This window comes from Mytilus trossulus, chromosome 4 (genome assembly GCF_036588685.1).
Source record: "Mytilus trossulus isolate FHL-02 chromosome 4, PNRI_Mtr1.1.1.hap1, whole genome shotgun sequence".
In the NCBI taxonomy this organism is placed as follows: domain Eukaryota; kingdom Metazoa; phylum Mollusca; class Bivalvia; order Mytilida; family Mytilidae; genus Mytilus; species Mytilus trossulus.
In genome coordinates, this window is record NC_086376.1 from 75794001 (window position 1) to 75866089 (window position 72089).

At 31.7% G+C, this 72089-nt stretch overlaps 1 protein-coding gene across 1 annotated transcript; it reads left to right on the plus strand.

Moving 5' to 3' along the window:
- Positions 1-12783: 12783 nt before the first annotated feature.
- Positions 12784-43630, plus strand: LOC134715983 (hemicentin-1-like). The gene is made up of 7 exons (XM_063578611.1): positions 12784-13495; positions 32367-32512; positions 33584-33797; positions 34623-34652; positions 37938-38219; positions 40374-40397; positions 41530-43630. The coding sequence occupies exons 1-7, from the start codon at positions 13402-13404 to the stop codon at positions 41658-41660; spliced, it is 921 nt and encodes a 306-aa protein (XP_063434681.1). The 5' UTR covers positions 12784-13401; the 3' UTR covers positions 41661-43630.
- Positions 43631-72089: the final 28459 nt, after the last annotated feature.

The window sequence follows — 72089 nt, forward strand, 5'->3', positions numbered from 1 at the left end:
CCAACGCATAGGTCGATGACAGACAGACAACATCGCTGCGAAAAACGAAAAAAAAAACGACAGACAAACAACATAATACAAAAGAAAACATAGAAAACTTAAGCGTGACCAACACAATTATCATCAAAAATTGGGGATGATTTCATGTCCTCCGAAAGCGTAAGGAGATCCTATTGCACATTTGGTACTTGTCGTGTTTCCCGTGTAAGTAGAGGCTCGTGTAATTATGTGATGTCACATTCACAAAAAAAGAAAACGGGATTATGGTTACAACGATTGGAAAATATCCGTCGTCTTCTGTGAAACTGATATTCAAAATCGGTTAACCAATCCCTAATGACGTCTAAAATTTTCGAAGGAATGTCTTCAATTCACCAGTGTAAACTTTTACTTTTATAGCTATTGTTTAATGCATCCTCTTGTCAAGAAAATCATGATATAAATACAAAATCGGAAATATTTTATAAACTCAAGACATATATACTTCATATGCAGGCAATACAAGCCGGAATGTTGCTATAAAGAAAGAGAAAGATCACAATTAAGAAGCTGATATCATCTCTCTTGACTTTAAGAATAGTTTTCATAATTTATATGATCATATTTATAAATAACTGTTAACAAATATTTGAATTTTTGAAAATCTAAGGATTTTCTACCTCAGGAATAGATAACCTTAGCTGTATTTGGTAAAATATTTTTTTGTCCTCAATGCCCTTCAACTTGTACTTTATTTGGCCTTTTAAAATTGTTTTGATTCGAGCGTCATTGATGAGTCTTATTTAGACTGGCGTAAATATAAAATTTTAATCCTGGTATCTATGATGAGTTTATTTTTTTACTTTTTCTAATTGTCATTTTCTAGTTGTAATCAATTGGATCTATTGTATTATCAATTTCGAGTTCGATTCGTTCATTATGGTAAACAAAGTTTGAATTATCTAGGGAACGGATATCATCTTTATATCAAAATATGAAAAGTAAAGCATAACGGTAACTGCTTGTCATTCTTTCTATAAAAAAAGAATCATGTATGAAGACTACCTCATATAAATAAAGAAACCAGTCAGCAAGAAGGGGGTAACATTTGGTTCAAAAGTGAATGTCAGTTGTTTAAAAACGTGTCCTCTCATTGTAATAACTATAATGTCAATAAAGAAATTAAGAATTTTAATAAAATTGGTTTCATTGTATATTTTGTTTGAAAGAGTATTGTTTCGAAAGTATAACGTGTCCTTTCTATAAACATGACTTTGTTTTTATTGAAAAAAAATAAAACCTATTTTTGCTATCATGTGTCTCTGAGTTTGGAATTCGGAATACTTTAGCGAAGTGTAGAAAATTCTACTTGCATTGTAATCTAACATACCTTTGGAATTTTCAAGTATCCACATCTAATGCACGACGTCACTAAGAAGATAGTTTCACAACAAATATGAAGCCTGGCTTTGGTTGCTGTTAACTAGATTTAGAAGAGGTTTCTTGTCACACTTGAAAGACCCAGCAATATAACGGCTGTTAGTACACTGATGTTGTTTATGTATCCAATTGAGTTAATAAAGATCCAGTTCTTCATCTTTGGTTGAAATTCCTAAGGAACTTGGAACAAACCAATGATTATTTAAAACTCCATCTTTGGTTTTAGTGTCGTGGTGACATATATAGTGTGTCCAAGTGAATTGTTGATACTTATTGTCTTTATTGGACAAATGATTTAAACAGACGACCAGTCGGATTTGGGGGAAAGGAGGCAGGCGGAATACACAGATGAATATCCTGTCCTAGTAAGGGCTAGTAATAAGTAAAGATTTTAGCTACAAACAGAATAAAAATAAATATTCTGCATAAAGGAAATTTAATAAGTTGACGTAGCAAATATCTATATAAAATAATGTTCGTTGCTTTAGCTGTGGGACAACATATGTTTACCTATATGTAGAACAGATGAACAAAAAATATTTGGATCCTCAAAGTTTGATGTATCATGCGTATTTATAATACAATTGATCTTTTTATTCTTCAACCATTTCAGAAAGAGTATATACGTCATGTTCGCGTTTAGCCCATTGTCTGAATATTTAAACTATATATTTCGGGCATTCTAGACAACTCATTTCGCAGATAAGTGTTACTTGTGTTGAGAATGATTTTTTGATAACCAATTAAAAACGTTGCAAGGACAAATTTTTTTGTCAATCTAATGGACAATCCATTTGTCGAACATGCAGATGAGCCAGCTATGTACCGTTGTTTGTACGGAATTTTGTGAAACTAATGTATCCAATAAAATAAGGTAAACCCTCCGATTTGTTGTTCAATGTAATGTTCATTAAAGACATGAAGGACTTATGATTCTCCAAAATTTCATCCATGTCAAATGAAATGATTGTGGAGGTGGGATTACCTGAGTGCTCATTTATTCCTTATTCTTTTACAAGACATTATTTCTATTTTTGATTTGTTCATAGATATACACTAATAAATACCAAGAGTGAAGTCGACTTCCATCTTTGGGTATCTTTCGCTGTAGTAAAGTATACAAGTTTTACAACTGTGAATATTTGCAAGTATTGATGAAACAAGGATGTTTTTTTTATGTTTTTTTTTATTATTATTTAGTCATTAGCTGCAATTAATAACACAAACAAACAAAATCTGCAACAAGAGGGACATAGTACAAGTAATTCGCATGTAGGTATTAATTATGTCATATATATTATTGTGAAAGAACAACTAAATTTAAATCATATTCTTTCAAAAAAGCTTATATTTGTAACGGTCATTAATGAAAAAGGAACGGTATGGATTATACATAATAGTTAAAGATTTCGAAAGGCCATTTCATTGATAAGAAACTTCTGTTGGATCAGATTACGGTAAAGTGTAATATTCAGACAGATAATAACTGCTAACAGAGATTCGAAATGACCATCTAACGAACGTCGCTTATTCAAGACTTCCAATAAGTAATACCTTTATTAAAATGGTCTTAACGCAATATCTGATAACGATTTTATTTGATTGTCTATGGGTTTTTTTTCTTTCTCAAATCCATATACTAGACAAAAAAAGGTGTGTTGAGCAATCGTGTAAATTTACCGAAACTCGAAACCAGTTTATTGATTCAAATTATTTAAACATGTTAAATGACCATTAGCCAATTAAACTACGGAGTCTTTTGAAATTCGTTATTTACGTTGACATTGTTCTAGTAAATAGCTCGAATATAGAATGGAAACAGGAAATATATTACTGAATCCTCAGCAGTGGAACATGTTTCATTGACATTTTAAATGTGTATTGGGCTGACTTACGTTACAACATAATAGAAAAATCTATAACAGAGGTTTTTCCGGAAATTTGGTTTTGAATTATTCAATTATATTATTTAAATGATTAGCACTTTTATTGATAATTAAGGTTCTGTGTGTCTATTCCAATTATACAAAAGGATAAATAGTGACAACGATGTATCGTATGTCGTAAGTCCTCCAGTCACGCAATACTTTCACGAGCACAACTGCTGTTGAAAAACTATGAATCCTATCTAAGACTCTTTCATTAAGTAATAGTATTAAACATTTTTTTTCTTTTATACGCTTTACTCAAGTATTCACAATTCCAAACTAATAGACAAATTGAAAGAGTTGGTATTGTTTTGTTTCATACAAAAAGAACGGCCAATCTTGTCTTAATGAGGGATAAATCCTACTTTGTGAAGAATCACTCTGATTCAAACAAAAATTTTCTGAAACTGACATTATCAAGATGATTGATTTCTTGATTGACATCATATGTGTTACGTATGGAGGACGTATTTTTCAACAGACTGTCGGCATTCTAATTGGAACCTATTGTGTCCCTCTTCTTGTCGGTTTGTTTCTTTGTTATTATGTGGCTGACTTCATGCAGAAACTTCTTAGGAAGAAAGATAAGAAGTGGGCAATATCCTTTAACTTTACTTTGCGCTATAAAGATAATGTTATCTCAATAAATAGTTCAATATTTGGTGACTATGTTGGACGAATCTATCCCCTCGAAGATAAAAGATACAACATACAACAGATACAGTTAAGTCTGCATCATATCTTGACTAACATCTAGAAATTGACAATGAATTTCGGTTGAAAACAAAACTTAACGATAAAAGAGATGATTTCAGTTTCCCAATTGTGAACTTTCCATTTCTATGAAACAACATTCCAGCAGCGACTACATATGGAGTATATATCTCCAAATTAATACGACATTCCCGGACTTGAATTTTCTATCATAATTTCCTTGATAGAGGGTCGCTGCTCACAAGAAAGTTGACAATATTTCCATTCAGCAATAATGTATTAGCCGCATGCGAATGTTTTCTGATATTATTTGATTTTGAAGTCTCTTCCGCTGATTTTTTTTAACTTCCTTTAAGAATACTTCTCTTACTCCTTCCATGACTTTGAACCAAGAGATCCAAATGGTGAAGTTGAAATCATCCCTTCATATATATCTTAAGGGTATTTTACGAATATTTTTTATTGACCGTTATGTAATTACCGTTTCACAGATGATATAGGATATGTTTCTCATGTCGAAACTACAATCCCTTTTCCTATTTACGAATGTGATCTATCGAATTAGACTATTAATCGGGTTTGTAATAACATGATATACACAACGGGCGCCACACGTGGAGCAGGATCTGCTTACCCTTCCGAAGCACATAAGATCAAAATCAAAATCCCTAAAAGTTATGCCAAATACAGCTAAGGTAATCTATGCCTGAGGTAGAAAAGCCTCAATTTTTCAAAATATATGTGAGCTGTAAAAAATCAGAATGTTGAGATCTTCATTATGTTCATTGGCTTTAAAACTGTCTGACGACTTAGTGCCCTTAAAAAGAACCAAAACAAGTGTCTGCATAATTGGAGTAAATAAACAGAAACTTTGAATAGCAAAAATGATGGACAAGATCTACAAATAAGTTAGCATGAACGATGGTGGTCGATTGCTTATGAATCTTATATTGCCCTTAAATGACTTTTTTTTACTTTTTGCATGTTTGCCTTCTATAGTGAAAACTATAATAGATAAATAGAAACAAAGAAGAGGGCAATGTTCAGCAGTGTAAGATTGTTAAACACGTCAATATCACTGAAATTGTCAGTTTGCACTTGATTAAGATATTCATGTTTAATGATTACCTGTTTATAAAATACATTGTTAATAGATGCAGGTGAGAGACACCATCTCTTAGAGTCTCCAGATTAATTTTCAATGGAGTTTGGTATTTCTGTTTATACGTTTTTGCTTAAAGTAACCGTCGACATTATCATTTATGCTTAAAGATTATCAACAGGAAAAAATGTAAAGTTCCTTGTGTAGTGTTGGCTCCAACTTTTCGTGAGTTTCTCTGGCACCAAATCTAGTACCATATGAACCACTTAGTGTAAATGGATTCGCCTCTTACGACTCTTACAAGTAAATAAGATTATGTTTACTATAGGATTGCCCCACTTCTGTTCAATCAAATAAAGTTAGGTAATTTACTGTATTTATACATTTTAGTAATTAAGCTAATGACAAAACAATACAATAAACTGAGACATAACAATTGTTTTAGATAGTAGCAGAAAATTAATTTGCAAACCGCTTTTCTATCCGGAAAATTGAGGAGAGTTAACCCGAATCGTTGTCAAGAAAACGTTTTATCTTTATCAGAATAAACAATTTGTATAACCAATTCGAAACATAAGCAAATTACGTAAAAGAAATTCAGATTTTTGATTACTTGAAATAGTTCCAATGTTGTGTGTACATAAATGATCCAGTATTGAATTTACTTGTATTAGATTTTGCCCCGTGCATCAGCATAAAAAGTTCTTAATTTAAAATTTTAAAGTTACTAAAAACTTACAACTCCCATTAGCGCCATTTTTTGTATATACCTATGTTTAAGAGGAGAGGTTGTTGGTATGTCGCTTAATCCCCAATCTGGAAAGCCAGTGAATATTTACTCAAGATTTCGTTCCTTTCGATCAGTTGCCGAGTTAAATCTACCCGGATTTTATATCGGTGTTTTTCTTCTAGATGACTTACCAAGACTGATGACTTTAATCCGGTTAATTAAAATTATTATTAATAAAATAATCAAACATGACTTTTGTAGACAACAACTGACCATATTTGTTTTTTAGCGTTTATAAAAGGCAGGCGGAATTATAGATATCAAATGTACAATCAACAATCATATGTTGAAGGACCAATTTCCGCGGTTGTTTTCGGATTTGTGGAAAGCGTTTACAAATTCTGTTGGACTCATATGGCAGTCGACGTCATGTTCATGGGTACACATAATGTGATGAGTTTCAGACGGTTGCAGCACTATCGTGGGAAAAAGAACGGGATTCTGGTTACGTGACAACATGGACATATTTGTTGTCGTTTGTAGATATTCTATAACGGCCACCAAATGTAAAATGGGTGACACAAAACTTTCAATCTAATGACGTCAACTATACCATTATTATAAAGACCTTTTTTGAGAGTAGAAACCTTCCGTCAGATAAGTTATGATTAGAATCGCAAGCTCTGGAATACTAGTATCTTATCATACTATATATATGATATTACAATTTAAAATTCTTATTTAGTAACCCAACAAAAAAAATCATCTGGGTGTTTTATATGTTATTTTTGTTATGGCGCGCGTCTAGCGTATTACATTATAATTCTGATACCTTTGATAACTACTAGGGGTTATTGATTTCGAGGAGGTATCTTCTATTAATAATGAGGATGATTTCACCATAAAGTTCAAAAAGTAAGATTTAAATTTACACCTTCGCAAAATTAGACAAGTGATATGTTGTGAGCCAAATGTGTCAAATCAGTACAGTACGGAGTTAAAACTTAAATAAATTAAGGCGTTACAAATACTAGACTGACATAGGACAGGTACAAATGTTAAGTAAATATACATTTTATTTTTAAAACTTATGTTAACAGGATTATAATGAAACCATTTATATTAATGTTTACTAAAATTAATGTTTTAGATATTTTTGTTGATTCACTGTCAAATCTAAAATTTCAAAAATAAGGCGTAGTTTAATAAAAACAATTGACTACTGGTACAGTTCCCGACATAGACATGTTTGTGACAATTATAGAATTTTGTACTATTTGTTACTTTCGGAAATACGGACACCCAAGTAAAGCTTTTTCAGTACAAAGTGGATGTATATTTATCAATACTATATGTGTTTATTGTTACGCTCATATATAAAACGTATATCTTGCCTGATCTGTAAAACATATATGCATTAATTGTCACGCAAAGTTCTATACATTTATATATGATTTAATTTCCAAGTTATCCACTGAAACTGTACGGAGGGTACATTACGGAAGATAGAAGTGTTAAAAAAAAACCAGTCTTTTGACAAAGATTCTACCTTAATTCTACGTTCCACACGTAATAGCAAGTGACTTGTGAATTCGTTTAGTTAAATACAGTACATGTATATGAGCGCATAATTGAGAACTTCGAAATAGAGTGACCATTTTGTCCTCAATTTCCATAAATGAATTTGGCCTGTAAGTTTCAAAACATGGCAAATTCTCACATGCCAACAATGGTCAGCTTTACTTAATCACATGCACTCGCATTGCAAATAATCGATGTTTTAAGCATTGGGTATTTTAACAGTTATTCATTTCTAATATAAATGATAAATGTAGCTTAAAATTGTGTATCGTTACGTTTAATGACTGATGTATATAATTATTGAGATAAATTATTGACACAATTGGGTTGTACAACTGCGATGCATTCTTCAAGGAATACTCCAAAATTTAATACCACATTTTAATCGATTCTATAATCGGGAACATGAAAGGCTTCATTAAGTATTGTCATTAACTAGATAACGATAAAGGGACATGTATGCGTGGATATAAGTTTAAAATCCAATGAGTTATCATAATACTGCATTCTGATAACGCTGCAAACGATATTAAAACGACATGTGCAACACTGTTTTAGCAGATTATGTCACGTATACCGGTCGGTTTAACAACACAACTTTAATCAGGTCTTTTGGGAAGAGATATACTATATTGTAATTCTGTACTTTAAGCGTATAAAACTACTGATAAAAGAACAATATTTAGCTACATTTCTTAAGCAAACCATAACAAAATGAGAGAATTTACTAGGGGCTGGTAGGGAGAAGTATTTAGGGGTATACATAGCCAGACAAAATAGCAACAAAACCATGAAGGCCACATAAGACGTAGTTCTATATGAAAAAGCTCTTCTGTTTATAAAAGCATGTTCATTGTTTAAATATTGTCAAATAGTAAAAGTTATCATGCAATTTCGATATACTTGTTAGGTTATTTTCTAGCTACTACATGGCTTTTATATCGTCTCGAACTTACAGCCAACTGCTTTATAACCTGAGCTCTAGTGAACAAAGCTATAACCTAATTCAGCTACAGTCGTCACTGATATTGTTAAGTCGCCTTGTTATCTTAAATTTTGAAATATCAAGTAATTAACTAAAAAAAATAGAATTTGTTTCAACGTTTGTAAATAGTGCAAATGGGTCTCTAGCTTGTTGGTTCTTATTCATCTTTATCAGTAATTTCTTTTTTCTCCAGTGTTAACGGTCGCTACCTTGAATCTGGTAAAAAAATAAAAGTGTTACTGATACAAATGTAAGAATAATATACTTACTCTACGACCAGTATGTTCAAATACATTGCATCTTTGAACTAGTTTTAAAACCCAGTATAAATGCATTATTTTTGAAAGTCAATTAAGTGTTGTAGTGTTATTTATAAGACTTGTCTGCGTAACCTTAAGTGTTAATTGAATGAGTATGTGTCTCTAGACATGTTGGAGTAAAGTTCGTCATAAAGAAGGATGGAAAATACGGTTTATTTGATTGCATATCTCAATTCATTGTGAATTTAGAGGAGCTCCTTCAAATCAAAATTAAAAGAGTGGTTAAAACGAGGATTATATGGCTAAAAGATTACAATCACTAAGTGCGACCTACATAATTGATAAATCAGATTCAAATTCAAACTCGTTAAATGTAGATCAGGTTAACTTTACCAGAAAAATCGTTTTTATCGCTCGAATAGCTTGGCACATTTCTTATGTATTTATATCTAACACTGGGGATTAACGAGAAATCAATGTGCATCATAAGAGAATTAAATGTATTTTCAGTGCATTGTTTCAATCGAAAGTCAATAAATATAAATATTATGAAAGAAAACTTATGACTGCACCATTTGTTGTTACTTGAAAATACATTGATGTCTCTTAAATGTTGCAATATTGCATATAGCAATTCAGCTGCAGTTGTTCATGCGTGTTTCCTTCTTAGGCAATTTTCATTGATATTTTTAGCTTTAGTGTAGTGACAAATACCTTTGATGACTTGTGATGAATGACACGGAAAAACACAGTATGTGAAGAAAAAAACCGCACAAACAACATTATTTATCCATGTACTTATTACTTCCCCCACGCTGTTCACGTAAAAGTTTTTTTACAACTGTATATATGAATTTAGAATGAAAAAATACCTTTGAAGTAATTGTCTTTGTTCTTGTTAAAATCGATCTATGATATTGTTGACATCAGAACTTTATTTCTATGGATAAAACATAACATTCAAAATGATGAGAAATCAACAAAAGTTTTTTCGTATGTATTTGTTCATTCTAAAAATAAACGATTGATATAATTGCTATTCTTAATGATTGAATGAAGCGAAAATCTACTTGCAACAATATGTACTTAAATAAAATTAAGAAAGGAAATGGGGGATGTGTCAAAGCGACAACAACCCGACCATAGAGCAGACAACTGCCAAAGGCCACTAATGGGTCTTCAATGTACAAAATGTAGCGAGAAACTCCCGCACCCAGAGACGTCTTTCAGCTGGCCCCTTCAGAAATATGTATACTAGTTCAGTGATAATGGACGTCATACTCAACTCCGAATTATACGCAAGAAACTGAAATTAAAAATAATACAAGACTTACAAAGGCTCCTGACTTGGGATAGGCGCAAAATTACGGCGGGGTTAAACATGTTTAAGTTTTATCAACAAATAGATCTAAATCTTCGAAAATACACAAACGCAGTCTAATACATTACATTTTGATGAACATGCACGTGGAACCTGTTGCTCAGTGGTTGTCGTTTGTTGATGTGATTCGTACGTGTTTCTCGTTTCTCAGTTTTTAATTTAAATTAAACCGTTGGTTTTCCTATTTTATTGTTTTACACTTGTCATTTGTTTTACCTTTTATAGCGTGCTGTTCAATGTGAGACAAATTCCCGTGCTGAAGGCCGTATTTTGACCTAGAATATATGGTTTACTTTTTACTAATTGTTACTTGGATGGAAAGTTATCTCATTGGCACTCATACCACATCTTCTTATATCTATGTTTTTGTATATTTAATGTTCCAAAGACGTACCACATATTCTTTCTAAAGTCTTCATCTTTTCTATAGTGTGTGCCCTTTTTTTAATTAAACCAAGTATATTGCCCAATAGTTCTATATCCTTGTGAATGACGTAGGTAAATTATATTTATCCCCGAACTTCTCTCGTCCGGTAGAAAAAAAAACCTTGGGTAAGTAGTATAATATAAGTGCAGCCGTTTGGTTGTGTGTGAAGTATAAGTAAGCAGCCACGTTCAGTGCGAATGGGGCCTTAAAACTTCGTATGTGAGTGCCACACTCTGCAAATTAAAACAATACTTATAAAAATTCTCTAAGAAAATCCTCCCGGTCATTTGACGTAAAACCCCTACCGTATAGTCGGTTAGAAAAAGACTCGCCTGCAAAGTGTGAAATATTTCCATTAAGAATACTTGAGATCTAATTGATAACAACACATTTTAAGAAATTAACATACAAGTGTATGGAAAATAGAAAACATGCCAACCTCTATAAAAAGTGGTTTTATGGAAAGTAAAATAAAACCTTCTGAAAATGCCTGTACCAAGTCAGAAATATGACCGTTATTTTAGTACATTTTGATTTGTCAGATTTTAGTGACCTCCACTTTTTGAATTTACTATGGAGTTCGGTATTTTTGTTATATTTTGTTGTAGATTATATTTGAATACATGTATACCGTTTTTATTTTTATTCATAATATACACAATGTAAGTAAGGGGAGAATTGAAGATAAAATGTTCATTGTAAGGGAAGTAATTAACTGGAAAATAAGAACTGGAACATGGAATTAAAAACACATATTTTCTAATACTTGAAATCTTTCATTGAAACAGTTTGAATGTTTTAATTCATTTATTTTAATTTTATGACCAGAGTGGCTTCTTGTTCATTAATCTTAACTCTTTGTGGAATTTAAAATAGTTATGAGCAAAAGGCGAATAATTTATACTATATCTTATGTGTCTTGTTCACTGTTAAAATGTACAAATATATACGTTTTTAGTCACATATGCTTGATGAAGGTAATTATGTCGGTTCCCTAAGGTCGATGCAAAAAATAACATTACGATTATTTAATGGTAATAATTCTGGTCATGTATGATAGATTAGTATTAACAAGAAAGTAACATAATAATCTTTGATTCGCACACGTGGCTAAATGGATTTATATTCAGATTAATTCTGGTTCTTTGAGATTTGGCTCTACCTGACTCTTATAAAACTATTATATTCCAATCAAAACCCTTGAGGATTAAAGCGTAATGAAATAACAAAATAATCGTAACAGAGTATTTCAGTGACAAAGAAAATTCTTATTCCACAACTGAATACTTTATTATAAATTAAACACTCATGTGAATGATTTTGATAGTTTAAGGTTCAAGAAGAAAATGACTGACTTTTTATTGAAGTTATATTTTAAAATATTGGAGATGCAGCGGATTTAGCTTGAAAAATCATCATCTAGAGCCTCGAAGTGACGAAACAACCGTCTGCTATTCTCTTTCTACCTGATTTGGTTAAGAACGCTTCCCAACTTAAACCTCTTAAAAACGTTTGAATCGATGAGCAATCATGAGGGAAAATAACATCATTTCATACAAAAATGTCTCCAGACTTGGTTTTTTATGATATATATGTTAAATACGTTTGACCCCTTTCAACCTTTAAGGGACATATGCCAAAGACCCATTTACCTTATATTTACTGTACAATTCTGATAATTTATTACAAAAAAACGAGTGTAGTGTTATAAAGCATGTAAAGAAGATGTTAAATTACATTAATAAATGTCTAATATGTAAAATCTTTTAAAATTGTTTCATAAATTACTTCAGTTATCCGTAAACAGGTAAAAATGACCACGTTCCTAGTTTCACGACCTTGTAGTTTAAAACATGCTTATTTGTCATAACACAGAAACACAAGAAGATAAAATAACCTTCATCAAATATTTAAATTTGTACTGTAATAATTTGTTCCGAAGTGACACTTTAATCAATTATTCTTTTAGACCTTAATTGAACAGATGTGACAATATGTTCAAATTCCCGTTTTCAGATACTTCAGTTGTATTTACAATTTTCGGTAATTTCAAAAAGAAAATAAGAAATTTGTAACAAAATTCTCTAAGAATTTGAAAATATATTTTTTTAAATCAATATGTCAAACCTTTGGTTACTGAAAACAAATTGTTGGGTCTTTTTGAAGTTAATTCAAGAGGCGGAGAATAGGCGGATCCTGAGTCGCTGTAAACGCTCAATAAAATTCTATTTTCAGATCTGTTCATTGGGTGACTCAAATAAATTGTTTTTCGAGTTGTTTTCATTCATCGAGCATAGCCGATTTATATCATAAATTGATTAATTCCAGTTATACGAACAATTCCCATGATCAAAGCATAATCACAAACCACTTTACCTATATAGTCGCTATTGATAGGAAGACTTGTGGATATTTACATACAGTATTTGTGTTTCATTTCAGTTGTAAAGTATACTTACAATAAGTGCATTGAAACGTATTGTTTTAAAAGTAGTACTACGAACGTGAAGGAATTAAAAAACATCCCGAACGAAGAATTTTCTGTTTGAAATAGGTTTACTATGCTAATCTGTTTATCGTTGCATAAAAAATTGTGACAGTTAGCGCGAGAAGGAAAGCCTGAACTATTTAATATGTGGGAATAATATATTAGTTTAAATAATATTTGTGTAATATTCAAGGTGGATATATTGTATGAAGAGTAATAATTAAGACATGGAATAGAGAAATATTTACGTTATTTAGTAGATTAAGTATAAGACGATTTGACATTAACGCGGAAATCTTGGCGTCGGGAATAATGTAGTTAGAAGTTACAAGTCTTATAATATGTAGGTAAAGGTTATTGGAGAACAAATTAATAAATAAATAAAAATGTGTAGATGCAAGAACAACTACTCTATATGCCATTTTCTGTGTAACTTTTTGAATTTGATCATTTGGACACTTCTATTGGGATATACAGAAGGTGAGTGAAAGACATTAGAAACTTTTACTTTTACATTAAGATATCATATTATACTATAAAGTTTAACACTTGTATGTATTTGAAAGCTGAATAGTCAAAAATATCAAGCACCTTGGCTTACTTTTACTTTCCTCATTTGTCACGAATTACATCTATTTTCAGTTGTAAATCAAATATCGATTATTAATATAATTAACATAAAAAGAATACTGTTAAAGAAATCAAATATGAATTTTTCTTAACTTTGCATAAGAGTGTAAATAGCGAGACATGATTTGTCGTTATTTAAATAACCTGTTTATAGACCCAGATAAACTGGATTTATAACATGTATTATATAAAACATTATCAAACCGGAATCATTTTAAAAATCAAAATTCTAAACTTATAAATTCTTAAAATTTTATGAGGGTAACTTTTTCAAACTTATGGTGCAAGCAAGCGGAAATATTACCACATTATCATATCTGTCAAACTTAATGCTAAACTTTACTGAGTGCACATGATGACATTTTAGTTAGAAGATGTAACATTTTATTCAGCATCGGTATCTAAACATGCCTACAATAACTTTTAATACCTTATCAATTTCAATTTAAAGCCTTTTAAAAGCCTGTAATTGAAATATAACTAAGATTTATGGAGGGTTGTGACAATTTAATTTGTCATTATGTTACGATATGCAAATAACAACTTTGATATTTGCTGTTATTAAGAGATTTATGCACATTTTTATATCTCCCCACACCAAGGATATGATTTATTTGAGTAGATTGCATGTTTTAACTAGCCTACTTTAATTCTTTTGCACTTAATATAGATCCAAGACAAATACTATAAAGCATTGGAGTACTTGTTGAGAGAACTATCTGTTGTAAAGAGATCCTAACTATCCAGGGGGTGCTTGATGAGCTGATTATCAAGTATTTTCAATTCTTAATATAAATAAGGAGATGTGATATGATTGCTAATGAAACAAATATCAAAGAAAGTCAAATTAACGGGGATCTAAGTCCTAATAAGTTATCGTACTACTTTCAATAATGAGCAAAAACTAATACCATGAAAGTTAGCTATCATATGCCCCTTTTTACTTTTTTCCATGCAAATACTACTGTTTTGTATTGTCCAACTGCATTTCATTGTAAGCAGTCTTGAGTTAAACTGTACCTAATAACGCAACATGAGTGCAAGAAACATCATTGATTGACAGGAATTTTATAAATCTTTTTGAAGAGAATTTTTTTTTTTTTTTATTATTTATTTGATCTGCTTAACTGTTCAATCGCAAATGTTGTATTTAGATTTGGTCGCTTTATGGTTAGATTTGTATGTTCGGTGCGATTAATTTTGGTACCATTACAATGTAAACTACGAAAAATGTTTGTCTTGTACAGAGCTGCAGGATAAGCAATTTTTATTCATTGTTTTCTTCTTACCAGAGTATTTTTTTGGACTGGTTTTAAATTATGCTGTGTAATGGATATGCATTTTTTAAGTGCAAGTTTTGTTTTGTCTGAAATAAGAGCAAGGTCTTTCTTAATAGTATTGTGTATCAAAAGAATATTGAAAGTATTATGTATCAAAAGGATATTGAATTATTTGAAATTCATCTAATAATCTTCAATAAAAATTGAAAATATGTTATAAGATGTTTATTGATCGACAAATGGATACTTTAACGTACGTTTAATGAGATATTTCGACTGAAAATGTTGTCGCAAACAGTACATTCGTTTGGTATTTGTAGCATCGGAAAATACCTATTTTATGAACCCCTAAATTTTATTTTACTACAGTTTATATCTATGATGGAGTACCACTTTAAACGAATGTCACTGCGAATTTTGAAAGAATGTAATGTAAAGTTTCATCTGTGCTATAAAAGTATAAAATTTAAGGGATAGTGGGTAGTCCTATTGACCACCCTAAAAATTAATCAAAGTCGGTTTACAATAATCGATTTAATCTGAACTAATCTGTATCACAAAATAGCAAATAAAACGCTTAAGGTCTTTTTTATGACTTAAATAATTACTTCTTCCTATTTATTTTAATCTCGCGTTAAATTGAAGGTAATGGGTGAAGCAGTGTAAAGCAGTAAACCCATTGTAATTATTGGATACTTCTGTCCCTAGGAGTCTTCTAATTTTTCTTTCATTATTTTTAACTGTTAACATTTTATGAGAAGTTTTGGGTTTCTTCTTTTAACTGTATGAAGTTTGTCATAGATTGGGTACACTGATAAAAATGTACTTGTAAGCCTGGTCAATGATAAATCTACCATATATGTACATTCAGATTTTAATTAAGGGCGTCAGATTTCGACGTGGTCATTAAAGTAAACTCTCAACCGCTAAAGTATTGGAAAAGGTGTTTCAGGGTGAGTGTGTCATTACTGATCGCCGACGTCCCCCCCCCCCCTTTCCCCCTATGTGCTGCTTTGTCCCTTTCCAAATATGATTGACTATCTCCTTAAACCACTAAAAATGGTACGGGCGTCGACTGCGGAGCTAGATATAGAACTATGAAGCTATACAGCTGCTGTAGGGCTTCATGTATGCCAATAAGATGTGGTTACAGATAAAACCAAAGACCTGTTAGAGCTCCTTATATACGTCGTTTTCCTTGTGCAATAAGGGTAGGTTGATAAACAAACTTAACGACAAAAGATGTGAATGAAGTTTCTAAATGTGAACTTTACGTTTCTATGTACATGTTTATAGCCATTTTCATACAGATACTATATCTGCATGGATTATATATGTCACAGTTTAAACGATTTTTCAGAGCTTGCATTTCCTACCATCATTCATTTGATAGGATGTTACTTACAGAAAGTTATCGAACCAGGGGTTCCGTTTGGTAAATTTTAAGCTATCTCTTCGAAGGTTTTACAAACACATTCATGATTTGTTTGATCGTTATGGAATTTTTGTATCACATATGACCATTGATATGCTCACGGCGTCGTATATTTTGTGAAGTGTTTTGTAAATAACTAGAGTTTGTCGTTTCGACATATTTATTGGAGGAGGGGTCATAGTGTTGCTCTTATCTCTTCAACTTATAATTTTAATTTTTGCCTTGGTATAATCTCCCTGATACCTTGATCCCACTCTCTGGTTTGGCTGGAATATTTAATTGTCCATGCTTGCATTTTTTGTGTTTGTTCATAGTCAGTTTTTGTTATTTACACATGTTCTATTACTATATGTTTGTCTCAAAGTCTTCGTGTGTAAACTGTCCTCTATATTCGACATCATCTTCGACAAAGTTGGTTTGGCATGTACTACTAGTATAGGTAATATCATAGATATGGTAATATTCATTTTTACAGGGAATTCTATGAATTTGATAAAATCATTCTACTGTCTAAAATTATTGATTATGGTGTAATTTTAATTTTTAATTTTTCTTATGTCTTATTTTTGTTGACATTTTGTTGATCTATTTTTTAGTGGCAGTGCACTAATTGATTGCGTTTTAATTTGACAATTTTCCTTCAATGTTTCATTTATCTCACTTGTTATCAGATCGTACGCAATGAAGCACTGTTTACCTTATCAATTAACGAAGGTAAAAAACCATTATGTAATTGCAAAAAAGTCTTAAAGTCGTAAATCTCACTAATAGCCATAGTAGTTCAGGGGTATAGAAAAAAATCGACAGAATTGTCTTATACTTTGTGAAATTTAACTTTGAAGTATTGTAAATGAAAAAATGCAAAAAAAAATGGGGGTCACCGGCCATCTAAGAGATATTTTGACCTCTGAAAATGAGTGCAAATAGGTTATAGGGAATTATAGGGAAAATGGACACAAATACACTTTGATTGAATTTTCAAAGCAAAATAAATGACAGAAGTGGCACATTTTTTCATACTGTAAAGCTTGATGTCTATTTTTTGCAAAATTGAAATAAAATTTTGGGGTCACCGGCCATCCAAGAGATTTTTTGACCTCTGAAAATAAGTGCAAATAGGCTAAATATAGGAAAAACAGACCTATAATCTCTTTGATTGGATTTTTAGAGCAAAATAAACGACAGAAGTGGCTCATTTTTTCATACTGTATAGCTTGATGTCTCTATTTTACAAAATTGAAATAAAATTTGGGGGTCACCGGCCATCCAAGAGATTTTTTGACCTCTGAAAATGAGTGCAAATAGGCTAAATATAGGATAAACAGACATAAAATCTCTTTGATTGAATTTTCAGAGCAAAATAAACGACAGAAGTGGCTTATTTTTTCATACTGTATAGCTTGATGTCTCTATTTTACAAAATTGAAATAAAATTTGGGGGTCACCGGCCATCCAAGAGATTTTTTGACCTCTGAAAATAAGTGCAAATAGGCTAAATATAGGAAAAACAGACCTAAAATCTCTTTGATTGAATTTTCAGAGCAAAATAAACGACAGAAGTGGCTTATTTTTTCATACTGTATAGCTTGATGTCTCTATTTTACAAAATTGAAATAAAATTTGGGGGTCACCGGCCATCCAAGAGATTTTTTGACCTCTGAAAATGAGTGCAAATAGGCTAAATATAGGAAAAACAGACATAAAATCTCTTTGATTGAATTTTCAGAGCAAAATAAATGACAGAAGTGGCTCATTTTTTAATGCTGTATAGCTTGATGTCTCTATTTTATAAAATTGAAATAAAATTTTGGGGTTACCGGCCATCCAAGAGATTTTTTGACCTCTGAAAATGAGTTTAAATAGGCTAAATATAGGAAAACAGACATAAAATCTCTTTGATTGATTTTTCAGAGCAAAATAAATGACAGAAATGGCTCATTTTTTCATACTGTAAAGCTTGATGTCTCTATTTTATAAAATTGAAATAAAATTTAGGGGTCAATGGCCATCCAAGAGATTTTTTGACATCTGAAAATGAGTGCAAATAGGCTAAATATAGGAAAAACAGACATAAAATCTCTTTGATTGAATTTTCAGAGCAAAATAAGTGATAGAAGTGGCTCATTTTTTCATACTGTATAGCTTGATGTCTCTATTTTATAAAATTAAAATAAAATATGTGGGTCATCTGCCATCCAAGAGATTTTTTTATAGCAAAGTAAATGACAGAAGTTGTTCATTGTTCAAAGAGGGGTTGACCTCTGCGGTTGTATAAAGCTGCGTCCTGCGGAGCATCTGGTTATTTTTGTGCTTTATCCATATGTGTGACAACATGTGAAAAGTGTGAGCTGACAGTCTGCTTAGTTTTTATCCAAAAGTCTCATTCTGACATTCTATCTAAAAGGTTTTTATGTTTCAATATTTGTGTATCAATACAAAAGGAAGATGGTATGATAATTGATTGTTAATTTGGCAACTCTCCGCAATAGACCAAATGACACAGAAGTTAACAGCTACAGGTCAAAAGCTGTTATCCCATAGTGAGATATAAAAGGCCCTTCAATGACTAATGAAAAACAATTCAAATGAGAAAACTGAAGGCATATTAATAATGTACAAAGTGATGAACTAAAAAAAAATGTGACACAAAAAAGACAACCACTGTCTGAATTACAGGTTCATGACTTGGTACAGGCACATACATAATGTTGTGAGGTTAATGTTTGAAGATGACAACCCTTCCCCTTAACCTGGGACAGTGGTGTAATTTGGTAGAACATAGGGGTTTTATCAATTTGTATTATTCATTTTTAAACTCTAAATCTAGCGAAAAGTAGATTATCACAGATAAATTGTATGAATATTTGGGACCCTTGTCTTACAAACTTTAAGGAGCAAGAAAAATGTGATGAGGTTTGTATGAACATAAAGTACATAAAAAATTGAAGGTTTCAGTATATTCACGCTTTACAATATTTTCTGTAACTGCTGTATTTCACATGTTATTTTCTTTTCTACTGTAGGATATTAAGTGGTTCAAATATACATATATCCCTCTTGAGACTTAAATTATATGCAATAAAAATCAGCCCCCCAAAAAAGCAAATTTTAATAACTTCAGCTGTAGTATGCATTTTCAAATGTAATGTATGTGCTAGGGGCCTAAATTGACCCTGAATTATTTCAAGTGTTTTGGCCTAAGACTTTTTAATACATAACGTACTTATAGATTATCGTTGATTATCTCAACGAGATTGCTTTTCTCACTTGAGCTGGTACAGCGAAAGTGAGAAAAGCAATCGAGTTGAGATGACCAATGATAGATATAGGAAGATGTGGTGTGAGTGCCAATGAGACAACTCTCCATCCAAATAACAATTTAAAAAGTAAACCATTATAGGTTAAAGTACGGCCTTCAACACCGAGCCTTAGCTCACACCGAACAACAAGCTATAAAGGGCCCCAAAATTACTAGTGTAAAACCATTCAAACGGGAAAACCAACGGTCTAATCTATATAAACAAAACGAGAAACAGGACGTATAAATTAATCTGTTTATCGCTATTTTACCTATGACGACGTTGTCAATTTCAATGTCAATTTCGTTAGCAACGCCATGTGGCCTCCTTAGTTTCTAGCGATAATTTTTTCATCTCAAGCGAGAAGCATGATATGAAAATTATCACAAAAAAAGATCAAAGGAAAAATGCAAAAAATAGCGATAATAATAAATTATTACATGTACATTGTAATATACTATGCCATTTGTAATTTCCTTTTTATTTAAAGTACATTTTAAACATATGGGAGGATTCAGAGACAGCCCTGGGAAAAATTTGGTTATTTATATAGGGAATAACTGAAGCATGACCTGAGGGGGTCCCCTTTTAGGGAGTTAGTGAGCCCCAGTCAGCCCCCACTCATGAAAAATTCTGGATCCGCCACTGGGATTTTTTTATACAACAAAAACATTCACAAGGTTTTAAATTGCAGGAAAATATCACCTCTTCATACAAGCCCCCCCCCCCTTTTCATTCAAAAACCTACTAAACATGCTAAAAGGCACATACTTATACATTTGTATAATTTTGACTTTTGAATAATTATTAAACATTCTACATGTCAGATACATGTACATCAAATTAGTCTTTAAATACATTTTGTCTATAATACATGTATATATCTTATAATTGCCATGAAACTTGGTCCGTTGGCTTTTAATTTAGTAATCTCTGGTCACACAAAGTTGGTTAAGATCGGTTAATTCCTACTATCCTACATGTATTAGATACATTTTAGGAACATCCTTTGATTTATCTTTATTTACAAAATAAAGACTCTTGTGTGAACATTACCATGCGTTCCAGATGAAAATCAATAATATATAATAATTTTTGTAAATTTGATTACATATCTTATAATATTTTTTTCATACACCTAAATTAATATGCCTTAAAGAGAAAGTATTTAAGGAGTTGAAATTATACTGTAACTTTTGGTCATGAATGGACCAGCTAAAAAACATTAAAAAATGTCCGAAGCCATCAAGAGAATATGACACCCACTTAGCGCAGGTGTAATTTTTAAAAGTTAGCATTTAATGTCTTTAACATATTAAAGAAATGCACTTCGAAATAACTGTGTAGACACCTAACAAGCTTTTAAATTTAGAAAAATATCCCTTAATGACAAGACCACTTCTCCTGTTTAGGTAGTAAACGGGTTTTTTCTCTCTCATGAAGATTCTGTAGGATCAAATATATTATAGGGGGTAAGGAAAAGTTTTAAAGAATAGAGAATAATGCATGTAATGTTCACAATACATTTGTAAATAAAGAAAATAGACATACAGTGTTTTGTACATGTAACAATGAAGAAAACGGGTTGTTAAATTATAAGAAGTACAGAAAAATGGGCCATTTTATTTTAATTATTATGGGAAAAAATAAATAGAGATAAATGGTACATGTATAAAGAATTATATAAGAATGAAATGAAGGACCCTCAATCCAGAGCATTGGTAAGAAAGGTATTTTTGTGAAATGATTCATTTTAAAAAATAATCTATACGGTCTAGAACCTGCCAACTTGTTTAAACTCGCCACATTATTCATGTATGTGTCTGTCCCAAGTCAGGAGCCTATATACATTCAGTGATTGTCATTTGTTTATGTGTTTCATATTGGTTTTTCATTCATTTTTTTTATATACAAATAAGGCCGTTTATTTTCTTGTTTGAATTGTTGTGCGCACATCATGTACATTGTCAAATCTGGGCCTTTCATTGCTGACTAGTATATACATGTATGCGGTATGGTCTTTGCTTATTGTTGAAGGCCGTACGGTGACCTATAGCTCTTTATGTAGGTGCCATTTTGGTCTCTTTTGATATATATTGAAGTTGACTCATCCAGGCAATCATTCCACATCTTTTTTACATTTGTATATATATACATGTAGATGGGTTTTGTTCTAACATGTCTAAATTTTAAATGTGCATGCTTAACCAAAAATTTTATAACTTGAATCCAGGCAAAATCAACTGCATTCACATTCGAATACTCCAGGTTTACAACAAGAAAATTCTGTTTGCATACCCATGTAATACATCTTATCGCTATTAGCCTACTTGGCCAGCCGAACCGGTTGCTTGACCTTTTGACGCATTCAACAATCACTTTTCCATTGTGGTGTCAGATATTTTGTTTTATGACGTCAAAATTTTACGAGAACCTGTGTGATATCCAGTAATGGCGGACAAATAGCAATAAGGTGTTTTACATTTATATAAACCTTGACTTTCATAAATCATGACCTTTTCTCCAAGAAACCTGAATGGTCTGAACCCCATGCAGATGACATATTTCTCAGGTCCACAAATTTCGAATCTATTTCATGATAAAAGTACCATGAGCTATGCCTTTGATTGCATTTATAATTAATTTTAAGCCTGAAAAAAGGGGGGGGCATGATTTGTTTTGTTGTTCGACACGGATATTGTTCTGAAATTATTCAGGCTTACATCTTATTTTTCAGTGGTCATGAATCGCTCTTTGAACATGTATATTCAATTCATTAGTACTTACTTGTCAGTTTAAATTTTCCCTTTTTCATGATTTGTTTACATCATCTTTCGCATGTTTGTCGGACCTTTTCTAGTGTAAGACAAGAGTGAAACTGCTTCATAAGCTACCAAAATGAAGATCGTTATTTATAATTTCGATCTGCATTACAGTATTCATGAAAAGCAGTTCACGTGTTCGATAAATGTGAGTTATTCTCTTTTCATTCTTCTCCTTCGTCAAAACCATGCTATTTATTTTTAGAACGGAAGTCCTATTTCAACAATGATAAAGTGTATCAATAAATTTTATTAAGTTTGAAAATTGCATTTAAAAGTTATTCAACTCTTTCTCAATGCATTTAAATAAAAAAGATTATTTAAATGATCCTATTTTACTGTTATGGAAAGTTACGACAATGTACATCACTTACGATATCAATGCGCAACTTTATGCGCAGACGGCGCGAAAATTTAAACCCCCGAACTACCTTAAGTACTTTGTTCTCAGTTTAATATTTATGGTGTCGTTTTGACTCTTTTTAATAGTAATGACACATCACAATAACAGCTGTTTAGGAATAACAACGTTGGTAACTGCGCGTGCTTGAAATTCAATGACAGAAGGCAGGAAATCGTTTCCTCGTTCCCTATGGAACTACCAATACCTGACTAAGACGAAATAGTTCCAGGCCATTAAACGCTTAATCGCACCCGTGTTAGCTTCCATATAAATATTATATTCTTTAGTCGGTCGAAATGAAACTGACATTTTAATTTGTACATGTTAATACTATAATCGTAAGGTTGGCCGCTTGCTCAAATATTGGTAAATATATGTATCGTTTGTCTAGCTACATTTTATGCAGAAATTCTGTGTACTCTAAATTAAGCTTTCAGACATTCACATTTGAATTACAGAGACGAAGTTAAACTAATAACAAGCACAGCATAAAAGCGTAATTAAACAGATCTTTATCAGAAATATTCTTTCTTTCATAAATATGAAATTTCTAAACGTTTGAACATTTGATCATATGAATAATGAAAGACTCCGGGCTAAATTGAAATATCATTCAAACAAAGGGGATCAAGGTGATCGAGTGATAGCTACATATCGGAAACCACATCAATCATGTTTAATCTGTAATCATTTATGCAGTTTATTTCATGTCCATCCACATGGATGGGCTCAATAAAAAGAAATTGATTGGACACCGTTATCAATCATTGAAATCTACATATTCTCAACAGTTCCGGGTATCCGTCGAAGCAACAATAAGTAAATGAAGTAGTCAAGGCAATAGGGTTCCGGTATATGAAAGTGAGAAATATCTTCATTGTTGCTTCGGACGATTGTAGGAAGACAATCAATTCCTGAGGAGTTTGGAGAATAGATGTAGATACTCAGTCTGTCTATTAGTTGGCGATTTATTAACACAGACTTCTATTGTTAACGTGTGGGACTCTTTTTATAGAATGTTAAAAAATGTTTTGTTCATTTTTTTGAGTGTAAAAACGTGCTGTAAAAGTTAGATTATGAAATTGTGTTGAGACTTTTAACGTTAACATTATTGATGTTCTGAAGTAGGTATGCAGTATTTTGAAAAAATCATTCATCTTATTTTATACATTTCACTTTTCCCGTTCTTAATGCCAGAAATGATAAACATTTTATCAGATAATCGACTTAAATATTGGATCATTCGAATTTGGGTACTTCTTCTGGGGTCCTGAACAACTTATGTTGTAATATAATGAACATTCAGTGCATTTCTTTTAAATAATTGTGTTACTTGACGAAATTTATTCATTACTGTGTAAATCTAATGTTGCGAATTACTGAACTATTATATATATCGGGAGAAATATTGATCACTCGAAATGTATAGCTTTAAATTTACTTTTACTTTCTTAAGTTATATGAATATCGTACTGATTATGGATAGGCAGCTACCAAAATCATGTCTTTCCTATGATACTCATTAAGTAGTATTAAACCGCTTTGGAACTACTTCAACCGTTATCTAATTGAAAGAGGACTTCTTAAGTAAAAAATGTGTCTGTGCCTCAAAGCATTTTATCAGACAGTTATTATTTGGCGTTTTTTTCTGTTTTGAAGCTTTTACCCGCATAGTTGATTTTTATGCAATTTAAATAAGGAATTTGAACTATAATCAAACGTTCTGCCGTTCTTAGTCTAGTGTTGGAAGATTCAGATAGATTTGATTATCTTGCATATTTTCATTTATCTGCCTGTGTTGATCTTGCTTCTTCTGTATATACATATTAACATGCTTATCTTCTCTAATATCTATGATGGGATTCTGATATTCTATCAAAGGTCATCTCTGTTCAGCTAATAATATCTAATGGTCAGTTATAGGTCAATATATGTGGAGTGGGTGCCTGATAATCCCTGATAGTTGTTCAGTGACCTCTTTGTGTTATTTTGGCTGAATTTTTTGTTGACATATGACTCTGTTATTGTGCGTGCTATCCTAATAAGAAGGTTTTTCATGCGGTCAAAAAATATACTAGTAAGCAACTCCGGTTACTCTTTCATACTCCAAAAGCTATATGTGTTTGGTCATTTAAATGTTTGCTTTCGCGCAAGCATCTGTCAAATTTTACTTTCAGCTGTGCACAAACCATGTCTTCCAGATCCATCCATGAAGATATATGAAATTGAACCCCAATACAGTCACCAGTAAAGAGTAGAGAACATAATCGAAATATCTAATGTGACAATAACTATTAATTAATTTGCTTAGCAAAGACTCATTCTACAGCCTGCATGCCACGGTTACTTTCAATTGGCATTTAATTTGCTGCTTCTCCACTTAGCATGCATGTGGCATCTAGGATTAAGAATCAAAGACTAGTCGACTCGTCAGAAAGATTTGTCCGGGTAAAGTGACAGGTCCTTTTATGACTGTTATTTTGTGATGAGCTAGCACGTTAAACATCCATGCACGCGTTGGTCTAGAATAAAGAACGAAGGGTTCATATTCATATCGCAGTAATATGTACTCGTCCCTAATAAGCATCTATCTTTTCATTACCATGTATCATATCATCATCTGTTATTCCCCCATGTCAGTGAAGCATTATGCACAAGCTAATGGCCCCATGGTATTTCTCCTCCCTTTTTTACGTCGAATATGCCAGATTCCTGAGATTGAACCTAATGGTGTATTCTCGTTTATATGCAAGTTTGGATTATATAAATTAACCAAAGCAATAAAAATCCAGATGGCACATGTTTCTAATGCTTTCATGTGTCGTTCTTAGTAGAAAGAACAGTTTATAATCGACTCTGATTATCAGATAGTTATACAAGTATGTGACAATAACAAATTATGCAACAGTCTTGGCTTTGACAGTTCACTGCAAAAGCAATATATTGTTTTCTATATTGTTTGCATTCAAATTGTCACACTATATGCGTTTAACGCGTATAACGATACAACAGCAATAACGTTTAATTGAACACACTTGGTGTCAAAGAAAACAGAGATTGTACCTTTAAATGAATTTCTGATCGTATAAGATTGTTAATTTCTTGCTGTTTGTACAATAGTTTTCCTCGCAGTTCAGTATTTTTCTGATTTTTTTTTTCTATCTAAATTTTAAAACTATTTATGTCATCGATTATAAAGGCATCCAACAATAATATCTGTTAAACTTGTCAATAACGTCAAGGTAACAAATGCTGTTTTGCTTTTTTAATGTGTTTGACCATCATTGCATTGTTAATACCATCTACTAGCTTGATGTAGCAGTTTATGCTAATTTAGTTAAACGGCTGTTCTATTTTGTTTGACCCTAATTCCTAAATTGATGCTGTCCGTCTCTTTCTTAGGATTAACATTGATTTTTGTTCAAGTAAAACAAACTGCTATTGTTCTTCAGTCCAGACAATTATTGTGTAACTCTCATGGGTATTGAGTGCCTCCATGGTCAACTGGTCTAAGTAGTTCTACTTTTATCACTAATCGTGTTCTTGTGTGCGCGACTACGATTTACTAGGATTGTAATTTGTCCTGCCAAAGGTCGTTGGTTCATTTTATGTATTCTGCTTCCTTCGTCAATGAAAACTTGTTGTCATGAAAATGCCAACAGTGATAAATGTGGCATTTAACACCAACAATCAATGAACGATCTCTATGATTTAAAATTCTTCTTACACCATGATACATTTTTGCATGTGTTTTAGCTACCCTTACAACAACTATATGACTTATACAATTTTCTTACAATTTTTTTCAGTCAAAATTTGCCTTCAAGGAATCTATACATTTTTTTTATTTAAGTTTATGACGATAGGCGGGAAGTCATTATAACAGATTTCAGTCATTTAGGTCATAGTGAGCCAAAATACGTTTTACTATCATTTCCACACAAATTTGTTATTTAAATATCATCGAAATGTTTTTTATATATATTTTTTCTAGACTTCAGTTTAATGAACAAGAAGGAACTTTTTTTAAATGTCTAGCTAAATTTTATACAAATATATTCCTTTGCAGTTTTCTCAATCAACGTCATTATACTATTTAAATATTAGTTATTAAGATAACTGTTCATCCATTTAGATATTTTGAAATATAAATAAACCATGCGTATAACTGTTTTAATATGTTTTTAACACCTATCTATATTGCTTGTTGACTTTGTGATCCCAATATACCTTGTATATACAATGAGGTAGCAGAATTCACAATCATTAAACTGAATAAATACTTTTTTTATTATGAATATTAAACTTAAAGGGGGTTTTGGGGGATAAAACAAGTTTTGAGGTGATTTTTTTCTATTGATATATATAAAAAAAGGCAGATATGTTAATTTCATTTTAAAGATTTTCGCATACCTAAATAAATGACTTTACTGCTCTTTGTTGAAATAATGTGCGCTGTATTGTATCTTTAGTGTTTAGCAGCATATTAAAAATACATGACAAATCATGGACAATCCCATTGGGTGGAGAAAGTATGCTACATTACCTCCATGTTCTGTAGCTATTATTTTTAATACACAATGTATATGGATTAACAAACATTCAAAACAATGCATTTTCGATCGTTCATGTAAGATCATATTAGTATAGTTCTAAAGTGTGGTAATAAAAATATAAGACTATATTTCTTACATTAATTAAGTATTGTTCTGAAAGGAGCAATGATGTTTTGTACTTTTATTTTCAACCAGATTACGACTGCACAATCGCTCTACAAAATTTACAAGAATATTTAATAACACCTTAGACTGTGTATTAAAGATTTTACATCCAATAAAACATAACGAATACTTTGAACAAGTTCATTTGTCACCAAAAGATTGACTTGATAATTGGGACGTATTTGCAAGATATAATTATTGGATTTGAGTTTGTCGAAAGGGGTTGCTGCTAGTAAGACATGTCAAATATCATGGATCTACCGCAATACAACAGTTGAATGGCATCGATACCAATTTAGGCATTTCTGCTGTATGGAATTGGATCGAAATTATAAAATCTAAATGCCTTTACAAGTCGATAACCTTTTAAAAATTGAATTTTTGAACTTTCGCAATTAATTATATAACTAGTTTATGATATGAATTTTGCGACTATCTTTGGCAAAAATCTTTTGTTGGTCATTTAGCTACTCGTGTGTGTCAGTACTTATACATCCTTGACTTTCATGTGTTTGGCTTGGGGTGTAAATACAGAAAAGCGTACGATTTACAGTTCTATTTTTATTTTATATATAGAATGGAGTATAGACTAACCATGTTTTGAGAATGGTAAAATTCTTTGTTCATTGACGAGACAAAATAGGGTACACATAATCATAACATATTATGTATGTTTTACATAGTCTTTGAATCATCAGACCTAAAGTGTCGTTTTAGTAAGAAACATTACCATTGGTATACCAAATTTTGTGCAGGGTTGACTACGGTTTCAACATAAATATGATCGTCTGTGTGACTTCTCTAATACACCAGTGAATCCTTACTAAAGCGAAGCAAGCGTGGTCCCTTGCATTAAAACAAATCCCTATTCTTATATAAGCTCTTATTTTTCAATAGGCAGTCAAAATCTCCCCTTTTAATCACGGTCGACTTACTTGTAGAACCTATCGATGGTATAAATTGGTAATTTGTTCTCATACATAGTAAGCTTCTCGAGTATATCTTTGTTACATACATCTATCAATCAATAAACCAATCTGCAATCTTAGTTTATTTAAATAATATTGAAAATTGCTGACAATTCTGTTATTTTGTGACGGTTTCCTTTACGTGGTTGTGTGGCGGTTTTCTTTATGTGATAAATTACTTTAAGTTGAAAAGTTATGCAAGCTGTGGGTTGTATATTCTTTGAGTGTTACAATATCAGTTCATAGTATTCTGAATGGAAAGCATTGATTTATTGCTGGTGTCTTGCAATTATTACCAGTATTACATTAGCTGTTCACTTAAAGTTGATTTACACCCCAACATAACTAAAGACATATGATTACCTACAAAGCAAACCAGACGAACAAGGAATGTTAATATTTTTTATTTCGTCCTCGCCTGTGGTGTTGCACTGCCAAGAACGTTATAGAACATAGTTATTGACAATTAATCCGAGAGCTAATTGTCTGTTTATATCAATAAATGTTGTCAATTAATTAATTAGTACCTTATTCTTGTCTTCATAGAAGATGCTAATGTGTCTGGACAACGGTATGCAAACACTCTTGCTCTTATTATGATAAAAATGCTAATTTGTTTGGACAGTAGTATACAAACACGTGTCCTTGAAACTGTTACTTTTATTTTTAGTATTTGATGGCATTATTGGTTAAACGAAGACCAAAAATTAAGAAGTAGAAGTTTCTTATTTTTTGAAATTACAGATTATATACCCATTTTTGTTTTGAAACTTTTGTTCTACAATGTTCGTCCATTATGTACTTGTTTTGCTTTATATCTATTTTGATCTGAGCGTCACTGATGAGTCTTGTGTAGACGAAACGCACGTCTGGCGTAATAAATAATAAGCCTGGTACCTTTGATAACTAATAGTTTAAGTGGTGACATTCATTACAGCGAAGCATGATATCGTTGAGGAATAGTTTATTGAGTCTAATTTAGACAAAACGCGCGTCTGGCGTACTAAATTATAATCCTGGTACCTTTGATAACTATTTACACCACTGGGTCGATGCCACTGCTGGTGAACGTTTCGTCCCCAAGGGTATCACCAGCCCAGTAGTCAACACTTCGGTGTTGACATGAATATCAATAATGTGGTCATTTTTATAAATTTCCTGTATACAAAACTTTGAACTTTTTGAAAAACTAAGGATTTTCTTATCCCAGGCATAGATTACCTTGGCCGTATTTGGCACAACTCTTTGGAATTTTGGATCCTCAATGCTCTTCAACTTTGTATTTGTTTGGGTTTATACATATTTTTGATTTGAGGGTCACTGATGAGTCTTATGTAGACGAAACGCGCGTCTTACGGGGCGCCGAATGGGACTCTTGTGGTTTTGTACTCAAAATTCAATTTTGTACGGACAAAAGTGACTTTTGTTCAACAAAAATGAGTTCAGTTTAACAAAATTTGTATCATACTAGTAATTTAAAATTTTGTCATACAAAATTATCTATCAGCGGACAAAAGTCACTTTTGTCATGACAAAATTCATTTTTGTTACACAGAATTGAATTTTGTTACCTAATTTGAAAATTGGGCGACAAAAGTGAATTTTGTATTCAAATTAGTTAAGTTTGGTTTCTGTGAACTAATTTGCATACAAAATCGACTTTTGTTACACAAAATTGACTTTTGATACACAAAATTGACTTTTGTTACACAAAATTGACTTTTGTTACACAAAATTGACTTTTGTTACACAAAATTTGACTTTTGTTACACAAAATTGACTTTTGTTACACAAAATTGACTTTTGTTACACAAAATTGACTTTTGTTAAACAAAATTGACTTTTGTCTCAACAAAATTGACAAAATTGACTTTTGTCTCAACAAAATTGACAAAATTGACTTTTGTCTCAACAAAATTGACAAAATTGACTTTTGTGAGACAAAATTGACCAATGTGAGACAAAATTGACCAATGTGCGACAAAATTGACTTTTGTCTCAACAAAATTGAATTTTGTCTCAACAAAATTGAATTTTGTCTCAACAAAATTGAATTTTGTCTCAACAAAATTGAATTTTGTCTCAACAAAATTGACAAAATTGATTTTTGTCTCACGAAAGTCAATTTTGTCTCACGAAAGTCAATTTTGTCTCACGAAAGTCAATTTTGTCTCACGAAAGTCAATTTTGTCTCATAAAAGTCAATTTTGTTGTTACAAAATTGAATTTTGTCGTCACAAAAATGAATTTTGTCGTCACAAAAATGAATTTTGTCGTCACAAAAATGAATTTTGTCGTCACAAAATTGACTTTTGTCTCAACAAAATTGACAAAATTGACTTTTGTCTCAACAAAATTAACAAAATTGACTTTTGTCTCAACAAAATTGACAAAATTGATTTTTGTCTCAACAAAATTGACAAAATTGACTTTTGTCTCAACAAAATTGACAAAATTGATTTTTGTCTCAACAAAATTGACAAAATTGACTTTTGTCTCAACAAAATTAACAAAATTGACTTTTGTCTCAACAAAATTGACAAAATTGATTTTTGTCTCAACAAAATTGACAAAATTCACTTTTGTCTCAACAAAATTAACAAAATTGACTTTTGTTTCAACAAAATTGACAAAATTGATTTTTGTCTCAACAAAATTGACAAAATTCACTTTTGTCTCATCAAAATTAACAAAATTGACAAAATTGAATTTTATCTCACAAAAGTTAATTTTGTCTAACAAAATTGAATCTTACCTCACACAATTGACTTTTGTGATTTAATTTCCATATCAGGTAACAAAAGTCAATTTTGTATGCAAATATGTTTATATTTGCATACCTTTTAGACAAAATTGACTTTTGTCATGACAAATATGAATTTTGTCTACAAAAATGAATTTTGTCTACACAAATGAATTTTGTCTACACAAATGAATTTTGTCATCACAAAATTGAAGTTCTCACAAAACAAGTCTGTAGCACATAGTTTTGTAAGACAAAAATGATTTTGTTATGACAAAATTGAATTTTGTACAAAACCATAAGAGTCCCATTCGGCGCCCCGTACGTCTGGCGTACTAAATTATAATCCTGGTACTTTTGATAACTAATTACACCTAAAACTATAGTTGAAAACGTCGTTAGCAATTGTGTCAGTCTAGTACGTTTCATTATTCACATATTTGTGATTAGTGTCAAATTTATGTTACATGTACATTTAACTTCTTTGACAAAGAAGTTACGTATCCGCAGCAGCTGAAGTATAAACCCTGGTGATATATGCGAGATCATTGATGCTTTGTTTCGGCGTAACACATTACGAACGTTTTACTTTTTCCTTCGTCTAATTGTTTTTTAATTTTGATATCGGCACTGTATCCTTCTATGATATTTTGATAGATCCTTTATAATATTTAACTAAATAATATTTGTAATTAGCTTTTACATTATTTGAATTCCCTCCCATCACACTATAACAACTAGCTTAGAATAAGAAAAATAGGCCATTTTTTTTTTATGTTAGACTTTTTTAACTTAAGATAGGTGTAGGCACTACGATGGTTTATTTCAAAATATAACTATTTTGTTACGAGCGTCATTGGGGATTCCTTTATAGACGAAATTTGCGTCTGGCGTTCAAAATATTAATGTTGTTATCTTTGATGAATTTAGTACATTTGTTTTAGATCTTTCCTTTTTGCTTGATGTAATGAATGCAAAGCATGCCTATGTAATTTTACATTCAGGGGTTTTGAAGCTTATTATACATTTGTATCTGCTTTTTTTCTGCAGGTTACGATCCAAGAGGTCGACATAGAAATGGAGAAAAGTTGGTACCAATTCAGCCATCGTTTGCGCCATCAGAACAAAACTTCACAGTCTTTGAAGGACACACAGCTGTACTGACGTGCGTTGTAGAAAATCTGGGGACAAAAACGGTAAGTTTAATTGATTAATGTTACACAAAATTACAAATATATTGTATTCGTATATTTAGATAAAGTATTTGTGATTCGATAAGTTAACGTGCAACTGTATGTATCAATACACATGTAATAGTATGCAGGTGGTATGACAAATATATCTTACGAGCTACCCCCTATATTGTCAAGTGGCATTTAGACTAGTAGCCTATCAAAGTGATCATGGCTTCAACATTTAGAACCTATACTACCAATGGTCAATACAAAATCAAACGCCAATAATAACAACTTGTAAGCTTTGGTCTCCATGTTTTTTTCTTTGCATGTTTTTCAATCGTTCACCATCATTTTCTTCGTCTGCTGAAACCTTTCAGATTTTCCTTTAAGACGTGTTGTATTTTCACAAAGCGACGTACCACTACTTTAACCGTGTATTGAAATAAACCACACCTACAAATACCATGTGAATTATACACAGTCTCTATGCTGTTGTTTTTATCTTTTAGTTATATTCCTAGAAAAGTAAGGATGTAAATTATAAAGGCACATATATACAGTAAGTCATTGCCTCACAATGGTCTTATAAAAAAAGACCATCATTAAGACTACCACATTGAAAAACGCGTAGAAATAACTTTTGAGTTTATAATTATATATGAAAACTGGCTGCTAGCGTAGGAGCTGCTGGAGAGCGGCTTCTAGCATTCTCGTATATATAAGAAATCTGGATTTATCATTCTATACTATGAGTTCAAACTCATCCCGATAATATTACAATAAAACAGCTTTATAAGTTATGTTTGATTTATTTGAACTTTTACAATTGGTAATACAAATGTGCATTAGAAAACTCATACATCATGAAAACGATTTATTGAGTACTAAGTATATCCTGTAAATCTTCAAGTTGTATTATATGTAATATATTCAATAATAGTATAAGAAATAACGAATGATTACGAATTAAGTTCAATATATTGAAATCATAACAAAAGCACAGATATAGAGTATTTTGTATCTTAAAAACAATTGTAATATCAGTTTCAGTAGAAATTTGAGATTGTTATACGATATTTTATTCTTTAGGTAGTATGGCGGAAAATGTCAGACATGAATCCTTTAACAGTCGGAAAGATGACTTATGTATCAGATTCAAGAGTTCAGATACATCATATAATTCATAGAAACAACTGGAATTTGCACATAAGGGATGCAAAAGATTCAGATTCGGGCACCTACGAGTGTCAAATAAGTACAAAGGATAGAAATCTGCGGAGGACTGTCCACCTTCAAGTACTAGGTAATAATACTAACTTCTGTAAGGAATCGATTGGGTTAGGCATGATACACCAATGATAGGGTTTATATGGCATATAGATAATACAAAATATAGGGTCCCTATAGGGGGGATGAAAAATAAGAGTAAAAAAATAACGAAGTTAGAAACATGTGGTACATCGCCTTAATAGCAAAATCCGTTAATTTTTATATAAAAAAAGGTTATGGTTTGATATCTCTGACGATTTACTTTTATGCATTATATTATTCAATAAAAAATAACAAATCACTATAGAGTTGAATTATGTATATAAATATGGTCACCTGGACAACTTCCATTCGGCAGACTGAGAACAGAGGTTAAAGAAGGTTGTCCGTTTGGTTGTGCGGGGTGTATCAAAAGTGAATATGTGAGAAAAGTCCGGTCAAACATAGGGTGTTAACTTCGGAAACTCTTATAGGAGTCTGCATGTGTCTTTGTGTATAAGGAAAATGTCTATCCTTATGCAGAAACCTTTTTTAGTGACAGTCCAAACTCTCAACCCACATAACATTGCAGAGTTTTTATATATATATATCAGATTTAATGTAAATTTATTATTTTCCTGGATATGATTGAAATACTTGCTGTTGGACATGTAAATGTAGTTTTAAAAAATCTCATTTTAATCATCAGGATCAGATCTTTTAGCACGATCTTGTCTTAAATATGCAAGAAATATTTGCCACTGGACGTCAAGCAAACAATCATCATTTAGTCGATTTGAATAACAATTAAAAAAAAATTTGTATATTGTAAGAAAATATTAATGCAAATGTCTTATACATCTATCTCTTAACATTGTAGAAAGACCACAAATACAACCAGAACCTTCAGGTAAGACCACTGTTATATCGTGATGACATTTCGTTGATAGAATACTTTATTGCGTTTACTGTATACAAAGGTCAAAATGTTCCTCAGTGGACTCTTTTGTACTTCATTTTTAACCTGTTTTTGACACCTTTACAGATCAAATTTTATCTAATGTACAAATTAGCCTAAATGTTATGTCATCAAAAGTATATATTTCATTGTCAAATTGGAACAAAATACGGAAAAGGACCCCTGTCTGCTTCCTTTTAAAGATCAGATTAAGTTCCAATAAACAATTTCCACGAGTCTTGAACGTGTTAAATATCAAACTTTGAACATTTAGATATCAAACTCGATCTGCACATCAGAATTTCTCTCAATCCTCATATTATTGATGCATCACTACGCCCTATCTATTGCAGTTATATATATAGTAAATACTAAATTATTAAGTTAATGGCAGTTTAGTATTTTAGTAAAATATAATCTAAGTTTGGTTTTGATAAAAATTTAGAATGGAAATGGGGAATGTGTCAAAGAGACAACAACCCGACCAAATAAAAAAACCAACAGCAGAAGGTCACCAACAGGTCTTCAATGTAGCGAGAAATTCCCGCACCCGGAGGCGTCCTTCAGCTGGCCCCTAAACAAATATATACTAGTTCAGTGATAATGAACGCCATACTAAGTTCCAAATTGTACACAAGAAACTAAAATTAAATAATACAAGACTAACAAAGGCCAGAGGCTCCTGACTTGGGACAGGTGCAAAAATGCGGCGGGGTTAAACATGTTTGTGAGATCTCAACCCCCCCCCCCCCCCTATACCTCTAACCAATGTAGAAAAGAAAACGCATAACAATACGCACATTAAAATTCAGTTCGAGAGAAGTCCGAGTCTGATGTCAGAATATGTAACCAAAGAAAATAAACAAAATGACAATAACACATAAATAACAACAGACTACTAGCAGTTGACTGACATGCCAGCTCCAGACTTCAATGAAACTGACTGAAAGATTATGATGTCATCATATGAACATCAGGCACAATCTTTCCCGTTAGGGGTTTAGTATTATACATCATAACATATATGAGAAGAACATAACCCGTGTCATGCCAACAACTGTTTTAAAATAAATGTGTTTAGTTCCGATGCAAAGACCTTATCAGTGACTCAATATTAACACCAAAATATGCAATCTTTAATGACTTGACAACAGTATCGTAATTATATCCCTTCTTAATAAGTCTATTCAAATGTTTTGTTAGTTTCTGTGGTTAATACTGACACCTTTGTGCTTTATAAAGAATATTTCTATAAAAAAAAATGGATGTGAAATACCTGAACGTATAAGAATTCTGCATGTTGAGCTATAGTTACGAATGATGTCCTTATACCGATGATAAAATTTAGTAAATGTTTTGACTAGTTTGTGATATCGAAAACCCTGGTGTAATAATTTTTCAGTAATACATAAATTTCTCTCATTAAAATCTAAAACATTGTTACATACACGAGCGAATCGTACAAGTTGAGATACATAAACACCGTAAGATGGTGACAAGGGAACGTCACCATCTAAAAATGGATAATTAACGATAGGAAATGAAAAAGCATCCCTTTTATCATAAATTTTAGTATTCAGCTTTCCGTTAGTGATATAGATATCAAGATCGAGGAAAGGGCAGTGGTCATTGTTAGTATTAGCTTTATTTAAAGTAAGTTCAACAGGATAAATTTCATTAATATACATACTGAAGTCGTCATTATTGAGAGCCAAAATATCATCCAAATATCTAAAAGTATTATTAAATTTGTTTATCAGATGTTGTTTCGTTGGGTCCTTGCTTATTTTTGTCATAAACTGTAACTCATAACAATACAAAAACAGGTCCGCAATAAGTGGTGCACAGTTAGTCCCCATTGGAATTCCGATAATCTGACGATATACGGAATCCCCAAAGCGAACAAAAATGTTATCTAGAAAAAAATCAAGGGCATATATAGTATCAAAGCATGTCCAATTAACATAGTTTTTTTTGTTTATTGCTACTAAAAAATGACCTAAAAGAGTTTGAACATATATATTCACATTCTGATTTTCTAAAAGCCCATTTAATTAGGTGTGTGAATTTTTTCTTAATGAGAATGTGAGGCAATGTGGTATACAGGGTAGATGACATTAGATTAAGATGGCTTATGGCTGATAGCTTTATTGAATCTTAATAAATTCCAGCAGTTTGTGATACCTTACACTCCGTAATGATGTTATTTTTTTAAAGTTGTAAGTTTTACAACCTCAAGCAAAGTGCACACTTTTAATTTAAGAATTTAGACTCGTTAACATTTGTTCTAATTAAAGAAACATAGAATTTGATACGTGCTGTATCTTAATTATCTAAATTTAGGTTTAAGAAATGAAAAATGTGTTTTAGAAAAGTTCATGAGAGAGTCAATTTGGCAAGAACGTTAAAATTAAAGACAATTTAATTATGCACAAGCTTAGCTTTAGAGAAAGGATAATTGCACACTTCTTTTCTTGTTTTGTTGTCTTCAGAGCAAATTAACACACAGTAAATGAATTGAGGGCAATCTAATATAACTAGTTGAACCAAGGACAAAGGCAAATTCAATTATTTTAACTTTTCGTTAAAAAAGTTTATTTCTTAGTTTTTATGGGATTATTACATTCACTAGTCTTATTGTTTTTTCTCCATTTTTGTCTATTTAGATAATGATTGTTGCTCTCTTGACGTTTAGTGACAAATATGTCATGCAAATACATGACGATACCACCAATTTATTAAAGAAAACTAATCTTTAGTCACTCTAATTACATTCAAATGAATATAGCATGCTGACGAGTGTTCTTATTGAGGCCATTTGCAATATTCTAAATGTTTATAACCTATAAGTATATATATTTTTTTGTATCTACTAATAACTTAGATTTCATACGAATTTCTGGAATAATCATTTATGTTGTCTGATGAACCTCTAAATTTACATATCGTTTATCAATGAATATCGGCACCTTGAGTTCAAAATGCTTTAATCAATTAAAAGACAAGTCAATATATAGAATAAAAACTAAGGGAACTCCAAATGGAGCAATTCAGGTGCATCTCATGTTATGCATGCAACACCCGCTATATGCGAGTACACACTAACAGGCAACAGTCACAGTCAACAGAACGACATCATGCGTTCTTCAAAACTACCATTCATTTTTCAATGCTGTTTCTTTAAAAGCACATTTTCATGCAGAATATAAATGTATTTTTTTTTAATCTATTAAACAGGAATAATGGTCACAGGCAATTTTCACGTAGAAATTGGAGATACTCTACATATGATATGTAACGCGACAGAAGCGGCAACTCCACTAGAAGATATTGCTTGGTTTAAGGACGGCAATGAACTAGAAAAGAACAATAGAGCCACAATTTATAAAGCTGTGTCACTAAAAGGCAAATCTATCAAAAGTGATTTGTACGTGGACAAGGTTGAAATGGCCGATTCTGGTTATTATTTGTGCCGTGCGGGTGCTCTTACAACACATGAACACGTCCAAGTTTTAAATAGTAAGTGTTTGTTAAATATTTCCATACTTTTCATAGACTGATGATCTTAATCCATATCTAACTCGACTAATCGGATATGTTTTAATCAGCTACGTAATTGAGAACACCCTTATTTTATAAGAAAATGTAACCTTATGCAGAATTTGAGCAATTCAAATCAGCAAATAATCTTCGTTTAACATAATATATATCACATCGTGTAATGATGGTATATCTTTAAGCAACACGACGGTTGCCACATGTGAAGCAGGATCTGCTTACCCTTCCGGAGCACCTGAGATCACCCCTAGTTTTTGGTGGGGTTCGTGTTGTTTATTTTTTAGTTTTCTATGTTGTGTCGTATGTACTATTGTTTTCTGTTTTTCTTTTTCATTTTTAGCCTTGGCGTTGTCAGTTTGTTTTAGATTTATGAGTTTGACTGTCTCTTTGGTATCTTTCGTCCCTCTTTTAATAGTTCCTGTTGATTTTATTCATACAGTCTAGACTCGAGACAACTTGGAACTAAGCATATTGTTTTGATGTGTATCTGTTATTGAATATAAAATTAAGAACATGTAGTATGTTTGACAATGAGACAATTCTCCACCCTGCATAGACCGAATGACATAGAACTATCTACTCAAATTATATAGCTCTTTAAGTTTGTTCGAACTCATTATTGTATCTATTTATAATGGTCTTCTACAATTATAAGGTTTAATAAAATTAGATCTTTGACCGTTAGTAGGACATTTTAAAACAAAATGTATCAAATTCTTAATGTCATTTTAACATGAATTACAAAGTCGATTACTTCTTGGAATTGCAGAGTAACGACAACATTCTATAGCTAAATTATGACTACTTAAGTCTTATTTTGGAAATGTATGTTTAATGAATAACTTGCATTGGAAAATCAATTTAGTATTGTTGAATGTCGTACGATGACCTACATGTCTAGATGCTTACTTCTATTATGTCATTTGGTCTCTGGTATAAAGTTATCTCCATGGCAATCATACACACCACATCTTCCTAATTTTATACTTATCAGTGTGCATGAGGGGTTCTTCGTGACAGTACAATGTAAAATTGTGTTTATACTTATCTGCTGAGTGATATAAACATGATCCTTCTATTTTCTACTCACTTACTACGTCGGAATAAGAAATAGAAAAGTTCAAGACGTACTTAATGCTAATTTCACTGATTTCTTGGAGTAAAATCTTCCAAAAGTTAATTTAATATTCCGAAGTCTTTAATTATGAATGATTGTGCAGTATAACTCTCTTATACTTTGATTATTCTGCAACGTGTGAGAAAGTCAGGGTAGTAAACCTAGTAAAATTGGATTTTGGTTGTGTTTTATCATAGTTACCAACATAATTGTTCTATATTTGTTGGAGCAGAAATAGAATTGTCTGTCTATAGGTCGTTATCAGATCTTTAAATATATCTTCTACCGTAATACGGTTATTTAAGACGTGTCTGTGATGACATATAGCTATCGTCTACAATCAAATATTTCAATTGTCCAGTTTCTTCTCCAAGAGTTCATGCCATCTGCTAAATAAAATACTACAAGAAAAATACATTTCGTGTCAAGAGGAATTAAATATTGTTACTTGATAAAGGAATTTGTATGAAGTGTTTGTCAGAAGACAAATGGTCTTTTATATCGATTTACAGCAGTTCAGAGAAATGATTTCTTTGTGTTTCCACAAGACAATACGACCCTCAATATTTATTCATTTACCAGAGATTGCTTACTATAGTCATACAATACAATGTCAAATAGATCATTCAATTTGATGCTTCATATAATGGTGAATGACGTTCAACGATTTTAGAGAATTTGTTTCAAAGTTATAACGTCAGAGAAAGTAGCCACTATAAATTTTCCTTATGAAGCTACAATTTGATTTTTTTTCGGAAAAGGGGGAGAAGATGGTAGGACGAATTTGAAAAAAAGGCAGGACAGGAGTTAATAAGTACTCTTCTTAGTATTTCATTTCTTTGAGGCAGATATAAATGCAAATTCAGTAACAATGCAATGCTATGAAAACCGACAAATGATATTTATTCTCTGCTTGGTTAAATTTTATTTTCTTAAGATTTAATTAGATGTTTGATTGCGTGTAATCATGCATAATTTAATGCTTTTCTTTCTTTCAGCTGCTGGTAACAAAGATAAACGGGGTAAGATACACATAATTGATTATTTTAGTCATTAATTAAAACAGCCACCCAAAGATCAGGCAGATTGTGATAATTATGAGTCAGTCACTTCAGAATAGTTTTTTTTATCTTTTGAAACGCGACAAATTCTCAAGAACAATAAAGAAAAAGCATTGTGCTTTATTAGTCATTTTCATGTTACACATGGGTATCCGTTTTGTCGCAGACTTAAAATGTGTCATATCATGAGCAATACTTGTTTGAATAACAATAACATTTGAAGTGCTGTTGATCTGTTAATCTAAATTCAGCTGGCGTATTTGAGTTGCTTTATTTAACTTGAGAATATCAATTATAAAGCTGCTATAATGATACTTGTATTTTTTTTATGATTAAATGTCAAAATATTAAAATAACAGCTAATTATAAGTCAATATGTGTTGGATTATTTCCTCTTCAAATGTTTGAAATTCATGTTTTAAATATGTATATGCGTAAAAGACGAAATATGGAAACTACCACATCAAACATCTACAAACAGTAATAAAATAGGACGTGAATATCGATAAATAATAAATAGGAAGGGGGAAAATGGCTAAAAATATTTTCATTAGATAATTTTTCATTAAATTTTTATATGCGATTAAGCGAATAATAAGCATATACCTTGTCCTAAAATAATAGTTTGTCCTAAAAAGAAGCAAGAAAAAGTGCGATATTTTTGTCTCCATATATAGGAGCGAGTACAATAAAATGTTATGTTATGCAAAACAGAGAAGTTTTTTTTCATCGTGAAATTTTTTACTAGATCCCTTTACTCAACTTTTGTCTTATTTTTTTTTTTAAAGAAATCGCTATCATAATCGGCAATACATGGACGAGGACGGAAAATGATTCAAATATCGCTTCTCGTGCATATAAGGCTCGCGTATATAAGGCTCGCGCCTTAAGGACAGCAGGCCAGAAAGGCAATGTTTGCATACTATACGAAAACAATTTACTCGGTTGTCTGTTCTATGGTCGGGTTGTTTGTCTCTTTGACACATTTCACATTTCCATTCTAAATTTTACAAATATGTTATGTGATCATTATATTGAACTTTTGACCACAGGATACATTGGTCCACTTTCAATATTGATTGTTTCATTTCAGGAACTCTTGTCGACACGTCACTGGGATATAGAGAAGGACAGGATAAGAAAAATGCGTCTGCAAGTATTCATGGAAAAGCAGTGCTGTTTATTGCATTTTTTGTTGAACTTTTGAAACACATATTTTCATAACAAGAAAATGTGACAGGGATTTCGTTGAATTCCAAAGTATAGATTATAATGTGCAATTTCAAGAGCGAAAACAGACTGAAAACTGAATTAAGATTGACCATATTTTTTGGTGAAAGTTCTCGATCATTTTACAGAGCACTACGGCTACCGAAAGTGTGAAAATGTGCAATGGACACTAACACAAAGTACATGTATTGCGCCACTTAACTAAATGAAAACACCTGCCGGACATAACATTTTGGCATACAACACTATTATTATGCCTCATTGATAAAACTAATTGTCTGCATTAGAAACGGGTAACATTAACTACTTTGCAATCTGCTTTTTATTCATAATGCGTTTACATTTTCATTACTCATACCACAATGGTCATTCATGTAAATAAGACATATTTTTCACATTACAATCGGGATGGTAAAGAAAATATCATCGGACTCGAGGAATTAGGTGTGAACAAACAAATAAAGTTCGATATTCTCCTTATATACCGAATACAAGAAAGAACACGAATCTGCAGACATTGTGTTGGAAATGTGTACCAAAGAGAAAAAATATTTGCTATCAAAGAGAACAACGTTTGATTGCAAACAAAATTGAAACTAATGCAACTAGTCTTAAGTCTAGTCCCAATGACAATTAGTTCTTCATTATTTTTCATGTTCACTTTTGTGATGACAATGTAAAGCAATACATTATGATATATTGTGAATAATTATGCTTACAATGGATCTATATTCACGAGTCCCAAGATAATTCACACGCGTGACTTATTCAAATGTACAAATGACATTTTACTATTCAAGTGTTAATTTACGACATACCAAAGATTAAATTTAAAATCAAAGTGCTATCAAGTGAGATGAATATTGTAGTATATATATTCTTTATATTTTGTTTGATCGTCAGTCCATTTGTTTTTGTTGTCATAAACTTAAGTGATATTCCAGCATTGTAAATTATGCATTTTAAAATTGCTGTCATTCCATATTTTTTATTATTAATTTGTTATACAAGTTATTGTCAATGTTATTGGTATATTGCATGTCTGTGTTATAATATTTCCCCTTTGCCTTTTGATTGTTGCCAAGAAATATCATTAAATATGCTTTGTAATATGCAATTATTTTAATTTCAGAAACATCACAAAATTTCTGTTGATATTCAATTTAAACTAAGTAAAGCCGTGTAAATAACAATGCTGTTTGCTATTGTTTCCATAAGGTTCTGTGTTAGATTTAAATATACCGGATGAATACCTTCGCATTTATATGAAAAAAATAGTATTACACCAAATAGATATTAATAATTGTATTGCGCAGCTAATGACCCAGCTAATGGCGTATATTAACCCCAAGCATGTGCTATTTACTTTCTCGCGTTGTAAACCTTGTTCGATGACAAGATTAAATTCTTAGTATTCTACCTCTATTTACTACAAATCTGTGTTCTTTGGGTTACTGCCATCAGTTCATTACCTCAGCGCCTATCGTCTTACTGGGTAATTGTACAAATGTATATTATATATGCATATATCATAAACAAAACATAGAATTTTATTAAGATTTTATCGATACTGCAAATAAAAAGTCTAAACTGGAAATATTAATGCAGTCAATAATGTATTTTATGTTTCAAAGCAACAGGCGGAGAGAAAGGTTAGTTACACCCATTAATGCAAAACAGCACCAAAGAATTTCGTGACGTGATGAATATCATTAAAATTTCTAATCTAGGGGATAATTTTTAAGGGTCAATTCGCCCCAAACAAATATTGTCAAACGACATACTCCCTAGAGACTAGAGTAATGAATTCTTTAGGATATGTACATTTTTACTTTTTAATTTCACAGATAATATTGTTATTGACTTCTAGTATCTCAATAAATTATCAACATTTCATATAAATATATCATTAGATTGTCAGCATTTTGTGTAATAATTTCATATTTTTCATGTCACACTTTTGATCATGTATTCATATTGAAAACCAATTAATAAAAATAAAATGATATATTATTATTCAATTCATCCTTTTTATTTCTGGGGTAGATTTAACTCTATGAAGATCGAGAGATTATAATGGTTCATTAATTCAAATGTGGTTTTTAGAAGAACAGAACAAAAGAACCACAGCATTAACAATATTAATACACATTAACATGATAGAGCAGAAAATTTTAAAAGAGAAAAAATATGTGGTGGCCACTTGCGAGAAATATGCAATAACAACAACAACAACAAATGCTGATCAAAGTCACACACCTTTTAAAATTTAATACCAAATACAATTTAAAAAAAATATTAGTACAACTTATAACTGATCACCCCAAAAGATAATGAGTTGTGAGAAACTGTCTATTATTATACTATTTACACCAATGCGTTAAACAGAAAGCACAGCATTTTTTTGAAAGTAAGTATATTATGCATGGGTAAAACATAAATTAATAAAAACAATCATGAAAGGTCCGATTTTATATTTGTTCAGTAAGCATTTTAAATTGTTGGCGTCTTTGAAAATGAGTAACCTGGTTATACCTATCAAACATCTCGTGTATTTTCGTGAAAGATTTGGGAACCGAAAATATCAAAACACAATACACGAAGTAGAAATTATTGTAATGATATGTTCGTTTTAAATGATTTGATGTATAATTGATCTAGTTCTGAGGTTTGTTTGGTGTCTACCACAGGAAATCTTTAATTGAATGCTATATGATCTTGATTTCACTGGGAAAAGCATTTCAAGTTACTCGGATACATTTCGTATATAATATTAAATTATCATCCTGCGTTCGAAGACCTTTTCTGTATTAACTTTCACAAGGAACGTTCAAAGATGAAGTTTTGAAAGTGAAGCATGAATATGAACAGTTAAATGACGAAAAAAGACGTAAAAATAATCACCAATATAAAAAAAAGAAGATGTGGTATGATTGCCAATGAGACAACTATCCACAAAAGACCAAAATGACACAAACATAAACAACTATAGGTCACCGTACGGCCTTTAAAATGAGCAAAGCCCATACCGCATAGTCAGCTATAAAAGGCCCCGATGAGACAATGTAAAACAATTCAAACGAAAAAACTAACGGCCTTGTATTTGTAAAAAATGAACGAAAAACAAATATGTAACACATAAACAAACGACAACCACTGAGTTGCAGGCTCCTGACTTGGGACAGGCACAAACATAAATAATGTGGCGGGGTTAAACATATTAGCGGGATCCCAACCCTCCCCTAACCTGGGACAGTGGTATAACAGTACAACATAAGAAATCCACATAAGGTCAACTTTGCCCGAAAGATTTGACATCTTAGTTTGTTTAGACTCGCATAGATATTTGCTTGTAAAGATTATTACATGCATGTGTCTATTTCCGCTGCGCTTAACAATAGCGAGAAAAGTACGTCTTTGGCTGTTGCAGATTGTTGACCACCTACTTAGAATAACTTAAGATATCGTGGTGACAAATGACTTATTGGTAGAAAATAGATAAGCCTGTTATGTAAAGACTTAAGCTCGACAACAGATTATAACTTTGTAATTGAAGAAAAGTTTAATGACAAAATTAAAACAAAATGCTGAATTTTCTTGTTCAAAGGCATTTTCTCACCTATTTTCCTAAACAAAGTATAAACAGATTACCCATTTTTGAAGACGCAAAACCATTTAAAATGCTTTCTGAACAAATATCAAATGCTACAAAAATAATGAATTTAAGGTAAATTAAAACAGGGGGGTGTCCATAAAACCTGACATATTAAAACTCTCGGTTGTATCAAACAACAGACCAAAATTAAACCAATTGTCATATTCCTGACTTGGTATAATGATGATATTCTAAAAAGTGAGAAAAAGGTCAAAGTCCTAATACTTCGTTTCGCTAATTATGTGTACCCCGTGTACTAATATCTTTAAAAAAAATAATAGTAAAGATATTTAAAGTTAACTATTTTATTCAAAAGAACAGTGAGAAAACAAATGAAAGATTAAATAGTCCTGTGGCTCAAAAGGATAAGGGAATACCATATAACAATAGTTCTGCTCCCAACAGGTCTGTAAGAGAAATGTAATGAATCGCAATACGTGTTAAGTACCAGTATAAATAGTACTTATAGGTATCAAGTTATGACTGCTTAGTCTTTTATTTGAAATTATTATTTGATATAATCATTGATAAATAAATAAGTAATGTCAAGTGAAGATTATATTTGATAAACATCTTTAGAAGTACTTAGAAACAAAAACAAACATTTTAATTCAAATAATTCCATACTATGTATCTTCGAGTTGACCTCGTGTTTTGGGGTAATCTGTGTCTTTTTTGTATACTAGGACACATTTAAAGATGTTAATCATAGAGTAAACACTTCGCTGTGTTGCCCCTATACAAGTCAGTCTTACTTGTCAACAATACTGAATATTGAATAACATAATGCAGAGCTCTAGTGTAAACAGATACCCTATAGTCGTTTGTTATTTTTGGATTGTCACAATCCGAACTAAATAGCAATTGACACTAAAGAGAAAGACAGATATGTTTTACTCGATGGTATCAAACATTAAGTATTTATAGCGAAAGGGTGGACAGGGATACGGCAAGTTTTCCAATCTCTATATACGGATATCAACATATGATATTATCCCCAGTCTCAGTCCAAATTCTTACAAAAAATGTTACGTAAATACAGGTTTGCTTTTTTTTTATTATCAAATGATGGACTTAAAAATTAACGTTTGGCATAGAATCTTTACGTTTTTTTTATGTCAATATCAAAATAAGAAGATGTTCTATGGTTGCAATAGATAAACGACCACCAGAGCAGAATGACTTAGGTGTAATCAACCATACGCCAACGAACGAACGAACAATGACCAAAACCCGTATTGTATAGCAAAACCATTACAACAGATGAAAACCAACGGCTTGGTGTATTATTAAACATAAAACAAATAGTTGACCATAAAAGATATGACATACATCAACCAACGACAACCCAATGAAGAACATAGTCTTGACTTGTAACATACAAAATGAGGCGGCGCAAACCTGGAGAATATTTTATGATTTCAGTAAAAAGCATTCTACACTTTTCAATACCTGGTTAGAGCCCGATACTTGTGTCTCGAATCACTCTCGATGGACAAAATGTATTGACCTCGAAATGTATTTAATCAATGAACATTCTAGGGTTAGACGCAGGTGCCCAGAAAGAAACAGGAGCACGGGATTGCGGCTACAACAAATAAAGTCTGTCTTTACTATTAACGGACATTATTTATATACAAATTTCAATACATTTATGTAGTTTGTTTGAAAAACATACAAAGACAGTAATGACCAATATGTTTCGAAAAGCCAAAAATAAAACTGCAATAGAAAAGAAGAATCTTGTTGTTTTATGCCATTAGTCTTTGTTTAGTATTATCTGTTTCTTCCATAGCTCCTTTTCATAATGTTTAATGTCAACAAGACCTGTAGTTGTATCTTGACCACCTACCATGTCAGACATTAATGGTCCTCATAAACTCACATTTAATTAACTTCCATATAAAGAAATCTGATAATTATGGGACTATTTTATCGAAGTTAAGGTAATAAACTATCAAGATATGTATAAACCTTTTAATACGTGTGCTATGCCACTGTCTGGAATAGTTAGTAGTCAATTGATGGTTCATTCTTAACATTTTATAAGGTACGAAGCGTAAAATTTCAAATAAAAAGATAAAAAATCTCCCTCTATTTTATGATATTTATCCATTTCCGTGTATTGGACCTGTTTTTGGACTCAATCAGAAAAACGTTTATTAAAGTAGTTGTGACAAATAACATTTTCATGATAATATAAGTCACTGTGTGTTTCTCTTGGACAGGAAATAAGCTGACGATCCATCCTGGCACCCGAGTTCATTGTTTGGTTGTATTCATGTTGTTCAATATAGTTCTCTGTGTAGTGTTGTTTGGACGATTGATTATCTGATGTGACCTTTTTCTTTTTCTTTTGACCATGATCTTTGGTTCGTCTTTTCTAGACCTTTTGGTTAAACTGCCTCCTTGGTACTTTCTCTCTATTCAGTGCAGTTTCCGTGCATGTATACCCCATGTACAGTAACTAATGTGTATCAAAGCTTAGTTTTAATTTAAAAAAAATTATAAGAATTATTATGTGATTTCAAGAATTCACTTCAAGCAATTGAAAGATCAATAATTATGATTCACAACACAAAAGGAATGGGATACATAGATATGAGAGAAAACTTTAAGAAGCGAGAAATACAGGAATGAGAGGCAAGAGGTCAAATCAAAATGTCGACCATTATAAATGTGTCGATTAATGGTCGTTGTAACATAGAAACACATTATCAATCACGAATACGTTACTCGGGTAACTAAAGACAATACTCCACGTTATAACTCTGACAATAGAGTCAAACTCCTCACAAAGGCATAAGCAGTCTCAGGAAATGATCAAATCCGGTGTGAAAATGTGACACATTGGGTAAATATTTCTCTAGATCTTTTACTACAGTCTGTGTAATAGTCAATCAACATTTGATTATGACTATAATTTATTTGAAGTGGTGAAATGCCTGACTGAATAGCTTCTACTATGAATAGATAGCCCAAGTATTTGACATAATCTCTTAATAGTAAGAATTAAATCAGATTAAGACAATGGATTCGATTTTTTCCTTTCTGTAGTTTCTATATTTTTCTATGTTGATGTTAAGTTTTGGCTTCTTCATATGAAGAACTATTTTTCCTTGTTAAAATAAATGGCTCAATTCCGAACTAGACCATGAGTGCTTGGCATAAAGGAACTGCCTACTCAACCGTGACTTCTATTTTTTTCAATGTTTTGAACAGTTTTGTTCTGTATCTAATTGTGGTGTAGCTTTCTGTTGGCATTTTAAGCACTTTATTTGGGTTTTACTTTCTATTTGTCATGCTATGACATTGATACCTCAATGCAAGTTTCTTCTCCTATAACTGTTTTCTCTTATACGGATATTCATATATTTTTCGTTCTGTTTCAGCATTATTATTCAGGTTTTTTTTTAAATGTTTTTATCAGAATGTACAAAATGATCTGGTAATGTAAATTTGAAAATTCCTTTTTTTAGTAATGCTGAAAATATATAACATTGTACGTCGTATCTGTAAATCAGGAATAGTATAATGCATGATTTTTTATATATAGCTTAAAATTATTTGTAATAAAAAAAAAAAAAAGTTTAAACTTTTTTAATTACAACTAGTTGAGTTCAAACTATGTAAAAACAAATCAGTGATTTAGTGCCAGTAATTATTCATCTCGTGCTTTTGGAAAACAAATCTTCTGTTTGATTATTCGAGAAACTTGGAACTATCATTTCTGTTCCCAAAGGGAACGAAAGCGTGCTTTCGCTGAAGGTTGACACAAGACAAATTGCATGATAAACTGCAGATGTGTACACTTTTAACATAATTGTTTCCCACTCTGTGATTAGTTTATGGCTAATTATTTATGGTCTCTTATTATTTGTATGCATTGCATAAAGTAAACAATTTATCTGTGTCAGATTTTTATCATGCAATTCGATTGCACAATTCTGGATTTTCCAATCCTACGAGTTTATCACTACAAAATTTGAAAATTTAATAAACTAAATATTACGTATTTAAAAGATTATACAATTAAGATTCAAAACGAAAAAAAATAATTAAAGCAACCAAGAAATTATTTTGGTCTTCAAACTTATGAGTTATGAGTTATCAGTCCCAGGCAGAATACATTAGCCGTATTTGGCAAAACGTTTTGGAATTTTGGATCACCAATGCTCTTCATCTTTGTTTGTTTGGCTTTCTTTACTATTTGCGTTTATAAGTCTGGTACCTTTAATACCTATTAGAATGTCGTAATGTTCTATTGTATTGTTAATTTATGTATTGGTCTGTCCTGAATTTTCTTCCATTTATTTGTATTGCACCCTTGTCATGTTATGTTGTCATTTTATTGTTTTATTTAACATTGCCATGAAAGTGGGATGTTTAGCTAACCACAATACTAGGTTCAACCCACCATTGTTTTCTTAAAATTTCCTGTATGAAGTCAGACTTTTTGTTGCACTTAAGTGTTTTTGTTGTTGTCCTCTTATATTTGATGTGTTTCCCTCAGTTTTAGTTTGAAACCAGGATGTGTTTTCTCCCAATCGATTAATGACTTTCGAGCAGGGGTATACTACTGTTGCCTTTATTTATGAGCTCACTATTTTCTCATTCCATTCTTGTAAAATACTTCTATGTTTGCTCGTATGTGACCTACAACATTTGACCTATCACCGGGTTTGTACTTTTAAAATATGTGAGAAACACAATGGATACAAAATAGAGCACTTGAGATGACCCGCGGTTATTGGTGTGGTTCGTGTTGCTAAGTCTTTACTTCTCTTATAAAATACTTTAAGTGGTTTTGATCTTTTTGCGTTTTTTTATAGCTTGCTGTTCTTAGTGAGCCAAGGCTCCATTCTGAAGTCCGAACTTTGACCTATAATGGTTTAATTTTATAAATTGTGACATTGAATTGTCTCATCAGCAATCATACCAAATCTTCTTATATCTATATAGTTATACTTCATTTTCGATACACGATAAAAGTTTGATATACTAGTATTATTTCAAACATGATCAAGGGGATTTTATACATTTGTATATTTTTCTTTTTTTTTTAAATCAAAACTTCAAAAGCTACAAAAAAATGTTCAAACAGACGAATTTATTCGAAATTACAATAGGTATATTTAGAACTGATTTAATGACCGTCTGTTCAATATTTCAAAGTATTAATTATTTAAACGTCTAATGCATTTGTACCATTGCGTACTTTTATTGTTGCGATAAGTCTTAAGATATACTTTCTAGTTAATTTTTAATTTCAATCGAACTAACTACCAAATTCCAATTAACTTAAGTTACATGCATCATATATGGTATCTTTCGTCCCTCTTTGATCAAGACATGCAAGTCCGAGGAAAATGTTTCCGATTACGATTTTATCATTTAATACTTAAGCATAGTTTTTCTACTTAAAGAAGAGCCGTTGTAGTGTTATAGACTTCGTTGGATTTTATCATCCTTTTTTTCTAAATAAATGTACACCAATCAAGCACTGCAACATGAAAGTTAACTTTTAACGTATAAAGCAGTATGAACCCAAGGAAACAAAAAAAAAACAGATAAATACAAGAAGATATGGTATGATTGCCAATGAGACAACTCTCCACAACAGAGTCTTTTTAACTCACCTAAGGATAAGATATGTACTTAAACTATTAATAAACTCATCATATAGATACCAGGATTAAATTTTGTATTTACGCCAGACGCGCGTTTCGCCTTCAAAAGACTCATCAGTGACGCTCGAATCCCAAAAAAGTTTAAATGACCATATAAAGTACGAAGTTGAAGCTTGTGGACCAAAAATCATAAAAGTGTTGCCAAATACAGCTAAAGTAGTTTGAAGAATATCCACATTTTTTTTTTGAATTTGATGTCCATAATGTAATACTCTCGAATTTCACACAGAGTTGTTATAGTTCGCTAGTTGTCACCAAAACGCCACAAAGAGTTTTTATAGTTCGCTGGTTGTCACCAAAATGTCACACAAAATAGTATGAATACTTAAAGAAATAGAGAAGTTTCAGCAAAAACGAATTGATTAATTAAGAAACAGGCAGAGAATATTCCAATTCATATAGGTGTTATATGTGCTAATGAGGTTAAGATATAAAATTATTTTTAAAAAAGTACACGCAAACTGTATTTATACTTGAATTTTCTTGTAAAGTGTTTTTTTTTTTTTACATTATTTGATTATATGGGAGAAAAATCAAAGTGCTTCCTTGTTGCACGCATACCCAACGAGTCTGCACTGAACTTTCATAGCTTTTAGCTGATTATCCAACTCATAAATGAGTTTAATTGACATTTGTAAGTAGCTGACATGCATTTAGAATGCATATTATACCTTCGAGATTCATTTATGGAAAATTGTAGACAAGCTTCTAGCAGTTTTGCGTTGATTCAATCTATGTTATTAAGTGCTGTCACATATATATAGTGAAATGCAAATGGCTATAATAACAAATGGTGAGATTTGTTACCTCTAAGAAATGTTTATGAATACAATCCTCTCTATAGATACAGGAAAAGAACGGCGCCGCCTTTAACTTTCCCTAATGGAAATGAGTAGAACTGTGTTGTTAGTATTGGCGTGTCTTAGTCGCATTCATTTGGTAAAACCGTCTATGTTGTATACAAATAATCAATGTAATAGTATTCACAAAACAAAACCATCAAAACTTTATGTTTTAAGCAATTTAGGCAGCTTTGTTAAGGAATTATTGTACTAAAACCTATTTGAAAGAATTCGCGCACGTTTATATGAAAAAATAACCCATTGACAAGGATTCCTGTGTATTTTATTAAACCCAGTTTCCATATAACTTTAATGTGTCGAGATTTATTCTGATCGAAGAATATCAACAATAAATCATTATGAAAACTATGAGTCCATACCATCTATTATATGAACGCCAAGGAATATTAATGTTCTTGACAAAAGGAAAATGTAATCATTGACTTATCATATCTTATTTCAGTAATTAGTTACAAAAAGTGTTTTGCTTTCATGTCTTAGTTGAATCTGTGAGAGGACAAAGGGGGTGAAGGAAATATTAGTTGTTTCTTACTACATTTATTCAACTGTGTACAAGTTTGTCTTTAAAACACATAAGACTATGATCTGAAATATTAGAGACATGTATCTCCAGCCCAGTATTCAACACTTCGGTGTTGACATCAATATCAATAATGTGGTAATTTTTATTAATTTCCTGTTTACAAAACTTTGAATTTTTCGAAAAACTAAGGTTTTTTTTTATCCCAGGCATAGATTACATAAGCCGTATTTGAAACAACTTTTTGGAATTTTGTATCCTCAATGCTCTTCAACTTTGTACTTATTTGTCTTCATAAATATTTTTTATATGAGCGTCACTGCTGAGTCTTATGTAGACGAAACGCGCGTCTGGCGTCCTAAATTATACTTTTGGTACCTTTGATAACTATTTACACCACTGGGTCGATACCATTGCTGATGGACGTTTCGTACACAAGTACATCACCAGCCCAGTAGTCAACACTTCGGTGTTGACATGAATATCAATAATGTGGTCATTTTTATAAATTTCCTGTTTACAAAACTTTGAATTTTTTTTTGTACGGAAGCGTATTAGGGACATAGAATAAATAAAATTGGTAGTGAACATTTTTTTTTCATAGTCGAAATTTTGACTTTTCAAATCTCGAAATTTTGACTTTAACTTGAAATTTTGACTTTTCAAATCCCAAAATTTTGACTTTCTAAAATCTCGAAATTTTGACTTTTTTGAAACTCGAAATTTCAACTTATAAAAAGTCAAAATTTCCACTTTAAACTCGAAATTTCGACTTTTTAAAAACTCGAAATTTCGACCTATTTTTAAACTCGAAATTTCGACTTGTTTAAGGCTCGAAATTTCAACTTATTTTAAACTCAGAACTTCGACCTTTTTAAAACTCGAAATTTCGACTAATTCTAAACTCGAAATTTCAACTTATTTTAAACTCAAAATTTCGACTTTTTTTTTTAAATCGAAATAGCGACTTTGATCTTAAAATTTCGACTGTTGAAATTTCGAAATTTTTACTTTTTCTAAGTACTTTTAAAACTTTGATGTTAGTATTCAAACAGGTATTACAATTTCAGAAGGAGTAGACATGGACGCAAATTATTAAAGCGTCATTTACTTATTTTGGCAATTAATATTCAGAAACTGGTTTTGTTCTTTAATTAAGATATGGATTAGCATTAATATTAAAGAAACCATTCGTAAAGAACATGCATGTTGACAGAATCCCCCCCCCCTCCCCCCCCCCCCCCCCCCCCCCCCCATATTCCATGTTTTAGTTTCCACGACACTGTCATAGGATCGTCAGATCTGAGGACATTTAGTATCACAGTTGCAAAGGCCTGTTTGGTATACCAATAGCAAGTCACTGACTTTGCCTTGTTTAAACAATGGTAAATCAAGTAGCAAAAAAATGCCATGCATATTCAGAACGACCAATGAGCTGCCCCAGTTTTTTAGTTTTGGAAGTTTGCAATCTTATAACCCAAATATTAATCCTTGTCTTTATATATCAAACTGTTGAATAAAAGTATGTCGTAATATAGGTGTGTCGGAATAGCGGGGTTACTTGATACACATATCTGAAGTCCAAACTTGAAATATGTATTTGAACGTGAAACATAATTTATTTATTCTTTGGCAAGAACACGGTTTTCTATCTAAAATAACCTCTTTAAAATGGTTTAGATAATTAAAATATGCTTATGAATCCTTTGTGGATAGTTGTCTTATTGGCAATCATACCACATCTTCTTTTTTTTATTATGAAGTTTGTGATGTAAATGGCTCTCCGCCTCGTTGATATAAATGACTGTGAATGTGGTAATCGCAAACGTATAAATACTGAGGAAAAGTCTAAATTTTAAGTTTTAAAAAAGTCGAAATTTTGAGTTCAAAAGAAGTCGAAATTTCGAGTTTAGAAAAAGTCGAAATTTCGATTTTAGAAAAAGTCGAAATTTCGAGTTTAAAAAAATCGAAATATTCAGTTTAAAAGAAGTCGAAATTTCGAGTTTTAAAAAAGGTTGAAATTTCAAGATTTTAGAAAGTTTAAATTTTAAGATAAGAAAAGTTAAAATTTCGAGTTAAAGTCGAAATTTTGAGATTTGAAATGTCAAAATTTCGACTTTGAAAAAAAAGTTCACTGCCAATTTTATTTTTTCTATGTCCCTAATACGCTTCCGTAAAATTTTTCGAAAAACTAAGTTTTTTTTTTATCCCAGGCATAGATTACATAAGCCGTATTTGAAACAACTTTTTGGAATTTTGTATCCTCAATGCTCTTCAACTTTGTACTTATTTGTCTTCATAAATATTTTTTATATGAGCGTCACTGATGAGTCTTATGTAGACGAAACGCGCGTCTGGCGTCCTAAATTATACTTTTGGTACCTTTGATAACTATTTACACCACTGGGTCGATACCATTGCTGATGGACGTTTCGTACACAAGTACATCACCAGCCCAGTAGTCAACACTTCGGTGTTGACATGAATATCAATAATGTGGTCATTTTTATAAATTTCCTGTTTACAAAACTTTGAATTTTGGAAAAAAAACCTAAGGATTTTCTTATCCCAGGCATTGATTATCTTACCAGTATTTGACACAAATTTTTGGAATTTCGGATCCTTAATGCTCTTCAACTTTGAAATTGTTTGGTTTTATAAATATTTTGATATGAGCGTCACTGATGAGTCTTATGTAGACGAAACGCGCGTCTGGCGTACTAAATTATAATCCTTGTACCTTTGATAACTACTCGCTATGTATAACGTTGAATCCGTGTTTGGGTTTTGCTTTACTTCATCTTTGAATGGTTGTTCAGCTCTTCGCCGATTTAGGTTTTCAAATGCTTTATCCTCAAACATAACTTAAGAGATATGTATTGTAGGAATCGCATCTGGTGCAGTTAATTTTATTTTTGATATAGATTTTGGATAAAAACAAAAATAAAGAGCATATATATAGTCGCGATAGTTATTTGAAAAGCACCGTCGAATTATCATCGTACAGCATCTGAAAAAGCGTGTTCAACGACAGGTGACACATGTAGAGCATATACTTACCATTACCGAAACACCAGAAGTTTTTGATTGTGTTTTTGCTGCTCAGTCATTAGTTTTCTATGTTGTGTTTTGTGTACTGTTGTTTGTCTGATTTTATTAATTTTATTTACCCATGTTGTCATTTTAGTTTCGACTTATGCGTTTAAATGTTCCTTTGGTATCTTTCGCCTCTCTTCAATGATATACACATAGCACATTATTTTAAAAAATCATGATCTGATTGAATTCTGACAAGTCGAAAAAATAGTTTAAAGATGATCTACAAACAGCAGTAGCAGGACTTTTAAAAAGTAAAAACACAAAAATACCGAACTCCGAGGAAAATTCAAAAAGGAAAATCCAAAATCAAAAGGCAAAATCAAAAGTCCAAACACATCAAACGAATGGATAACAACTGTCATATTCCGGACTTTGTACAGGCATTTTCTAATGTAGAAAATGGTGGATTGAACCTGGTTTTATAGCTAGCTAAACCTCTCACTTGTATGACATTCGCATCAAATTCCATTACATTGTCAACGATGTATGAACAAAAAAAACATACTCAAAGAGTAAAAATGTCAAAAATAGGGGTACAGCAGTCAATATTGTGTTATCATCTTAATATCACTATAAAAACAACAAATGTAACGAAGAATCACAAAAAGGCATACATCAAATTTAACATACTCATTTTGCTTTTCTTGTACCAATTAATTTATGTATATAAAAAGTCTACCCGTAAAGGAAAGAAGGTTTTCATTGCTGGTGTAAAAATGCGCGTTTGAAATTCGTACAGGTAGACATAAAAATAATTTTGTCGTTAAAAGTATGAACAAAACAAACATACTTGCATCACTATAAAAAACAACAAATGTAACGAAGAAGCACAAAAAGGCATACATCAAATCTATTATACTCATTATGCTTTTCTTATACCACTTAATTTATCTATATAAAGTCTACCCGTAAAGAATAGATGGTTTTCATTGCTGGTGTAAAATTGCGCGTTTGAAATTCGCACAGGTAGACATAAAAATAATTTTGTCGTTCAAAGTATGAAGGTATACATACATGCATAGTCACGTAAAGTTGATATAACAAACAACAGACTCAACAGTAAATGTAATAATAATAAATAAATAAGGTGTGGTTCAAAGTATGACGGGATATATACGTACAGTATCACGTCAAATGTATAAAATAAAAAAAACAGACTCAACAGAAATTTAAAGTATTTTATTGAATTAAACAATTGTGTCATTCATATGATGTCAAAATCCATAAGTAAGAGTAATTTAAGTAAATGAAATAATTTTGTCGTTCAAAGCATGATGTTTTTATATAACCACAGAGTCAATTCAAAAGAATATCTCAAAAATTTACAAGTAAAATTAATAAAGACTAATAAAATAATACTATAACGCGTTATTAAGATGATAACCAACGTCAGTACGCAAAATCTATACTTCAAGACCATCTTGTATTATTTGTGAAGTTGATACGGAATATTTATCAACAAGTTCTGGGTATCTTCCGATGAACTTTTTTAGAAAAAGGACGAGACGTTCTTTGACATACCCCTGGTTCATCAACTTTCTGCTCAGACACTGGTGACGTTTTACAAAGTCTGAATAGGAGCTGCAAGCTCTTGAATACCTAATAAGTTGGGAAATGTATATTCCATATGCAGGTGAAGTTGGTATATTACTACTAAGGTGGGGGAAATTGATAATTTCAAAATTGAAATCGTCTCGTTTGTCATAGATTCTGGTACTGAGATGACTGTGTATGTCAAATTCGGGGTATAAGTCTAAAAATGAGGCGGAGGAAGCCGTGTCTGTGGTCTCTTTAATTTCTAGTTCTGGTGGGTATATTAATGGAACCCAATCAGAAAAGTTCGGATTGTTAATGGAAAGAACATCATCAATATATCTGAAAGTGAAATTAAATAACATGGCTTCTTTGATCTTCTTGTTTTTAACAAGTGTCTGAAGGAACTCCGATTCATATGAAAATAAGAAGAGATCGGCAAGGAGAGGCGCACAATTCGTTCCCATAGGAATGCCGACAATTTGTTGAAAAAGTCTACCTCCAAATTCAACAAATATATTGTCAATAAGAAACTCTAGCATACTGATCACTTGTTCCTCTGTGTAGTATGTTTTACCCTTTTGTTCCTTATTAACAAAACATGCCTTATGGTATCCCAACGTGATAAATTTATAGCGTATGCTACCATTTTTATGATGAAAAGCATTGTGGATTATTTCTTTTAGACGGTTTTTCAATTTCACATGGGGAATGGTTGTATACAAGGTTGAAAAATCAAAAGTTTTAATAGAACTAATTTCAGAAACAGATCGAGATTTAAAATTATCCAGAAGTTCTTTAGAGTTTTTAAGAATCCACATATGATTAATACCATTGCGTGAGTAAACAGTTTCACAGTATATCTGAAGTCCCTCTTTAACTGTGGACAGAATTTTAGTCAATCTAATGGACAATTCTTTAGTAGAACAAGCAGATGAATCAGCAATGTACCGTTGCTTGTACGGAATTTTGTGAAGTTTAGGTATCCAATACAAACAAGGTAAGTCTTCCGATTTGTTGTTCAATGTAATGTTCATAGAAGCCATGAAGGACTTATGATTCGCTAAAATCTTATCCTTGTCAAATGATATGTTTTTGTACGTGGGATTACCTGAGTGCTCATTTATTCCTAATTCTTTTATAAGACACTCGTAGTAATACGATTTACATACAAAGACAATATTATTTGAAGCTTTGTCCGCAGGAACAACAACATACTTATCTTGAAGAGATGATAGACATTTTACAGCCTCTTTGTCACTAAAAATTGACTTCGGTCGATCATTCACACAGTTCTTCAACTTATGAATGCGACGTTTTATCAGAGACCTGATTGTTTTGACCCATTCTGACAATGTGTCCAGTTGAACTTCTTCTCGTTTAGCCCATGCTCTGGCATATTTCTCAATGGAATCCATAATTATTTTGAAACAATACATAATTCACAATTGACTGGACTTGTTATATTTGTTTTAAATCATGTAGTGGTTAATGGATTGCACAATACAATATTACAGTCATTGAAAATCATTTACTTTGACGATCATTACAGAGCTTTTTTATATTGTTTGACGTTCTTTCAATAAATTTGGCATAAAGTTTGTCAACTTTTGGCATCAAATCGATTTAATAATATAGAAAAAAATCCTGTATCTTATCAAGTTTCATCTCAATTAAGCCATAAAAATAACATCGTCATGGTTTTATCATTCGCTTTAGGGAAAACATACATCAACCTAAGACAGCAATACAATTTTTAATCAGAAAAACTGTTATAATATGTTGTATCTACCAAGATGTTAAAACAGGACGGGAAAAACTTGTGCTTGGAAGTATATACAGAATCAAAAATAGATATGCTGTGCAAAATAACTCAACCATGAAATAAATCAAATGAATTGAAACAAATATATATGAACCTTAATGGGATATTTGACCGTGTTTTAATTAAGTCTACAAGTATAGCACAGAGGCATAAAGATATTAAACTTCTCTTATCCAAGTCACATCGGTATGATGCATCTGTGTTAACTGAAGTATTTAGTTTGCAATCTTACATCTTTTTAATTTTTGGCCATGGTGATGTCTGTTTTTATTGATTAATTTAAATTCAGTCTCATGGTGAATATTTTACACACAAACATGCCTAAGTACCTGACACCAACGACAAATATCAGAAAGACCGACAAATTAAGAAAGACATTCTTCGAGTGTCGAATAGAAATTTGGCAATTGAAGACTAAACGCAATCGGGAGACTGGAATGACAAAACTATTGTCATATAAAATTTTATCATCCAGCAAGAGATTTCTGCTTTATTGTGCTGGGTATTAAAAGCAGCACTGTCTAGTCTAAAAGAGTTGATGAGCACCATTCGTACTCGGTTTTCATGCATTTACATTTTTGATTATTCTGAATTTTATTTTTGTCATGAATATGTCTGAAATATCAATCTTTGAACCTCAAGCAAACAACTTAACTTGACGAATTCAAATACAGGAACTTTTATTTTGACTATCTCCAAAGGATAGAAACTATAGACATATCGATGCGTGAGATCCCACTCCCTGATAGCTTCAGGGATTTCCTGAAATTTCTCTATATAGCATATAAATTGTAAAGTACAATATGCGACTATATGACAATTTATACTTCAAACAGCATATATAATTAGAGCAATTATTTTTAACAAAATATTAATTAAGCGGATGAATCAAAATATGAACTGCATTAGAAATGTAAATAAATAATATGGTATCTATAATGGGTTAAGTGACAAGATTTTATCTAAACAATTCATATTAAAACCGACATATCTGCGTTTGATATTGTTACTTATCATATACTAAGACTAAATAACATATGATTTTTACTGTATGATAATAGCATTAAATAGAGATTAATACATGGCCTTTTCCATATCAGCCTGGGTATCATCCCGAGACCCCCATATCAGCCCGAGACGGAGTCGAGGTGCTGATATGGGTCGAGGGATGATACCCAGGCTGATATGGAAAAGGCCATGTATTAATCGCTTTATCATATACTTCCGACAATAGTTTTATGTAAGGCAAATAAACTAATGCAATAACTAAAACAGTCAAACATTTTATAAAGAAAATTAAAATTATGAATCAAATATACTATAGTTGTCCAACAACAGCATTATACTCCTTATAGATTTATGGTAACATTTCCTATAGAGGCATTTTGAAACATTGAAAATTTGGACGAGTTTTACGATCATTACTACTCCATGTTTGTTGTACTATAAAATGATTCATAATTGTCAATGGCATTTGTTAGCAAGTATTTTAAAAACTATCCCCACAAAAGTTCTCGTAAATGTTGACGTCGTCATAAAAAACATCTGACGTCACAATGGAAAAGTAAACAACCGATACCGGAAACACCGGAAGTAACTTGCACGAGAGGCACTGATATAGGTTTTTTGCACGAGAGGCACTTGATATGGGTTATCAGCCCGGAAGGGAAGATATGGCTTGTGCACTTCCGCCCATTACACATATGCAAAAGCTATCATATTAATGCTAAGTATATGATAAATAAACGTAAATTCCATATTTTTCGAATTGGTGCTTAGCGGGCTGATATGAAAAGTTTATCACATGCTTCGAGTGTTATCACATGCCTTTCCGTAACGTTATCGCATGGCATTCCGGTGAAACTCGGCAAACTCCGGAAAATACACCTCAATGCTACGTTTTCACTGAAAAACATAACAAAGTAGTGTACAAAACGGTTATTTCAGGTCAGTGCGCACCACAGAGAGTCAAATCGTTAACAAGCATACCACTGCCACTGCCCAGCTTAAAGCATCTTCCGAACATTTGAAAGTCCCTACCATGTACTGGTTACCGAAATTACACAAAAAACCATTTAAATTCCGTTTCATCTCCGCTTCGAGTAAGTGTTCTACTACTAATCTATCAGTGCTTCTAACCACCTCACTTACTTCTATCAAAGAACTGGTTATTAACTTTTGTAATAAAGCTTATGAAAATAATGGTATTAATAATTTTTGGAGTGTTAAAAATTCTTTAGAGGTTTTAGATAAAATACATGCTTTCAATGGTCCTTACAATTCTGTTGACAGTTATGATTTTTCTACTCTGTACACTACACTTCCACACAATCTTATAAAGAAAAAGTTTTTGTATTTGATAAAATGGTCTTTCGAAAAATCTCATTGTAATTTTATTTGCTGTAACTCGTTTAAGGCCTTTTTCTGTAACGAAAAAGGAAAGTATGCTAGATACACTTACTGGAAATGTGAGGATATGATTGAAGCTTTAAACTTTCTGCTTGATAACATTTATGTACGTTTCGGCGATAAAGTGTATCGTCAGGTAGTAGGTATTCCTATGGGCACCAATTGTGCCCCTTTAATAGCAGATTTATTTCTATATTGCTATGAATCTCAGTTTATGACCAAACTCAGTAAAGACCCATCATTGTTACATTTGGTTGATACATTCAAAAATACCTACCGTTATCTGGATGATATTTTTTCGTTGAATAATCCAGAGTTCTCTAAATATACTTCAGAAATTTACCCAAACGAACTTACTTTAACTAAATCTAACATAAACAGCAGCAGTTGTCCTTTTCTAGATTTAGACATTTCAATTTCAAACGGGAAACTTCACACTAAAATTTACGACAAAAGAGACGATTTTTCATTTCCTATTGTTAATTTTCCTTTTTTAGACGGCGATGTGCCTTTGGCTCCATCATACGGTGTTTATATATCGCAACTCGTTCGGTTTGCCCGTGTGTGTTCTGATGTCATAGATTTTAACGAACGTAATCAATGCATCACTGGTAAATTGTTGTGTCAGGGATTTCGATACCATAAATTACTTAAAACTTTTACTAAATTCTTTCATAGATACAAAGATTTGATTAGTAAATTTGGCTATACCTGTAGAAAGCTTATTAAAGATGGTATTTCTCATCCTAAATTTTATGGTAATATTGTACTTAAAGCGAGGAAATCACTATGTGATCCTTGTAAACTCATCGAACCTTTAAACAAACTTATAAGTAAGGGGTATCGTACCAATATTGTAATTAGATCTCTGAATATAGTTCACATTGGCACTAATATTGATTTTGTCATTAGCAAATTAAAACATAACTAAATTTCATTATCTTTTGAGGCGAGATGTATAGGGGACACAGCCACGTTAACTTTTATTTCTATAGAAGTCGTTCTGCACTATACTACTACCTGTCGATACATTTATTTTTGGCATTGCACAAGTCATGTCTTCTTTGACTATTAATGACGTTAAAATACTAAATCCCTGTGATGTGTTTTAGTCGATTTTAGTCTCTGATGCATGATTTTTTACTATTAATTGGTTTTGGCTTTTAACTAGCTGTCAGTAACTGCGAGTACTCTCAAATCGTATTTTCTTGTTAATTCGACCTGTTGATACTGTTTATAATGCTTTTTTGTCATTTTTTATTTATATGGATCTTGGCTGTATACCAGCTTTGATTATTTGTAATATCTTTAATTTTTCACTTGTTCTTACAACATTTGTATAAACTTCAAGATTATAAAAAAAACGTTTTTTTTCTAAAGTGAACATTGATTGGTTATTATATATTTCTCAGTGTGTTTGAATTTGTTTGATAGCCTTTTGGTCATGACTGTTTGTCTCTAATATTTAATTAACTGTGCATTTGTATTCAGATATCGCAGATCAAATTTATTCGTTCTTTGTGTAATCATACGTTTTATGATTGAGTTAAGTCTGCTAATTGATATTTTATCGTATGTTTTTATATGTTGTGATGTTATGCTATTGTTTCAGAAAAAGGGAGAAGGTTTGGGCCCATTAAAACGTTTAATCCCGCTGCAAATGTTTGCACCTGTCCTAAGTCAGGAATCTGATGTACAGTAGTTGTCGTTTGTCTATGTAATATATACGTGTTTCTCGTTTCTCGTTTTGTTTATATAGATTAGACCGTTGGTTTTCCCGTTTGAATGGTTTTACACTAGTAATTTTGGGGCCCTTTATAGCTTGTTGTTCGGTGTGAGCCAAGGCTCCGTGTTGAAGGCCGTACTTTAACCTATAATGGTTTAATTTTTAAATTGTTATTTGGATGGAGAGTTGTCTCATTGGCACTCACACCACATCTTCCTATATCTATTTGGATACTAGAAAGTATATTTTGTTAAATAATTAAAAAAAAAAACAAACAATCAAATTATTAATGTAATGTCTTTTTTAAAAGTTTCACACATAATTCGTTAGAAAGTAACTTTAAAAAAAAGTTGACTTTTCCTAACAGTGTTCATTATGTATAATTTTGAATTATTTTTTTGTTGTTTCGTCAAAATGTTTTTTCTTCTCTGCTGAGGCATATGATAGAAAGATTTCATATCAAATGTACTAAGTTTGGGATCCGACGTCCGTGAACTTTTCACTCTTTTAACTTCTATTTGGGAACCACGTAAAATGATCAATATATGAATCTGTGATTTTTCTCCATCGTTGAAGCATATGATAAAAAGATCATAACATGTCATTTTTCATATCGTATGTATTATCAGCCCTCGGTCAATATCAGCCCTCGAGCCATGCGGCTCTTGGGCTGATATTGAACCTAGGGCTGATAATACATGCGATATGAAAAATGCCATGTAATAATCTGATAATATCCGTACAGGTTTAACTTAATTTATCATATACTTAGCATTAATATGATAGCTTTTGCATATGTGTAACGAACGGAAGTACACAAGCCATAATTTCCCTACCAGGCTGATAACCCATATCAGCCCGGTCTGATAACCCATATCAGGGGCGTCTCGTGCAAAAACCCATAACAGTGCTTCTCGTGCAAGTTACTTCCGGTGTTTCCGGTATCGGTTGTTTATTTTTCCATTGTGACGTCAGATATTGATGACGACGTCAAAATTTACGGGAACTTTTGTGGGGATAGTTTAGTTCTTGCTAACAAATGCCATTGGCAATTATGAATCATTTTATAGTACAACAAACATGGAGTAATAATGATCATGAAACTCTTCCAAATATCCAATGTTTCAAAATGCCTCTATAGGAAATGTTACCATACAATGTACATATATATGGAGGTAGTGATGCTGTTGGTTGACAATTATAGTATATTGGATTTATAACTTAACTTCTTTATAAAGTTTTTGACTGTTTTAGTTGTTGCATTTGTTTTTCTTTGCCTTATATAAAACCTTTGTCGGAAGTATATGATAAAGCGATTAATACATGGCCTTTTCCATATTAGCCTGGGTATCATCCCTCGACCCATATCAGCGCCTCGACTCCGTCTCGGGCTGATATGGGGGTCTCGGGATGATACCCAGGCTGATATGGAAAAGGCCATGTATTAATCTCTATATATCTATCATTGATACTTTGTAAATTTGTGAGTATAAGGTTATGGTGCTTCAACCAGAAACGGTTCGATACAAGTACCATGCTAACTCTGAACAATACTATGCATGTTTGGAGATTCCATCATCCTCCTGTTAATCTCGACACATGAGGATTGACACGATTCATAGAACATCATTGAATAAATATCAAATCAGAAATTCAATTCCAATCAGTGGAATCATATTTTGTCAGTTTTTTGGACTTTTCCCTTTTAGAGTTTGACTTGGAGTTCGGTATTTTTTGCCGTTTTACTTTTTGTTATCCTCAATATGCATTTGCTCACTAGGTATCTCTTCACTTTTAAGAATTTACTTCTCATGTACTGTTATTATGAAACTATTTACAGAGCATTGACATCTTTAAATTTATCTCGGAATAATATTTTCTGCCAGCGGCTGTTATAGTTCCAAATGTTGACTTTAATTATTTATTTGCAAATCAACATCTCTATAATTAATGTACAACGACTGGATTGGGATTGATTATTATTGCTTTACATTTATTGTTTGTTTAATGTTAGTTTGTGAACATTCAAATTTTAATCTTCAATAAATGTAGCAATCTATTGTTTACAGGGTTGTTTAAATTATAAAAAGATTGGCAAATAACAGTATATTTTCTGGGATGATAAAGCTTTAAAGTCAAAGTTTAAAGTCAAAGATTATAAAGGGTACCTTGCAATCAAGTGCATGTTTTAATAATAATAAAGTAGATGACTTAATAAGTTTTTTTTTTTACCATGCTTGGTACTATTTGACCATTCAGTTCAAATTCGCAAATTACTTTAACACAATGTACATATGTTAATATTTCACCAATCAGTAGGAGCATAGATGTAATACCCATATTACATCTATGGTAGGAGGTATTAATATCAAGATGTTCAATGGATAGGCTACATGGATCTACAATACAGGTTTTCAAAAGAAGAAGCAAAAGTCTACGCCATAGCCAAAACAGTAAAAGAAAAAAAGAATTATTAAAAAAAAAACCACAGATTCGAGCTGGCAGCTAATTTTAGCAGCCAATCAAGATACTAGCCACTTCTTTACAGCAGCCGGTCCGAGTACACAGTTATCGTCCTTTGAATATAGTCCTTAGTGTGGACAGTGTGTTACTTGCCAATTTTTGTTATACCCCTTCCAAATTTAATTCTCCATGTTTTATGCCTCATATAGCAAGTTGGGGGGTGAAATGACACTGTAAAAACAATTTGGGTCATAAATATTTAGGTAAAGTAGTGATTAGGTCCAGCTGAAAAAGGTCAAAAATTAGCACTTCGGAAGCTGTCAAAAGATTTCAAGACCCCCTTAACACAAAATTGTCCATATTTTGAGTTAGAGCTGATGAAGTTTTCTATAATTGTGATATAATTTGTCCCAAAAGTAGTACAACACACTGTAAAAATATTATTGAGAAAGCGCAGGTGGGATTTTTTTATTTACATTTATTGTCTAAAAGAAATGCACTACGAAATAACTGTGTACTCGGACCAGCCAATTTTTATGATACTAATAAAATCAAAACTCAAACGTTCCAAAAAATTCAAAATCTTAGTTAAATTAAGTTATAGCGGATTCGACAATTTCACGACTTGTAGTGATTTTGATAGGATTTCAGTCCGTTTTAAATACTAATAATGACAACTTAGCCATTTTTATCGGAGGACACTGTTTGTTAAATAAAAAAATGTACAATTAACAATTTAAAATAGTGGCTGACGCTTGAGGATGACCACATCAGATAAGTTTTGAATTGCATGTCAAAACTATTTAATGCGGAGAAACCTTTTCAATATCTTAATGCGGAGTGAACAATTTTATCAATACTCGCAATCTCATTAGTATCAAGTGTAACTGTTTCACCGCAAACTATATAAACAAAAACAATGAATGTTTCACCCCAAGGAATTATTCCAATATTTCCAAGATTATTGGGGAATTAACGTATTTTTATTGTTTGATAGAGAAAATAAAAGAAATTCTAGGACATGCAAGATAAAAAAATTAGTCATTAAAATGACTTCCACAAATTATGAGAAATATAGTAATAAGAAGACGTGTTCCTAAGATTAACAATGAGACAAATATTCACCAACGTTAGATTAAAGCGGATGGAAGTAATCATAGGAAGCCAAAAAAACTCTAAAAGTTGAAAATGTATCACATAATTGGCTACTAAGCACAAAAAACGAAATACAAAGTACAAATCCTATTTTCAGTCGAACACAAATTTGACACGACACGGCAAATCATAAGTATGATTTCAAGGACTATCAATGCTAAAACTATATGACTTTTGTGTACAGAAAATGTCAAGACATGCCAAACTTTAATGCGAAAATCCATTTTGTAAATTCAACGTTTACATTTTGTATTCTTATCAGAGGTGTATTCCATTTAACTATTTGTCAAAACATTAAATGTCTTAAACTATTTAGTGAAATGATCCAATCTTTAGATACAATCACAGCAAATATGATTTCTATTCGACGAAAAACTATATCTTTTGTGATCTACATGTATTTGAAAAAAATATTGATCTGCATGTCATTTCTGCTTAAAAAATATTTTTTTGAACCCGAAGGACGTTAAACCAAAGACAAAAATGTACAGAAACAGAAAATTCCCAAAAGGCTATGCAAATGCAGTCTGTTGATTGGTTGAGAAAGAATCAATTGTTTGACGACACCTTTGGAAGATCTTTGATGTATGTCTGGTTGTTTGCCAGATCATAAAATAACTTTTTATATACCAAATCCACAAATCGTTTGTTTTTATGTTTCCCTGTTGCATAAATAAGAAACAATTTGTTTTTATTCTTTTCCAGAATTGTTGTTGTGTCTGTTCGGAATTCGTGTGGGCAGTTCTTTCCTGTATGTAGACATTAAGGCACTTGTAAAATGTCCAAAGATCAATGAGAGAAGTGAGGTAATATCATAAATGGCGAATACAAATAATATGAGTAATGGGACGTTTTAGGGTTTCCTGCTGCTTTCAATTGTACGTGTTTGTCAACTATCGTTTCATAGTCCTTAACTGGTCTTTTAACGTTTCTTTTTGCAATTCTTTATTGTCTTTTGATACTCGATATTTCCTTTATAAATCAAGTTTTCCATTCCATGCATCTTCGTTTTAAGAATTGTTTACCCTTGAGTTGATTCAATGCTAAACATATGGAAATTTTATATAACAATCAACAGCCTTTCCCCTTGTACTCTCATATATTTGGCAATTCGGTGCGTGATAGATGAAGTCTCCACGCTTAACTTTTGCGTCCACAAGCAAGAGGCTCATTTTTTGGAAAATTTCAGTTGGATTCGGTTGGCTTGTAAGGCAGAATTTGATAGGCTCGAAAGAAATTTCACAAGCTAATGTCATTGAACCTGTGGTTAAGCGGGAATACTGAATTATTGCATGCAGTGCAACAATTTCGTAATTCACAGGGCTACAGAAGGGGTCATAAACCTTAATTGATAACGTGGTTGTGTAGAAAAACTGTCTGTATCACTTTAAATTTTCACATGAAACTATAATTATAGTTTTGCCGAATAGTTGACAATCCTGAGCAGAACTATTTCTGGTTCGCACCGATACCTACGGACATAAAATGCACGAAAAAGAAGAAGTTTTCACTAAGCACTAATGTGTTATCTCAGTTGTTTTCTTTTGTATATTTTCTTATTTTTTTTGTTAAGACTTCGTCCGCAGTAACAAATTTTGTCTTTAGTTTCTATAATGTTTGATTCATATGAAAAAAGATGCTTCCTCAATGCTTCCGAAATGTCTCTTTAATTCCTAAATATCTATTACAAATTTAATTTTTTATCACTAAAAAGATGTTATTTTTCTGTCAATCGGAAGTCAAAAGACGTTTTTTATAGAATTGTTGCCTTGTTGTGCCTGTTAGAACCTTTTTTCCAAGTTTCATTGCTGAAAGCTGTGTATTCTATCCCAAAGTAACAAATGGTAACAGTTTAATGGAAAATGAAGCAATTTTTATTTGTAAATATCTAGTCATCTAAAATTAGATGTTTGGTTTATAACATAAAACAATTTTTAGATAAACAGGTTGTTGAGTTCTAGATGTCGTTTTGTTTTTCGTATGTTTAAGTTTCTGTTTTATAATGGTTTTTTTAAGATTTGTTTAACTACATTTTAAGGTTAATGTACATACTAAATCAACATCACTTGACTTGAAACAACAACTTGAAGACAGTGATGTCAACCCCGGTATTCAATAAAAGACCGGTGGCAATAAAATATGTTAAGCTCTTATGACTCAGTGTGCCTAAGTCTGAAAATGTCGAAGATGAATGTACAGAGAATACCAAACCTCTGAACCATAACACATTCTCAATGAAAAAGAAGTCAGTTTAGGGGTAAAAACGACAACCCAATAATGTTCCCGATCTATAAGATATATACCTATAAGACAGGTATCCAAGAATAAGTTAATATGTTGACAAGATCTATTTAATAACATTAAATTACTTAGCTGCATATATTGACACTCTCTAATTAACATGCCAATAATAATGTACATTTACGTTGGTATAAGATACTTGCGAATGCCATTACCATAATTGCATGATTATTATAAATATGTGATAAATGTGTTAAAGTATATAAGTGACATAACTCCGTTACAAGTCAGGAGACTGTTATTCGGTGGCTGTCGTTGCTATTTGTTATACATTTTTTCTATTGTTTTGTCATGAATCAGTCCGTTATTTGTTTCACATTTTATCGTCTTTTGCTTTTTAAAGCTGCCTTTACGGTATGACTAATTGTTCATTTCTGAAGGCTACAAGGTGACATATAATTGCTTCAATCCATATTTTAGTTTGACTCTATCAGAGAGTTGCTTAATTATCTATTATACCACATCTCATTTTTTTACACAAATATTAGTTGCGTCGAAGGTTTTTTTTTGTACGAACACATGTGTACCAGGCAATGACATTAAGCTGAAACAACTGTATGATTTTGCAAACTCTTCGAATCTCTTGATAATACAGTTTATCATACTTAGTTATTTTATCAGATCTGTCTTTTCTCATTAACATTCTTATATCGACCAACTGTCAAAATCCTTTCATGTTTATTAATGCCTAATTTTGTCATTATTTCAACACGAATTGGACGGTCTCCGTAAAAGTTTAGATATGTTTGATCTTACTGACTCCGACTTTTTCATTAACTCTTGAGAATGCTCGAAAGGAAGCGACACGAACAATAAACCCCGAATTACGATCGTTTAAGGTTAATTGGTATAAAATGGGAATATATAAGAGATGATTATACTTGAACTGGAATTGATACTGATGCGATTTCAATGTCGTTTTCTAATACCGCTGATTTGACGTTAAATGCAGACGCAGTAACAATAATACAATTCGAGGTTGGCAATAAATGCAATCGTTTAAAGTTTAACAACCTTAATGGTAAGATGCACCGATAACTGAACACAATCGCTTACAATTAATGAAGTGTATTATATAGATCTATAAACTTTCGACAAGCAAAACAAATTTCATTTTTCTTGTGGGAAAAGTAGAAACAAAATACCAATAGGAATTGAATAACAATTTGTTTTATTGGAATTTAGAGATTGAATCTAATATTGAGGTTTGATATTTTGTACAAATTGATTAATGTAAATGCAATTCTAATCGTTTCTTCTCATATGTCATTTCATTTCTTTATAATACAATTCGCATTGCAATATATCATGTATCAAAACGTCATTTCTAATTTTCAATAACATTGCATACAAGTATTCGAAAGACTTCGTCCTTTTATAGTGCCAATGAGCTCAACTGTTTTTTTAACAGTAAAATAAAAAAAGTACTGAACTCCGAGGAAAATTCAAAACGGAAAGTCCCTAATCTTAGTGCAAAATCAAATGATAAAACACATCAACTGTCATATTTCTGACTTGGTACAGGCATTTTCATGTGTAGAAAATGCTAGATTGAAATTGGTTTTATACCGCTAAAGATTCAGGTTGAAATTATCTCTTCAATGAGAATAACTTGTGAAAAGTTTGATCCCATTACCATTGAAAAGTAAGTGCAGTGTAAAAGATACCTAAGGGAATTCAAACAATTTACTCTGGAAAAAAGTTACAATGCCATGGCTAAAAAAAATAATCAATTAACAGTATACAAAACACAATATAGAAAACCAACACTAAATCGACCTCCACCTGGTCGAAAAATAAGTAATTCGTCTTCGAACAAATTCAGTGCCAGTTCATCGATGTTCAGAGTAACGATGCATTACAGAAAGGAAGTGATTCCATTTGTGTACCTAGATAAAAAAAAAATCACAAGATCAACACAAGGTCATACTAGCAAGAATTCAGCGTTTGCTTCGGACTGTCTAGGTGGATATTTCTAGAGTTCTGGGATAATCAGTTATCAAAGGTACCAGAATTATAATTTTAATACACCAGACGCGCGTTTCGTTTACATAAAACTCAACAGTGAAGCTCAGATCAAAAAAGTTGTAAAGCCAAGCAAGTACAAAGTTGAAAAGCATTTAGAAACCAATTTTCCTAAAAGTTATGCCAAATACGACTAAGGTTATCTTTTCCTAGGGTAAGAAAATCCTTACTTTTTCGAGAAAAAAAAAGGTTTTAACAACACGAAAATGACCATATAATTGATATTCATGTCAATACCGAAGTGCTGACTACTGGGGTGGTTATACCCCCCGAGGACGCCGTCCACCAGCAATGGCATCGACCCAGTGGTGTAAATAGTTATCAAAGATACCAGGATTATAATATCAGACGTAGACTTTAAATGGTTGGATTAGAACACACGATCATACTTAACTCGTTGATGTAGTGATGCTGGACCTTCCACTTCAATGTGATCTTGGGCTGGTTAAGTTTAGTTTTAGAGTATCTCTGTCAGCTATATGATAATCTGCATTTTAGTATGTGAAATGGTCGAGCGACTATGATTTTACATTGTCCTGTAACCTCCATTGTCCAGGCTTTAAAAGAACAAAAACACTTGGGAAGAAATTGTTCTGAATTTAATTTATTTATTGTCAACTCTATTTGAAAAAGATTCAGACCTATGTAGTGAAGTGAAAACATAAAACAAAAATGAGCTGTTTCAGTTTAGTGATGATATGTGTAAATATTTGAAGATAAAAAGTTTTAATTAACAAAATAGTAAACAATACGCCTTTACTAAAAGCTGTACTTTTTATCTGACAAGAAAGCGTATATCTACGAAATAGAATTCGCTGTATCAGCTTTTATCAATAAATGTATGGACATAATGAAAAACAAAACGCTAGGATAATATCATAAAAGCATCAAGTAAATTAGAACGCATTAGGAATTATATTAAAAACGTCAAGTTTCATCACCGGAAGTATAACTCCCTAGCATAGGATATAGAATTGCTATTTTTGTAAGATATAATATGGCACCAACGGAGCTTCGTGTCATCTTCCATCATATAGACAAAAGGAGATTAATACACAAATGTACATAAAAAAAAGGCGAAATTGCTATTTTGTGAAAAACAGGAAACCTTACAGAATAGGTCTAACCTTAAATAATAGTTATGTCTGAGAACACTGCT

Excerpts from the sequence above, each read along its gene's own strand:
- LOC134715983 (XM_063578611.1), top strand. The coding sequence starts at position 13,402 with ATGTGTAGATGCAAGAACAACTACTCTATATGCCATTTTCTGTGTAAC. Across the intron at positions 33,798-34,622 it reads TGTCCACCTTCAAGTACTAG|AAAGACCACAAATACAACCA; the intron begins GTAATAATACTA and ends TTAACATTGTAG. Across the intron at positions 34,653-37,937 it reads AATACAACCAGAACCTTCAG|GAATAATGGTCACAGGCAAT; the intron begins GTAAGACCACTG and ends TCTATTAAACAG.